At 41.8% G+C, this 72,089-nt stretch overlaps 1 protein-coding gene across 2 annotated transcripts; it reads right to left on the bottom strand.

Annotated features, from left to right (window-relative positions):
• Window positions 1-29,416: 29,416 nt before the first annotated feature.
• LOC130831481 (cyclin-Y-like protein 1) lies at window positions 29,417-67,704 on the bottom strand. 2 transcript variants are annotated; one of them, XM_057699675.1, is made up of 10 exons: window positions 67,479-67,704; window positions 58,464-58,538; window positions 56,574-56,608; window positions 51,453-51,553; window positions 41,733-41,768; window positions 39,475-39,526; window positions 38,503-38,622; window positions 34,114-34,280; window positions 30,657-30,819; window positions 29,417-29,533 (listed from the first exon to the last, which is right to left on the bottom strand). In XM_057699675.1, exons 1-10 carry the CDS (start codon window positions 67,702-67,704, stop codon window positions 29,417-29,419), a joined length of 1,092 nt encoding a protein of 363 aa, XP_057555658.1. The 2 variants fall into 2 exon arrangements, with proteins under 2 accessions (XP_057555658.1, XP_057555659.1); XM_057699676.1 differs by lacking the exons at window positions 39,475-39,526; window positions 51,453-51,553.
• Between the last annotated feature and the right edge of the window lie 4,385 nt (window positions 67,705-72,089).

The raw sequence follows: 72,089 nt of genomic DNA, 5'->3' as shown, positions 1-72,089 counted from the left end.
GCCGCGCGGGTAGCCTCTCCCTCTCTTTTGGGGCCTCTGCAACAGGCAGTGGAGAGACGCCCCTGGGCCACCTAAGGCGCTCAGGGATAACAAGCACCCTCAAGCGCTCGGGCGGGGCTAAATTAAAACCCCTTGCAACGCCAGCAGTAGGGAGGCTGCCGAGAGAAAAAAAACAACAACAACAACAACAGCAACAACAACAAAAAAAACCTAAGAGAGGCCCAACTCTAAGACTTTCTGTTTATGCCTGAGCCACCGGCCTCCCTCTGCAACAGGCACCTCCAAGCCCGACTGAAACAACAGTGCGCCACTGCTCACTCACTCCCAGGAGAAGGAGCCACTATTGTACCCTCTCCCTCCCCACACACCGACGCTTACAGACGAATAATAAAGGAACCTCTGCTGGTCACAGAATAATGCAAAAAAACCCAAGGCAAGGAGAAGGACACTTACAGCTGACATGCTAAGGAAACAGAAATAGTAGTATCAATTCCTATTGAACTGGTCCATTCTGGGATCACTTCTGGATTTTTTTTTTCTTTTTCTTTTTCTCTCTCTCTCTTTTTTTTTTTTTTTTTTATTAAATACGATCTTAGCCCTAAGGGATCTGCAAGTTTTATAACATAATTTTTAAATGATATTTTTTATTCTTTTTTTCTTTTTTCTTTTTTGCCTTTTTATATACTTCTATATCTAGCTAAGTTTTTGGTAGTACGGACAAAATATCTCTCATACTTTCCTTTCATCCCTATCTTTTATACATTTCTATTCCTTTCTTTTTCTTTGCATATTTCCAACCACATTACACTCTTCTGTTCCCCTTTCTTCCAGCCATTTTAAGTTTATTTTTTCTTAACATACGTATAAGCAACACTATCGGTCTGCTCAGACTCCTTGCTCTATTCTCCAGATGACGCACTGCCTTGGTATTTAATATTAGGCTTTTGTCTTTATCTTACTTCTTAGTACAGCTGTCTAATTACATTCTGAGAATCTCCATTCTCTCTGGTGGTACTCTGGCTCTTTTCTATATTTGATCCTAGCTTACAAATCTCCCTGGATTAATGTTTGTATGTGTAAGGTGTTATTTGTTTGTTTGTTTGCTTTTGCTTTTGTCTCTGATTTGTTCTGTTTCAGTTGCCAATTTCTGTTGGGTTTCTATTTGAATATCTGATAGCACACTGGGGTTCTGTCAGGTCTTTCTAGAGCCTTATGTCCTAACGGATTCAGTAATTGTGTGTCTTATACATGTATGTGTTTCCTAGACTTAATATTCGTTTAATCCAATATTTGGACATTAGTCTGAGGCTTGGACAATCTTCTATAAACACCTCTATCGCCAGGACAAGCACCCCCAAAAGTGTGGACAGCCATGAGGAAACAAAGAAACACCATGCAGGCAAAGGAGCAGGAAAAAAACCCACAAGACCAAATAAATGAGGAGGAAATAGGAAAAATGCCTGAAAAAGAATTTAGAGTAATGACAGTAAAAATGATACAAAATCTCGACAACAAAATAGAGAAAGTACAAGAAACAGTTCATAAGAACTCAGAAAAACAAACAGCAATGGATAACAAAATAACTGAAATTAAAAATACTCTAGATGCTATAACCAGCAGAATGACTGAGGCAGAAGAACGAATAAGTAAGTTGGAAGATAGAATGGGGGAAATAAACACCACAGAGCAGGAAAAAGAAAAAAGAATAAAAAGAATAGAAGACAGTCTCAGAGACCTCAGTGATAACATGAAGCGTACCAACATTCGAATTATAGGCACCCCAGAAGAAGAAGAAAACAAGAAAGGGTCTGAGAAAATATTTGAAGAGGTTCTAGTGGAAAACTTCCCCAACATGGGAAAGGAAATAATTCACCAAGTCCAAGAAGCACAGAGAGTCCTATACAGAATAAACCCAAGGAGAAATACACCAAGACACATGTTAATCAAACTAATGACAATTCAACACAAGGAAAAAATATTAAAAGCAGCAAGAGAAAAGCAACAAACAACATATAAGGGAAAACCCATAAGGATAACAGCTGACCTCTCTACAGAAACTCTGCAGGCCAGAAGGGAATGGCAGGATATACTGAAAGTCCTGAAAGAGAGAAACCTACAGCCAAGAATACTCTACCCAGCAAGAATCTCATTCAGATTTGAGGGAGACATCAAAAGCTTTCCAGACAAGCAAAAGTTAAGAGAATTCAGCACCACCAAACCAGCCTTACAACAAGTGCTAAAGGAACTTCTCTAAGTAGGACACACAAGAAAAGGAAAACACCTACAAATACAAACCCAAAACAATTCAGAAAATGGTAATTGGAACACACATGTCAATAATCACTTTAAATGTAAATGGATTAAATGCTCCAACCAAAAGACACAGACTGGCTGAATGGATACAAAAACTAGACCCTTCTATATGCTACCTACAAGAAACCCACTTCAGACCAAGGGATACATATAGACTGAAAGGAAAGGGATGCAAAAAGATATTCCATGCAAATGGAAGTCCAAAGAAAGCTGGAGTAGCAATACTCATATCAGACAAATTAGACTTGAAAGTAAAGACTATTAGAAGAGACAAAGAAGGACACTACATAATGATCAAGGGATCCATCCAAGAAGAACATATCACAATGGTAAATATCTATGCCCCCAACATAGGAGCACCTCAATACATGAGGCAAATGCAAACGGCCATAAAAGGGGACATCGACAGTAACACAGTAATAGTGGGAGACTTGAACACCCCACTTCCATCAATGGACAGATCATCCAAACAGAAAATAAATAAAGACACACAAGCTTTAAAAGACACATTAGACCATCTCGACTTAATGGATATTTATAGGACATTCCATCCAAAAATGACAGAATACACGTTCTTCTCAAGTGCACACGGAACATTTTCCAGGATAGATCACATCTTGGGTCACAAATCAAACCTCGGCAAATTCAAGAAAATTGAAATCATACCAAGCATTTTCTCAGACCACAACGCCAGGATACTAGATACCAATTACAGGAAAAAAATTGCAAAAAATACAAACACATGGAGGCTAAACAATACACTATTAAACAACCAAGAAATCACTACAGAAATCAAAGAGTAAATAAAAAAATATCTAGAAACAAACGACAATGAAAATACAGCAACCCAAAACCTATGGGATTCAGCAAAAGCTGTTCTAAGAGGCAAATTTATAGCAATACAGTCCTCCCTCAAGAAACAAGAAAAATTTCAAATAAACAACCAAACCTTACACCTAAAACAATTAGAAAAAGAAAAACAAAGAAACCCCAAGGTGAGCAGAAGGAAAGAAATCATAAGATCAGAGCAGAAATAAATGAAAAAGAAAGGAAGGAAGCAATAGCAAAAATTGATGAAACTAAAAGCAGGTTATTTGAGAAGATTAACAAAATTGATAAACCATTAGCCAGACTCATCAAGAGAAAAAGGCAGAAGATGCAAATCAACAGAATTAGAAATGAAAAAGGAGAAGTCACAACAAACCCCACAGAAATACAAAAGATCATGAGAGACTACTACAAGCAACTATATGCCAATCAATTGGATAACCTGGAAGAAATGCATACATCCTTAGAAAAATACAATCTTCCAAGACTGAACCAGGAAGAAATAGAAACTATGAACAGACCAATCACAAGTACGGATATTGAGGCACTGATTAAAAATCTCCCAACAAACAAAAGCCCAGGGCCAGATGTATTCACAGGTGAATTTTATGAAACATTTAGAGAAGAGCTAACACCCATCCTTCTCAAACTCTTCCAAAATATAGCAGGAGGAGAAACACTCCCAAACACATTCTACAAGGCCACCATCACCCTGATACCAAAACCAGGCAAAGATGTCACAAAAAAAGAAAATTACAGACAAATATCACTGATGAATATAGATGCAAAAATTCTCAACAAAATACTAGCTAAAAGAATCCAACAGCATATTAAAAAAAATCATACACCATGACCAAGTGGGGTTTATCCCTGGGATGCAAGGATTCTTCGATATATGCAAATCAATCAATGTGATACATCATATCAACAAATTGAAGGATAAAAACCATATGATCACCTCAATAGATGCAGGAAAAGCTTTTGACAAAATTCAACACCCATTTATGATAAAAACTCCCCAGAAAATGGGCATAGAAGGAAATTACCCCAACATAATAAAAGCCATATATGAGAAACCAAAAGCCAACATCGTTCTCAATGGGGAAAAACTGAAAGCATTCCTTCTAAGAACAGGAACAAGACAAGGGTGTCCACTCTCACCATTATTATTCAACATAGTTTTGGAAGTTTTAGCCATGGCAATCAGAGAAGAAAAAGAAATAAAAGGAATCCACATTGGAAAAGAAGAAGTAAAATTGTCCCTCTTTGCAGATGACATGATATTATATATAGAAAACCTTAAGACTCTACCAGAAAACTGCTAACACTAATTGATGAGTTTAGTAAAGTAGCAGGATACAAAATTAATGCACAGAAATCTCTTGCATTCCTATACACTAACAACAGAAGAGCAGAAAGAGAAATTAAGGAAACTCTCCCATTCACCATTGCAACAAAAAGAATAACATACCTAAGAATAAACCTGCCTAAGGAGGCAAAAGGTCTGTATGCAGAAAACTTTAAGACACTGATGAAAGAAATCAAAGATGACACAAACAGATGGAGGGACATACCGTGTTCCTGGATTGGAAGAATCAACATCGTGATAATGACTGTACTACCCAAAGCAATTTAGAGATTCAACACTATCTCGATTAAATTACCAATGGCATTTTTCACAGAAGTAGAACAAGAAATCTTACAATTTGTGTGGAAATGCAAAAGACCCCAAATAGCCAAAGCAGTCTTGAGAAGGAAAGACGGAGATGGTGGAATTAGTCTTCTGACTTCAACTATACTACAAGGCCATAGTGATCAAGACAGTATGGTACTGGCACAAAAGTGGAAAGGAAGATCAATGGAACAGAGTAAAGAACTCACAGGTAAGCCCAAACATATATGGGCAGCTTATCTTTGACAAAGGAGGCAAGAATATACAATGGAAAAAAGACAGCCTCTTTAATATGTAGTGCTGGGTACATTGGACAGCAACATGTGAAAGAATAAAATTAGAACACTTCCTAACACTGTACCCAAAAATAAATTCAAAATGGATTACAGACCTAAATGTAAGGCCAAACACTATAAAACTTCTAGAGGATTACATAGGCAGAACTCTCTATGACATACATCAAAGCAAGATCCTTTTTGACTCACCTCCTTGAAGAATGGAAATAAAATCAAGAATAAACAAATGGGACCTAATAAAACTTAAAATCTTTTGCAAAGTGAAAGAAACCATAAAGAAGACAAGAAGACAATCTTCAGAATGGGAGAAAATCCTTGCCAACGAAGCAACGGACAAAGGATTAATCTCCAAAATATATAAGCAGCTCATGCAGCTTAATACCAAAAAAGCAAATAACCCAATCCACAAATGGATGGAAGACCTAAATAGATTTCTCCAAAGAAGACATGCAGTTGGCAAAAAAACCCATGAAAAGATGCTCAATATCACTCATCATTAGAGAAAGGTAAGTCAAAGCCACAATGAGGTATCACCTTGCACTGGTCAGAATAGCCATCATCAAAACATCTAGAAAAAACAAATGTTGCAGAGGGTGTGGAGAAAAGGGAACTCTCCTTCACTGTTGGTGGGCATGTGAGTTGGTACAGCCACTATGAAAAACAGTTTGGAGGTTCCTTAGAAACCTAAAAATGGAAGTACCACATGATTCAGTAATCCCACTACCGGGCATATACCCAGAGAAAACCATAAACCAAAAAGAAACATGTACCATAATGTTCATTGCAGCACTCTTTACAATAGCCAGGATATGGAAGCAACCTAAATGTCCATCAACAGATGAGTGGATAAAGAAGATGTGACACATATATACAATGGAATATTACTCAGCCATAAAAAGGAATGAAATTGAGCTGTATGTAATGAGGTGGATAGACCTAGAGATTGTCATACAGAGTGAAGTATGCCAGAAAGAGAAAAACAAATACCATATGCTAACTCATATATATGGAATCCAAAAAAATGGTACTGATGAACCCATTGACAGGTTCAGAATTAAGATGCAGATGCAGAGCATAGACTGGAGGACACGGGGTGGGGGATGCAGGCAAAGGGGATGCTGGGACAAAGTGAGAAAGTAGCATAGATATATATATACACTACCAACTGTAAAATAGATATCTAGTGGGAAGTTGCTGTATAACAAAGGGAGATTAACTCTATGACTGGTGATGCCTTAGAGGGCCAGGACAGGGAGGATAGGAGGGAGTCACGGGAGGGAGGGAATATGGGGATATATGTATAAATACAGCTGATTCATGTTGGTGTACCTCAAAAACTGGTAGAAGAGTGTAAAGCAATTATATTCCAGTAAAGAGCTTAGAAAAAAAGAAAATAAATATTTGTTAAAAATCACACACATACACACAAAACAACTAAAAGTAGAACTACCATATGACCCAGCAATCCCATTCCTGGGCACATACCCAGAGAAAACCATAATTCAAAAAGATACATGTACCACAAAGTTCATTGCAGCATTATTGACAATAACCAGGACATGGAAGCAACCTAAATGTCCATCGACAGATGAATGGATAAAGAAGATGTAGCACATATATACAATGGAATATTACTCAGCTGTAAAAAGGAATGAAATTGAGTTATTTGTAGTGAGGTGGACAGACCTAGTGTCTGTCATACAGAGTGAAGTAAATCAGAAAGAGAACAAATACCGCATGCTAACACATATATATGAAATCTAAAAAATGGTATTGATGAACTCAGTTTTAGAAGAATAAAGATGCAGAGGTAGAGAACAGACTTGAGGACATGGGGAGTTGGGGAAGGAGAAGCTGGAACAAAGTGAAAGAGTAATATTGACATTTATATACTACCAAATGTAAAATAGATAGCTAGTGGGAAGCAACTACATAACACAAGGAGATCCACTATATTACTGCTGATGACCTAGAGGGGTGGGATAAGGAAGTTGGGAGGGATGCTCTGGAGGGAGGCTCAAGAGGGAGGGGATATGGGCATATATGTATAAATACAGCAGATTCACTTTGTTGTACAGCAGAAACTGGCACAAGAGAGTAAAGCTATTTTACTCCAATAAAGAGCTTAAAATAATAATTTTATTTTTTAAAAAGGAAGGAATTAAAGGTGTCTGCCCTTTTTATATAAGCCACCACAAAAATTTTGTGATGAGTGCTACAATTAGGCAATAGATACAGTGACCAAATATAGTCTAGCTGTGCTCTGGGAGCTCACAGTCCAGAAGTGGAAGCACACGAAAAATGATCATTCCAAAACCTTTCATAAAGGAGGAAATGGTGTGGGATGTGTCCTTACTACAAACACCTAGAAACTGGACAAAATACATGAAATGACTTATTTTTGGTCATTGGAAACAGGCCTCTCAGCACAATGGGGCTGGTGAGGACCACCCAGGGACAAAACTGGTATTTCTTTAGGGCCATGTTGCTGAGTGTCTTGGGAGTCTAACCAGGATTTGAGGTTTGTCTAACAGACAGGAGAATCCCTGTGATTTTCAAAGAGAGTGAGGGGAGCAGTGGCGAGGTAGGTAGCACAATCAGGGCTCAGTTTTGCAGGGTTTATATCTTAAGACCACCAAAAGATAAGAGGTTCCCAGCAGCCCCAGAAGAGGCCCACAGGAGGAATCTCTGTCCGCTCACAGAGGACCATGGACTTGGCATGCAGGATTTGGGTGAATCGTGGTGTCAGGAGGAACCGCCACACCTGACAGCTAGTGTGTGCTCATCTGCTGAATGAAGACTCAGAGACCCTCCTGCAACTGCAGGAACTGAGAAGTGCATGGGATTTAGATGAGCTGAGAGAGGAGGAAAGGGTTTCACACTTTCAAGAGAGGGGAATAAGGTCTTTCTGGGTGAGAAATGTTGATAGCTCAGCTCCAGCCTCCATCAAGGGAACAGGGGTCCTGGGCACGGAGTTTCTTAGATCGATGGGAGGAGATATTGGGAGAACGTGAAATGCCTCTGAGACACTTGGGCCTAACACCCACCCATGTGATCTCAGCTCTGGGAAGTAGCAGAATATTATTTAGGGCTGTTCCCAAATCAGGGCAGCAGCTGTTTTCCCTGGGTCTGGTTTTACATCATTACAATAAAAAGGAGACATTTCTGGAAGAACAAGTGACCAAGACTTTCAGCAGATTGTCCTTCTGAACCAATCTATGACACCCAGCTGTCCTCACTACACACTCAGTGTATACTCACCCAGAACACATTCCCTGAGCCCCTACTGTGTGCCAGCCCAAAGCCAGATATCAGAGCACAACAGTGGGTGAAACAGGTAGAGCAAGATTCTAATTCTCATGCAGGTGACAGACTCATGGGGGAAACATACTAAAAATTTTTTTAAAAATGTACACAAAGTCAGGAGGTGATATATACCATAGAGAAAAGTCAGGAAGGATGCTTGAGAAAATTTCTGAAGGAGTTTAGGAAGCAAGGATGTAGGGGACATAGTGTTCCAGGCTGAGATAACAGCAAGTGCAAAGGCACTGAGGTCACTGTGGGCTGCATGTTTGAGAGTCTTATCTTTTAGTCTGAATATACATGTCTTGTGTTGAGTCTGTTTTTGCTTTTATTCATAATTCTTGGTTTACTTTTCCTAGTTCTTTACCTTGAGCTTGGTCACATTACTTTAGTAAATTGAGCAAATTCTATTCCAGTGATTCAATGTAGAAACGGGTGAATTTGAGTCAAGTCAGCTCCCTGTGCCCAGCACTTTGTTAGCAAATAGGAGGCTGTGGACTGAACACTCTTGAGGACTACAGTTAATACACTTCCTCAATGTTCGCAGGTCCCTTCTACTCAACTTCCTCCCATCTCACCTGGGTCAAAGCTCTGATCCTGACCCTATGTAACACTTTCATTTCCTGTGTACTGCCCACCCATACAACTCTGCCCCCAAATCCCCCAAACTTCTCAAAGTCAGTGGGTCCCAAGCAGAGTTCATCTCCTGCCTCCTCTTCTTAAAGTCCTTATCAATGAGGGAACCCATTTGTGGCCCCAACCTCAAGTTCTAAGACATGACCTCTGCCCCACCCTTCCACTCCCATGCAACCCACACCATGATCCCACTGCTGCAGGACTCTCTGTCATCCTCTCTTTCCACTTTTATATCTGGAGCTACACAATGACCTTATCTTCTTCAACAAGTCCCCTTGACATGAGTGTGATTACACAAGGGATCGCTGAGGCCACATAGGTAGGTGTTGCTGGGAATGATGAGCAATATCCCAGGGCAGAGGATAGATGAGGGCTCCCTGAGCAGGCAGATTACAGGACACTGTGGTGGCAATGCACCCATAAGGGATTGAGGGAGGTATCATGCTGCAGCCCTTCCCTATTGATCCTCCAGTGTGCCCTGTGTTTCCAAGCTTGGGCACTGAAGGGCTGCCACTATGTGCTTTGGCTTCCCCCATGCACCACTTTCCTGACCTTGCTCTACCTCATGTTGATATTCAAATTTGCATCCAGAATGAAGAGAAAGGACAGAATTGTCTTGAGCAATGCTCCTCTATGGCAGACCCAAGATCTTCTAGGCCTACTGGGGCCTTCTCTTTTTAAGGCCATACATGGCATTCAGACACTCTGGGGAGAAAAATTCATTCATGAAAGTGCCTGGTGTGTGGCATGTGTATCTGCTCATGGCTCAGAAGCTGCAGAAACAGAGGCTGGCTGTCCACTTTGAAAGCAGTGGCTAATATGATAAGAAGTCATTTCCTCATTGGGAAGCAAGATCTCTGTGTCCTCCAAGCTTCATGGAAATCACACTTGCTACCTGTCTTCTCTTCACTGCTGACAAGTGTCCCAGAGAACATGTGAGTCTACTCAAAAGAAACCGAGTGCTTGCCCTTCCTGGCCTGGATGGCATCCTGCAGCACTCTGTAATTTGAGGTGAAGGAAAAATGACTGATAGTCTCTAGGTGAGCTGCAGGTTCTCCAACCAGAAAGGGCTGCATCCCAAATGGGCTCTTATGGCTCCATATGGCAGAGAGATTTCAGGCTGAGAAGGCATAACAAAATTAAGGACCTTGGGAAGCCAAGGGGATACTGATACTTGCCGAGGCCTAGCAGTGAAAAGGGAACGTGTGTTGCAGTTCTCCAGGTAGGTGGTCAAATGCAGCTTCTCTTAGAGCAAGGGAGCTCTCCAGTAGGAACTCCCAGGAAGAGGGCTCAGCACAGTGCTTATGCACCACTGCTCAGGTGTTCTCACTGAGAGCAGGAGGCCTCACTAAAATGGAAATAGGGGCCTAGGTTGGTGTTCTTGAGGCTGCTGGAGAGCTGGAGATATCAACCTCTCTCACAAGGAGAGCAGGGGTAAGCCTTTCCTTCAGCACACAAGCAATTTGATCCAGAGGCCCCCGTGGCTGAAGCTGTGTTTCTCAAAAGCCCCACATGAAGCTTTTGGCAGACAGCTGTCCTCTGTGAAGAAAGGAACAGACTAGAGCTCTCATAGCCTCCTGAAGGCACAGAAGGGAGAAAGTCCACCATTCCATCTGTTATCAGGCAAGTGCTGCCTGTCTTGCTGGTAGGGAAAAGGGCATATCCCCTGGAGGCTAGTGGTCAGGTTGCATGTCCCCTCCAAGGAAAGAGGCTTGAGGGATGAGCGCCTTCCAAGGAATTGCAAGCCCCCTGTTTCATTTGGGAAAACCCTTTTCTCCTCCAGAGTCTTTCCAGCTGGTAAGTCAAATCAGGGAGCAAAGGTGCTCAGAGGTCACTTGTGAGACTGGAAGCCTTGTACCCTCCAAAGGGAATTTGACTGCCTTCCCTGGCAGGCACCAATGTCCGGGTTAACACACAGCATCTGTCCCTGCAGTTTCCGAGCTGTGATAAGAAACAAAGGCCCCACCCACAGTCTGTGCATGAAGACACTTTCCTCAGCACAAAGTCTGCAGGCTGAGAGGTCATAAAAAGTTAAGGCCTTGGGAGGCCTGAGGGATCCTCTGGCTTGCCAAGGCCTAGCAGGGCAAAGGGAGTGTCTGTTGCGCTTCCCCAGGGAGATGATTAGATACAGCTTCATTTAGAGGTAGGGAGCCCTGCCATATGAGCTCGCAGGCTGAGGGCTCAGCACAGTGCTTATGCAGAGCAGCTCAGCTGTTCTCATTTTGAGCAGGAGGCTTGCTGGAAGTGGAAAGTAGGGCCTAGGTGTGTGTTCCTGAGGCTATTGGAAAGCCAGGGACATCAACCTCTCTAACAAGGATAGCAGAGCTGAGGCTTTCCTTCGGCACACAAACAAGCTGTCCAGAGGCCCCCATGGCTAGACAGCTGTGGCCCAGCATTCCCAGAACATGCATTTGGCACACAGTGGTCCTGCATGGAATATGGTGCACACAGGAGCTGACACAACCTCTGAGGGGGCACAGAATCATGAAAGCAATCCACGGAGAATAATGACCAGCCACCTGAGGCATGCCTTGCTGGAGGCAGAAATGGAACCTTACCTGGAGGCTTGTGGTCAGGTTTCATTTCGCATTTATTGAAGGGACCTGAGGGATGAATTCTTACCAAGAATGCCAAGCCCCATGTTTCTTGGGGGAAACTCTCTGTTCCTGCCAGAAACGTGTTAGCAGTGAAGAGAAGGTGGGGAGCAACAGTGTTTGGAGGGCCGCTTGGAGGCGGCAAGCCTCACGCTGTGCAAAAGGGACATTGTTCTTCCTTTCTCACACTGAATGCCAGGGGAAACCAGAGCAGCTGTCCCTGCAGTGTCTCAACTGGGACAGGATACACAGTCCCAAGCCTCAGTCTTTACAGTGAGAAAATATCCTCGGTAGGGAGATGGCAGGCCTTGCAGGGCATAACTTAGCTCAGGCCCTAGGTAGGCCTAGGTTACTCTGGGTCTTGTGGAGGCCTAGCTGTGCAGAGGGAAAGTGTGTCCTGCTTTTCCAGGCAGTTTTTACAAGTTGGCTTCTGCTGGAGGTAGAAGCATCTCTGGCAGAAGCTCCCAGGGTGAAAGTGAAGCACAGGGATTTCTCTGTGCATCTCAGCACTTCCCACATAGGGCAGGCCTGACTGGCCCAGAAAGAAGGACCTAGATCTGTGTTGCTGAATCTGTCTGTAACGCTGACAAATAAGCACTTTAGCCAGCAGAACATGGCAGAGCCCTGAACTCCACACACAGCAGCTGTGGCCAAAGGCCATTGTGGTTGAAGGTTGCCAAGAACCTGCAGAAGAAGCTTTGGTCACACAGTGGTCCTCCATAGATCACTACTTGAGAGATCCATGGTGCTTGCCATTCCTTGTTAGGACCTCCTCCCACAACACGCTTGAAGTTGAGGGTGAATAAATATTGACCCATGGCCTCCAGATGAGCTGCAGTCTCTCCTTTCAGAAAGGCCTGCAGCAGGTTCCATGAAACCTTGGTCCAAGTAGTGCTTCCATCGGAGAGTGCCATCTATAGCAAAAGTGTGCTAGGTTTTGCACCATTTTCCATGACCGACCATTGTGTGCGGCATGTCTTCCCTGTGTGTAGAATGTCTCTCTCTAGTGCCCAGGGCCATGGATCAAGTGTGTATGCTGAGCAGTTTTATAGGCTGGCCTCCTTGATTGGATAGCTCATCTTTCCTGACTTTCAAACTCCCTCAGAAACACCTTTTTAGGGCATCTCTTACTGCCAGGCCTAACAGCCCAAAGGAGGAACATGGAGCTGCACTGAGAAAAACACTGTGCTTATGTTTCACCTTGGGAAGCCCTACCTGAAGACTTCAATCCTAACCCAACACCCTAATCCTCGCCTGACACCCTAGCCCTAAGCCTACACCATAACACCTACCCCAATACCCTACCCTGACACCCTACCATAGCACCCTGACTCTAACCTGACACCCTAACTCTAGCTTCCTAACCCTAACCTGACACCGTAATCTTATCCCTAATCATAACACCCAAACCCTGAACCTAACCCGACCCAGACACCCTAAAATGACACCCTACTACAACACCCTATACTTACTCCCTAACCTTAAGCTGACACCCTAAAACCCTAACCCGACACCATAACCCTAACCCTAACTCTCTAACCCTAACCTGACTCTGTAACCCAACACCTTAACGCTAGAACCCTAACCTGACACACTCTCTGGACACCCTAAGCCGACACCCTAACTTGACATCCTAACACGACACCGTCACTCCAACCAGACACCCTCTCCTGACACCGCAACCCAACACCCTAACCCCTTATCCCTATTCAGGCCCTGAAACAGGCCCTGACACTGGTCCTAACACAAGCCCTCTGTCTGGACTGATCGCAGGCCCTCCCACTGTGCCTAACTCAGGCCCTGATGCTGAACCTAACTTAGGCCCTAATAATCTCCCTAACTCAGGCCCTAACACACTCCCTAACACAGGCCTGGATGCCGAACCTAACTCAGGCCAGACACGGATCCTAACACAGATCCTGAAGTTGTCCTGATCTCAGGCCCTGACCCTGTCCCTAACTCCGGCCCTGATGCTGACCCTATCTCAGCCCTGAAGCTGGATCTAATTCAGGCCCTTACACTGTCCCTGTCTCAGCCCCTGACACTGTTCCTATCTCAGGCCCTGATGGTGATCCTAACTCGGTGCCTAACACGGTCCCTGACACTGTACCTGACTCAGGCCCTGACTCTGTCCCTACCTCAGCCCCAGACACTATCTCTAACTCAGGCCCTGAGGCTGAGCCCAACTCAGCCCTGAAGCTGGTTCTAACTCAGGCCCTTATGCCGTCCAGTCTCAGGCTCTGAAACAGTCCATAAATCAGCCCCTGACACTGTCCCGAACACAGACCCTAATGCTGAACGCAGCTCAGGCCTTGCCGCTGGTCGTAACTCAGGCTCTATCACTCTCCCTAACTCACACCCTGTCACTGGTCCTAACTCAGGCCTTGACATAATTCCTACCTCAGGCCCTGAAGTTGTCCCTATATCAGGCCCTGATGCTCTGCCTAACTCAGGCCCTGACACTGTCCCTAATTCAGGCCATGACACTGCCCCTAACTCAGGCTCTGACCCTCACCCTAAACACTCATCTTAACCATAACCCCTAACCACTAACCCGAACCCCTACCCCGACCATAAAACCTGATCCTGACCTTAGACACTGACCCTGATCCTAACCCTAAACCCTAAACCCTACGCCTAAACCCTAAGCCTTAGCTCTATAACCCTAAGCCCAAAGTCCAAACCCTGCCCCAACCCCAGCCATATGCCCTATGCCCTATCCCTTAAGGAGGAATGACATGGTGCCTTTCTGAGGGACACAGTCAGGGCTAAAATAGGGACACTCTCAGGGCCTTAGTGAAGGATACCATAGTGCCTTAGGTAGGAGCAGCGTCAGGGCCTTAGTGTGGTCCAGTATCATGGCTTAAGCTAAAGAAAGCATCAGAGCCTTAGAGAGGACCAGCATAAGGGCCTAAGTGGAGTGACAGCCTCAGGGCCTGTGTTACAGCCTCAGGGCTGAAGTGAGGGACAGTGTAAGGGCCTAAGGAAGTGACACCACCAGGATTTGAGTGAATGACAACATCACAGCCTAACTAACTGAGTTAAAACGTCAGGGCCTCAGTGAGGATGAGTATCAGGGCCTGAGTGAGGGTCTTAGACTCAATGTCAAGGCCTTCGGGAGGACCAGCCTTAGGCCTTGGTGATAAGAAGCATCAAAGTAGCATCAGGACCTCAGGGTGGAGCAGCATTAGGGCCTTAGGAGCAGCCATAGTTAGGGTCAGTGACAGGCCAGGGTTAGGACCATCATAGGGCCTTATGTAGGAGCAGCATCAGGGCCTTAGTGAGGAGAGGCATCAGGGCCTTATATATGACCCAACTTGTTTAGGCCTAGCATCAGGACTAGAGTCAGGACCAGGGCATGGGTAGAGGCAATGTCAGAGCCCTAGTGAGGGGAGGCTCAGGGTCTTAGTGAGGCACAGCTTCAGAGCCTTACGACCAGGGTCAGTGCCTAAGTGAGGGACAGCATCAGGGCCTGAGGGATGACCAACATCAGGGCCTCAGTGAAGGACAGCTTAAGGACCTCAAGGCCAGCATCAATGTCATAGTTAGGGACAGCGTCAGGGCCTTAGTCAGCCACAGCATCAGGGCCTTTGCTAGACACAGTGACCGGGCTCAGGGAACCACTGTGATGGGGTCTTACTTAGCCACAGACTCAGGGCCATCGTTAACCACAGGGTGAAGCCCGTGTGCCACAATGACTGAGCCTGTGCTCTACAGCCCACGATCCACAATTACTGAGCACAGGCACCTATAGCCTATGCTCCACAACGGGAGAACTCACTGCAATGAAAAGCCCGTGCAACACAACAAAGAATAGCTCCCCCGCTGAACACAACTCGAGAAAAAAGCCCACACATAGCAACCAAGACCCAAAAATGCAGCCTAATTGAATAATTACAAAGAAAAATAAAAAACCACATTGCAATATATAGTCACATTCACTAAAAGATTATAATGGAAAACCAATAGAAATATTAGCAAAAATTAGACAAATTGAACATTTAGGCTTTGCTTGTGGAAAAGGAAAATGGTGCAGACTATGTCCCATAGTTTGTCATTTTCTCAAAAAGTGGAAAATATAATTACTGTTGACTTCAAAAACTCCATTCTTAGATATACACCTCAATGAACAGAAAACAGGTGCTTGAAGAACTGGTACACAAATCCTGATAGCAACAGGATTCGCCATAGCCCAAAAGGTAGAAACATTCAAATGCCCATCAGTGGATGAATGGATATGCAAAGTAGGATAGATTTACAAACTGCAAAGCATTCTGCTATATAAAACATAAAGTGAGGTGGTGCAGCCACTGTGCAAAACACTATAGCAGGTCCTCAAAAACTTTAACATGAAATGAAGATAGGAGATGGCGATTCCACTTCAAGGTGTATACCCAAAAGGTTTGAAAATAGGGACTGAAGCGCATATGTGTACACTGCTAGTCATACCAGCACTATTCATACTGCTCAAATGGAAGGAATCCAAATGTCCATGGATGGATGATTCCATAAACACATGGTGGTATGTACACAATGGAATAGAATTCTGCCTTGAAAAGGAAGGTAGTGCTGACACATGCTACAATGTGCATGATCCTGCACATCACTATGCTAACAGAAACAAACAAGACCCAAAGGGAGAAACCCTCCCAGTATCATTGAGCAACGTGGACTCTGGCAGCTGCTGGGAACTTGAAATGGGGATGCCCCTGGTCAGGATCAACCTACCATGGGCACAGACCTCATGGCTGGCTAGCTATAATTGGTAACAAAATGCCAGACGGTGTGCCTGATGCACAGTGAGGCCAAGCAACACCAAAACATTGGACTTTGGAGCAGAGAAATCTTTGCTGTAGAGACATGCAGGGAAATGAGTGGCTTAAGCTGAGAAACCCCCAACCTCGAAAGCTTTCAGTAAAGCCCTCTTAGAGGTAAGGTGATGGAGGGGTGTGGCTGTTTGGTGCAGATTTCTCCGTGTCTGATCCTTTGTTCTTGAGGACAGGTCGTAGTCAGGTTTTGATGTTCCTATCAATCGCCACCAAACAAGTGTCACTCTCTGTGTTACAAGAAAGGGCAAGGTCCTAAGGCACAAGTCTCACCCTCTGAGGTCCAGACCCACCTGAGAGAAAGGGGTCCCTGTGAGGGGTGGTGCTTCTCCTGCCGTAGAGTGTTTCTCCAGGAAGTGGTCTGGGTCCTCCCACCATTGTCAAGGCCTCACTGAGGAGGCAGATCTCAGCTGGTGGTTCCCTCAGGGCCTGGTGCCCAGACTCTGCCTAGCTGTCATCACTGAGGGAGTCAGGCACCCATGATCCAACAGGCCTTAGTGCTCCTCAGGCCACCTGAAGAGTGGCGGCCAGGTCCCCCAGACTGTGAGCCATCCCCTTAAGGTCACAATGGCAGGGGTGGGGTAGAGCTTCAATAATGCCTCAGGGCCTGCTATGGGAGAGTGGGCAGTCTGGTCCGAGGCCCTTGAGCCATGCAGGACACACCCCCAACCTGTTCTCTGGCCCCCCATAACAACAGCTGACCCAAGGCTGTGTGAGCAGAAGAACCCTGGGGAGAAGGCTGACATCTGCCTCTTACCTCACTCTCCAGGTCTGATGGTCACACTCCACTGACTGCTGACTAGAAAAATGGACCCCACTAACGGTGGCTGACACACAGTGGCTTACTTGGGGGAGGGGCCCTCTGCAATGCCCACCAATGGCTGAGCAGGGTGGTCACAGTGGCATTAGTGGTCTCCTGATAACCATTGCCTGGTCACGGGGCACGGGGTAACAGTGCACAGCAAGGGTTGCCCGTGAACGGCTGTACTCAGCTGGCTCTGGTAAAATTCCCCCCTTTTCTTCGATACTCTTCAGTCCTGAGGAGAACACGTGGGTATGATTTGGGTAGAGTGGTTAATCATAAACTCAGCAGAGAACTCAGTTTTAGGGCACTTGGTTTCAACCTCCATTCCTGGTTCATCTTTTCCCAAGTCTTTCAGGGAATGGGGTGATGACCACTCTAGCTACGTCCTACTGGAGAAAAGCATAGTCCCACAATGCATTCTGAGTTGGAAGCAATGCCGTGTTCCCAGTCCTTGATCCAAGTGTTACATAAACTTGTATAAGGAATTCAGGCGAATAAAGCTGAAAAGCAGTGTGAGTGTGGCACACTGGGGGAGACATCCAGACATGCAGAAGTAGAATTTAACAACTTGTTGTAAGTTGTTAGGAAGTTGAGGGGAAGAGCTTCCCTTATCTGGAGAACACAGATCAAAATCAGGATTATTCCAAACCAAATCCATAAACTTTATTACCATATGCACCCGTTTACTCAGTGTGTCAAAAAATCATTGGTATGAATCTTCTTAAAGCCGAAGCACTTTTGCAAAGCCTCAGCTTAACCATCTGTTAGAGACTTAAACAGGCAAGGTTAAAGATCGGATCACAAGGTGTTGAGAAGGAAGCTTAATCAAGTTGCTCTCAGGTAACCATCATTACGGCCGATAGATTATCCAAAGACATACCTGCATTTCAGAAACTTTGTAACCTCTGTAAAATATCTATCGGTGGAACATGTATCCATCCTGTGTAATTTTAGAAGCTTATCCCCCATTTCACAATGTTTTCTCTGTAATTCAACATACCAGATACACGACTTAAATATTTGAGTTGCCTTAAGGGCCCCCTAACAAATCCCAAAGTTAACAAAAGTTTCAAAGCACCTGGTCCAATAAGATCATCAGTCACTGTAAGAGAATTCTTGTTTCTTATCCAAAGTGAGAAAAGATCTTAAAAGCGAATAGAGATCCCTTAAAGACAAGGCAGTTCACATACCACGTTATTGAAAGCAGCATTCTAAGTAAACGTGTTCTCTTAGCATAGAGGAATCAAATCCAGTCTGGAAAAAAACTTACTTTTAATAACAGTATCCATGTCCCTAAGTTTAGTTTAGTTTCAGCCCAACCATGAATACATTTTTTTTTTTTGCTCAACACATTTATCCCACCTTCCTACTATATACTGAAATGTTTTCCTTTTAATTATTTTTTTATTTTTAATTACATATTTCAATAACAATCCTCAACTCTTTAACACCTTCATTTTCACGGAAACCAAGAAGCAAGCAATTATGAGCTGGATGTCATACCAGCATTTCTGATTGGTAATGTGTGCTTTCGTTACCTTCTCCTAAGTAGGCAAATGTAGGGAAACATAGATTTGCCCAGAATCCAATGTTCCAATACTCTATCCTCTGTGAAAGGACCCAGATAGTCAACAAATTCTTGCCGTTTAACTTGGTTAAGATTCAAGGTACCAAAATCTAGAGAGGCAATTTCGATAGACAAAGTTTCATCATTTCAACTTATTGTCCTTGCTATCAAATTTGCAAGAGATATAACATCTTTTCTGATCTCTAATAAACCTAGGTACAGCAGAAGGCTTATACTTCAGAAACCAACAAGCTTAAGGCAGCTTCAATACGAGATATCAATTCAGTACTAGCTATTTGCCAGACCATGAGGACCTGAAATACAGTTAGGTCAATTTTCTCAAGAGTAGGAAGTATTTAATTGGTAAGTGCTTCCTTTTCAGTTAAATAGAGCTCACTTACATGTCAACTCATCACTTTATATCAATTTCCTTATACCTGACAATGGTCCAAATCTTGAGAATGCACCTGAAAGGAGTGCATGTGGGAAACACATTTGAATTTCCCATAGCCGGAACACTTTCACACAAAACAAATGGCCTCTTTTGAGGCCAATACTGGCCAGCAAAATACTAAGGACCAGGACTGAGTGGGGACTAAACTTAAAAAGCTAAAAAGGCAAAGGCACCTAAAATTTGGGAATGCCTCCCTAGAAAAACAGCGAGTGTTGGGATTTGTGCTTCATTTATACCAAAGTTGGAAAAGTAAGATTTAAGCCTAGGCCAGTTTTTACTTTATGGATATTAGGTAAACAAGTATATAGGTCCCATAGTGGATTTAAGCACTTTGCTGGTGGAAAGAAGCCTGGTGTTATAGTTTTCATGGACTTTCAAAAGCTGTTCACGTTTGTAAAAATACACTGCTCTTACACACTCATCCTCTGAGTCAAAATTAAAATTTCAGTATATTTGACAAAACCTAGTACACAGAGCTACAGAATTTTTGCACATCTAATTCCTCTACTTATTCAGAAGCCTCTTAGAACCTTGAAATAGATCCCCTGGCTGAGGGCCAGTCCTCTCCTGTTTTTCAAATGAGGACCTTTTGTGATCACCTTGACCTCTTCCCTCGTTTAACATGTCTTCCCAGAAAGTACGTAGATTATTCTGCTTTGGTCATTGTGCCGAATTTGGGTTGTTCCTGTTCCTTTTATGTTGTTGTTGTTGAGTGTTAAAATGATGCAGAATATATCAAAGTTGTGGGATGATGTGGTCGAAGTGATTTAATTCTTCCTTTTAAAACAATTATTTTTCGTTTTGTCAACATACCAAACCAAAAGAGAATAACCAATTTACTTAAAAAAGAAAAATAGACGGTTAAGACAAAGGATACTAAGCCAAGGAGAGGCAATACAAGTAATGCATTTAGAGGTCTAGGTCCAGACCAACTCACAGAGCTGCCTCTCTTTTCAGTCTCTGTTCTCACCCCTGCTCTCCCTCTCCCTTCCCTCAAAGATTAAGCCCACCTGCTTCCCTGAAGTCTTACAGCAACCACTCCTCCCCCGACCCAGGGCAGAGAAACCCATCTATTTTATGGTCACCCTCTATTTCCATCCCATATGCTATTTTCTCCTGATTTTTATTTTTATTAGGCAAACAATCCATACTCATGAAAATAATTATAAAATGAAAAGTTGTGGGTGGTTGAGCAACTTCTTCACAGCCAGCTCTGTGATTTTCGGAGGGTTTAAGGCCCAGCTTAGTCTCACATGTACAGCTTTCGGGCTGTCCCTTTCACGGTTCAATTTCAAGCAGTGTCTCCTGTCGTAGATTAGAGGGTAAAGATTTAGAAGGAACTAACATGCGACCTCTCAGTGAATCCGTTGACAAGATTTAGGAAGTCTTTTTAATTTACATTACTAACCTCACATTTTGAAGGTGCCTAATTGGCTGAAAATAAGTTTTCTTGGTGCCTTCTTGGTTTATCCTTGCAAACGTTTGTCGTATTTTCTCGTGGTCATTTCCAACGATGGGCCTGTGTGTGTTTTGTGTGTAATTGTGCGCATGTACAAGCTTAAATGATGTGCCGACAGCACTGTTTCCAAGTTGGTATTCATTAGGCCGTTTCCTCCTGGGCTAGGGCTGCGCTAATCCTGACACTGGCTGCCAGGAGAAAACCTCGTGGATTCCACACGGAACCGTGATAACAGCATCCGTGACCTGCCGTCTCAAGCACAGAATGAAAACCCCAGAGCTAGGAGATGTAGTTGTATATTTTAATGAACTGCTACCCCTGCTAAAGAGGCTTCTTTCACTTTTATGCTCTACAGAAAGACCAAGGGTGGGGGGGTAGGAGGGACAAAGCTTTGACTAACTGCTTTCTAACACCGAAGGTGGCCGACAGGACAGAGGACATTGCAGATATGGGCAGGTGTGAGGTACAGTGGCTGAGAATTGCCCGCTCTCCCTGTGTGCCCTTTCTTGCCTCCAAAGGCCAATCAAGGGATCCTGGGAAAGAAATACGCCTGAGTTGAGGAGGGTGTTTCTGAAAGAAAAAGCTACCAAGACATTAAAGCAGGGTGAAGGGTAGGCAGGATGAAAGTAACTAAGTAACCTGACTCAGAACCCTCAAAGGCTTCTAGCAGCTTGATGACAATTACAGGATTTATTTCAGCCAGGATAATGTCTGTGGTACATCATCTGAAGACAATATTACTTCATGTTGTTACAAATTGTATGTATAGTATGTATGTGTTGTGGGTGTGTATATAAATAATATATATGATATATATGAGAGATTTAGTGACTTTTGATACAGGTTTGGTGCAGGTGAATTTATTACTGAGCCCAATGAGGCACATACCGAGTCAGTAGTTTGAGTCCAGGGCATTCAATACTTTTTCTGAGTTCTGTATTCGTATGGTGCCTGTCCCACATGGTATTGTCGGTGTCATGTCAAATCCAGAACTCACAGAGCAGAGCCAGCAATATTTTATTTGTAGACAATCAACGTAAACCTATAAATTATTACTGGAAGACGATTATAATTCTGAATCCCTAACACTAACAAAAGGAAACCCAGAGCATCTTGATGAGAAGTTTTTTGTTTTTTGTTTGTTCCTGGAAGTCAATCAAACAACAGTTGTATGGTTATATTAGTTTCAAGGTACTTAATTTGGTGACCTTATTATTTCAGAAAAAAATTTGTATGTATTATATTTGTGGGAAGCTAAAATAATGGTTTGAGATTTTTATCAAATATGGAGTAGTTATTTATGAAAAACAAAGAAATGTCTATTTTTGTTTCTTTGTTCCCAATTAATGTAGATAAATGTTAATGTGCATTAAAGCAATGGTAAAGCAAATAAAAAGATGCTGTACAAGTATTTTTCCCCTCATGCTTTTATGGAGAGACGCACTGCTTTCTCAAGAGTATCTAAAGCAGATACGTGGATTCTAACTTCGTGATCAGATTCCTCAGATTTACTTAAAATATAAGCATCAATGCTTTTATTGATAATAAAGTCAAGCAAGTTCCAATCGCCAGAAGCAGAACTAATGAAAACATGTTTTACTTGAATATACTTCATAGGTCCTCCTGCTGATCCTGTGATTGCTTCGCTTGAAGAAATGAAGGGAAAAACACGTAAGAACAGACGTTGCCTGAGATGGTGTTCTATTTTATCAACCCTCCGTCTATATCTATACTGAAGCAACTTGGATAGAATTAGTGCTGTTCTGTGTGTCTGGTTGGCAGTCAGGAACTCCCCAGACTTTATCATTCAGCAGTTAGATCCACAACATGGTAATAAGGTCTAAATACAAATCAGGGAGCCTAGGTAAGAGGATATATAGCTCTCCCTCTATATTTGTGGGGAATTGGTTCCAGGAGTCTCCCTCCCCCCATCCCCCACCCAATACCAAAATCCATGGATGCTCAAGTCCCTTATATAAAATGGTATATAAGTGCACTATGTGCATATAACCTAGGCACAATCCTCCCATCTTCCCCTGCATCCTCCCCTATACTTTAAATCATGTCTAGATCTCTTATAACACCTACTACAAATCCTAAGTAAGTAGTTTTAAATATAATGCAAATGGTTGGTGGTGTGTAGCAAATTCAAGGTTTGCTTTTTGGAACTTTCTAATATTTTTTTCCCTAAATATTTTCAATTCACGGTTGGTTGAATCCGCTGATGCAGAACCTGAGAACACACAGGGCCTAATCAACAGTAAGGTGATTTAGAGTTGGCACTTCCCTGACAATGTGGACGGATGCTTAGTAAACCAGAAATAATTGCGTGAGTGTCAAAGTGAGTACTATGAGGCATTGCTAGATTGGTACACGTTAGGGCATTTGGGAGAATGGGAAATACAGCAGTTGACCTGGATCCTGGTGGAAGATCCACCGGGCCTTATCCGTACAGGTCTCTGTACTTGGCACATCTTCCCAATGCTTTCTCATTGCTCGTTTCCCCCCAGTGGAAAAGGGGGGGCACTGTTGGACTTAGGAGGTCGGAGAAATAGATAATGCTTCTTTTAGTGATTTAGTTACAGAGCTCTTTCATTTGTCATGCCCAACAGAATGAGAGGCGGTAGAAGGGTTCTGTGCATAGAACTGAGAGCTTTACTGACGAGGGATTCAAATCCCAGCCCCATCATTTATGGGCTGTGTGATCCTCGACAAATTACTTCACTTCTTAGTACTTCATTTGTGTACTTCATCTTAATACTTTCTCATCTGTGAAAGGGGGATAATGATAGGACTTATATTTTAGGGTTGAGAGGACCTAAAAGATTAAATCAGGCAAAGGTAAGTAAAACAAGGAGGAAGCAGCCATTCAGGAATAGAATGGAAAGAGAACTGAAAGACTAGTTTTCAAATTTGTATCTGCATAGGAATCATTTGGGGTTCCTATCTGAAAGCTGGATTCCCAGCCTTCGGCTCCAGAAATTAATTCCAAGAAGTGGGCCTTTTTGTTTTGTTTGCTTGTTTCAGTAAATTTTTAGAATTATTTTAGGTCTACAGAAAAGTTGCAAAGATAGATCCATTTTATCCTAATACTAACATGTTATCACAGCACATTTGTTAAACTAAGAAGTCAACATTAATACCTTACTGTTAACTCAGGACTTCATTTGGATTTCACCAGATTTTCCACTAATGTTCTTTATCTGTTCCAGGATTCCACATTGCATTTAGAGAAGCTTCATTTCTTACAGGCACTTTCAGCCCATGAGAGGCAGGTGGACTGGGGGCCACATCTTGCGAAACACTAGGACATGTAAAGGACTGAGGAAGGTCAAATTGCCCCATCCTCATGTTGGGAAGATGAAAGCAGTTTTGAAGCAGAAGGGAATAAAGTGGGGGTGGGGGGGGGTGGATATAGAAGTTTGATTTTAAGAGTTGGGATGGAATCTCCTCCATTAGATGGGAGGGGTTACCTTAAGAAGTGAGGCATTGGACTTCCCTGGTGGTCCACTGGTTTGCATGCTTCCACTGCAGGGGACACGGGTTCAATCCCTGCTCAGGGAACTAAGATCCCACATGCTGCATGGCAGGGCCAAAAGAAAAAAGAAAAACAAAGGTGTCTATTCCTAATGCTTGGAAGGTGGGGTTACTGCCTAGCCTGAGACACATCTAGGGTTGTGGGCAGGACAGGGGAGTGCAGCAAATTGGGAACAACTATTGATACTTTGGGGGAACACAGGAGGGCCCAAGTCATTGATTAAAGGGGATTCTTATTATTATATTTCCTGCAACCTGGTGATAATGTTTTGGAAATGGGTCATAGTAGTAACTGACATCAAGCACTGCCACATTGGACACTAGCAGAAAGGCAAAAGGTGAAGCTGATGTGACCTTGTTGAGAGAGGGCAGTGAGAGGTGGACAAAACATGGAAGCTCTGCCTTTGGACGCGTCAGTTCCCACAGTGAGGAGATACAGGGCCACCATCCGGGAAGCTAGAAGTACAGGTTAGTAGAATTGAGACTGGTAAGATGAAGGAATAGATGTTTTAAGAAAAAGCTAGCGAATAATTTGAGGTCTTGAAGTAGATAATCAACACATTCTTGAGGACCTTAGGTTCTGAGGCTGTCACTGAACTTGTCTAATCACATTCAACTTCCTTAGCTCCCTTCACAGCAGTTACAACAATCACCTAACTTGTTCCTGTTTTTAAAGAACATGAACTGCTTTTCATTTAACTCTGGATTCCTCTCAATTTCTATAGTTTCACTTTTCCTAGTTCTTTCTGCACCCTAGAGATCCTAAACCATAAACTGGTATACTGAAAATCTGCTTCACATTAAGTACATGTCATCTGTCAAACCCATTTAAAATAGACTAGTGGACATTGCCTCAGAAACCAAACAGACTGCACCTGCGTACAAGGGACCAGGCTTCGCTGAAGCACTCCTAGATCTTTTGTATTCTTGCTGGCACAGAGTCAGGCTGGCCAGGTTGGTAAGTGGCAGACAGTTAAGATGTTAGGTGATCTGATCTTTCACTTGAGAGTTGCTGGGTATAATCTACAGATGCTCCATAGAAACCAGCACTTAGCTGGGAGAGCCTCTGCCGGCTGTCGAGTGCTTTACCAAGTAGCTCTCTACTCAGGAATGTGGCTTCTGGGTGAGGGAGGAGTGCAGTCATTTTACATGTGCTTAGAGAGGAGGCTTGGGGGATGAAAGATTTTAGCTAACCTACATGCTGTAGGGAAACATTTCCAAAAACACCGCATAACCTGAATACAGAGTGAATTGTTTTCCAGTAAATACTGGCTTCAGCATGTTTTCCCCCAAATCAAGGAATGTTATATTTTATAGAATGGGAAAATGAAACTGAGAATGAAACTTGAACTGTTCTAAAACTAGGAATTAGAGCTGTTGGATTTCAATAATGTGCATACAGGATACACGAGGAGTAAAGGTGAAAGAACTGTGTCATGATGGAATCTGATACAGGATGGAAAAAATTCCTTAGCCATAAACACTGGGCCCTAATAAGCAGTTGTCTTAGGGTGAACCATGTGAATTTAACGTACAAAAATGGCAATTTCATTTGGTTCAAACATACATTTCAAACCTTTGTCTTTTCCTTGTAAAGAATAAAGTTCAGTTCACAGTATACCAGAGTTAAAGTTGCGCTGATGTCAGTATTCCAACAGAAAAAAACAAAACAAAATTTGAGTTGAGGTAGTCAGATATTCTTTTATTATAGTCTTACTACTTTAGGGAACAAACCCTTCCTGGGTATAAAATCGTGAAAAAACTGCCACAGTTGCCACCCAACTAGTAACTAGTTTCCATGCCCCACCATATTTGTCAGAGAACCTACTTTCAGTGATGTTTAAATTTCTACCTTAAGTTGACTCAATTTCCCATGTATCAAAATGGCTGTATGGCCTCAGAATTAAAGCTGAAAGAGAAGAGCAATTTTTTAGTGATTCTCCTTATTCTAGCAACTTATTCTTGAAGCTACAGTTGTGTCCAATGTTCGTACCCATTTTTTTCTAACCTTCGACCACTCAAGATATGTCAGCATTTCTGCTTAGTAACTGGCATATTACATGATGCGAACTATCAGTGATTGGTGATAGATTTTTTTCCCTCCTGTACTAAATCAGACCATTTCTCCCAATCAACAACTGATCCACAGGGCAAGAATAAGGATGCAGATGCAGAGAATGGACTGGAGGACACGGGGTTGGGGTGGGGTGGGGGGCGAAAGGGAAGCTGGGACGAGGTGAGAGAGTAGCATAGACATATATACACCACCAACTGGAAAAGAGGTAAATAGTGGGAAGTTGCTGTGTTACAAAGGGAGATCAACTCGATGATGGGTGATGCCTTAGAGGGCCAGGACAGGGAGAGCAGGAGGGAGTTGCGGGACGGGGGGGATATATGTATAAATACAGCTTATTCACTTTGGTGTACCTCAAAAGCTGGTACAAGAGTGTAAAGCAATTATATTCCAATAAAGAGCTTAAAGAAAAAAAAAAACTTATTGAGAACAAAGTTAAAGATCTGACCTTAGGTAGTGAATTCAGGTGGATGAAAACACAGCAATACTATCAGGACTAAGGGAATATTGCTCAAGCGCAGTGGCTAGAGCCTTAAAGAACCTTATAGAGAGCTGGTATATTTCTAACGGAAAGGTAAATGGAAATAGCATTTTAAAGCACTATTATGTGGCTTATTTAAAAGTCACCCTCTTTACAGCAACCACAATTCTACTACTTCCTGTTCTTCCATTTTCTTTTCTGTTCCATTGCTTGAAATCCGCAAATAACTCACGTTCTGATTCTACAGTATTCCTGTAATTCCTTTCTCTCCCTATTCTACCTACTTTTACTTCTCCCTGCTTTTCCCTCTTGGCACAAAAACAACTGAAAATGCCATCTAATGCACTCTGCCACTGAGCACTGTAGCCAGCGATTTTCAGTGTTCTACATTATCTTCAGGTTGAAAACAGCATAAGCCAAAGAAATAAATGACTACATCTGAACTAAAGGCAAGGGTCAAAACAACTTATGAATGGTTAGTTTGAAAGTGCTTTAAAGCCAACTATCAGAGCTGACTGAAAATATCCGAGTTAGGCAGAGGTGTAACGTTATGTGAATAGGGAGAAGTGTTACAAACACAGTAGCCAATATATTTTAATTAAAATAGAGTTTATTAGCTTTTCTTTTAATACAAACATGAGGAAGAAAAACCACATAAGTTGTAGCATTCTTTTCAAAAGAAAACTGCAATCAATACTTGAGTTTCCGAGCTCCAAGCTCCATAAACAATATTTTTTGAGGTGGTAGATTGTAATATTTTATACACCATTATTTATCATTAGGTCTCTGTCCTTTAAAAATGATGGAACCTGCAGCACTCAATATAATGTGAAGCCTTGCTATAAAGAGAGAAAGTATTTCTGGTCCAGAAATGCTTTGTTTACAGGCAAAATTCCTAGGACTGTATTTGAGAAGATAGGCGGAAAAAGATTTCACATAGTTGAGAACACTAACCTTTCCTTCCTTCCTTCCTTTTTTTATATTTCAAGTTTAGGTGACATCATTACCAATCTCCTAAAAGACTGATTACTGGACCTCCCTGCCTTTTAAAGCCTGAGGTAAGGCTTCCTAAGGTTTATATGTTTCCTCTTAAAAATAGCAGAACTTGAAGTGAGACCCCTACAGCCAGGTTATTAACACACAGGATAGAAAAGCTTTTTACAGCACTTACTTTCCTATCATTACTATGAGGGTCCAATTCCTTTCAATTTATTACTTGTGTATTAACACTGTTGTTCATAATTCTTTTACCAAATCTAGAAGAAGAAAAAAAAAAAAAACTTAGGTGATCAAGCAGGTTAACAGCCCAGCCTTGCAAAGGATTTTAAAAAGAGGAGGGGCAGGTCTATGAAGATATAAAGTATCCCCTGAAGTCTTAGTGCAATTTTAAGCCTCAATACTTGTAGATGTATAAATGCTACAGACTTACAAAACATCATCTGAAAGTTTAATTGAATTTCTTCTAAACTCATTTAAGCTTTGTAAATTTTAAATACTAAGGTCTTAATTTTAGTTTTTTGTTTCGGCCCATTGTTTGCTATCTTCAAGAGGGGCTGAAACAAAAAATTAGAAGCTTAATGTTTAAAATTTACAAAACTAAATGAGTTCAGAAGACATTCAAGTAAACTTTCAAATGATGTTTTGCCAGTCTGTAGCATTTATGCTTCTGCAACAGTGTCCTGCAGTGTCAAGCACACTTATAGTAAAGCTTAAAATTGCACTAAGACTTTTGGGACACCTTTCTATTTTATTACCTGCTTGCTAGTTACTGGACTGCCATGTTGGCTGGAATTAGGAAAATATCCTTTAATACAAGTATTTAACAAAGAGGAAAACCATCAGAAAATGAGAAGCACCATTAGAGTCAAAAAGAAATGCAGCACAGACCCAACAGGAGTAGATAATAACATACTTTCTCTGCTTATGATGCCAAACACGCTAATAATGCTCATAAGTAGTGCTTGCAAAGAATTTGAATGACAAGTGTTATTCAGCAGCTTTTTGGTTTAAATCGATTGCCAATAATGACGAGCAGCTTCGATGATGTAGTAGGGAGGAAGAATCCTTCAAACGGAACAACGCTGCAACAGTCTGTTCCTAAGTGGCTTTATGAGTTGTTAGGAGTGCCATGTTTTAATGGTAATACTGCATTGATTCTAAAGGAATATGCAGCAATATGGGGGAGTGGGGCAAAAAAGCAGGGAAAATGTCAATGTTATATAGTTAGTGTCTTTAAAGTCTAAAAATTTAAACTGGTAATTAAAAAACGTCACATAGTTCACAGCTATTGGCCCACAGAGTAAGCCAACAACTGTGTGTGGGTTGGGAGCTTTAAGCTTTGGAGTGGTTTTTGTAACTCTGTTTACATCAAAAAGGACAGAAGAGAGTGTTGCATTGACAAGGTCCCGTTCTTTCCTATGAGCATAATCCTCACTGTCCATGAGTCTCTTGAATTCAATGTCTTTCTTTTAGGTGAAAATACTAACTTTGCAGGTTTCTGAACAGGAGAGGTGGTATTTCTCCAGTCCTTGTTGCGAGGGGTTTCTGATGTTACAACCCCTCACTTCTTCCTTAAGAGAGGATGGTGTTGGAGTGCTGAATACCGATTAAATGATCAGCACTGAGGGACCTTCTTACAGCAGCACTGCACACGTCTTTGTATTTGTCGTCACACAATCTGGAAATGGCCTAGGAAAGTCACACAGAACACAGATACGATTAGGAGGAAAAAAAAGTTCCAACCTTTAAAAAAAAAGGCATCATTGATAAGCCACACATCGACATTCTTTTAGACAGTTCATAGTTACTGCTACTTTGGATAGCTGATATCTACACTAACTGCCAATTCCCTAAGGTTATAAGGGCTATGATTAGATTGCTGGGGTAAAGGGGAACTTAAGAGTTATTGAAAAATTGGGTTCCCAAAGATAGGCTCCTAATAGCAGTATCATCTGTTACCTACACGCTTGATCCTTAAACATAATGAACATACACCTGGGCTGAATCAGTGTTTACTCAGCTATTCAACTTCTATTCAATCTTCATCAGTAATTACATACTCTGAGAAAATTTTAATGAGGTAGGTGTGTGCTAAAGGCAGGAGAGGTCTCATGACTGAAGCACTGAAAGGTGCTATTTCACTTGCATGTAAATTATGATAGAAAAACATCTTACTCTAAAGTACCACCAAGGTACCACAGAGAGTGTCAATTTTAAATGTGTTCATTTCAGTTGTGAATTTTGCTGTATGCCCACCAAAAATCATGAGCCATAAATTACTTCGTCCCATGTACATTACCATTTCCATTAAAAACTTATGTACTTTCTACATCCAGTATCTGAACCCACATTATACCTTCCAAGTATAGGTCTCTCAGGTTAGCCACTGATGCTTTGTCTAACAAACTCATGGGACTGAACTGTGATACACACACACAAACTGCAAGCTGAGTAAAAGACAGTTAAGAGTGCTAAGTAGATTATGTATATACCTATGATTAGGGATAAAACTGTAAGAAATTATTCATGTATGGTTATATGTAAGTGTGGAGGTTCAGATGGAAAACCACTAAGAACAGATTAAATCTAATTGAAAATATTCTGAATTATGGTTAAAGAAGAGAGAATATCTATTTTTTTTTTAATAATGTGAGATCCCTGTATAAACCATAGGAAATATGACGCCAGGGTTAATAAGCTCTTCAAACTGTTAATTTAACAGCTTTCCATTTTCCTAATCACTGCTCAATACAATTTGGCCACAGACGCTGGCTCTGGTGGCTGATAGAAAACCCCAGTGAGCACTCCTCACCTCTAGGCTCTGCGCCCGCTCTTTGACGCAAGAAGTGAACAGAAAGCTCAGGTTGTTGTCATCTGCTAAGCAGCAAAGGTCAAAGTAGTACTTGGCATAAACACTGGCAAGAACATTAATATTAAACTGAAGTCGCTCCAGAAGGTGCCTTTCCATCTCATCCCTGGGGGAGGAGAAGACAAAACCAACACAGGACAATTTTAGTCAACTGGGCTATTTTCAAAAGTACCATTCTGAGCTACGAGGATGGCTCTAAATACTGTTTTGAAACAAATAATGGCTACCCAGCTGGATTAATACACTAATGTTCAAACAAGGTACAGCTATTTGTGGTCCTTTCTGCATCCCAGCACTTTGAGTTTGGGACAAGGGGGAAGAGGTTACGGCCCTCTTCTGCTCTCGTGCTGCTGACTTGGGGGCTTATTCTTCGGAGTTCCATGAGTGCAGCTGTAGGATTCATGCTCCACGCTCGCTCACAAGGCCCCGCTATAGTGATCAGATGAAAGGAATGATGTATGCTTGTTTATTCGTTCTGAAGAACTGGCAGACATTTTCACCGGGCGGTAACAGGAAGGGGCTTACTGAAGTAGATACGCGCCAACAAAAGGAGTGGGCACATCACCACGGCAACAAATGGATCCATCGAGAGCCACTGCTATTATCTCTGAGGGGGGAAAACTCTTGAGGCAACAGGATTCATCTCAAATCAATAAACAAATAAGCTACATTCGATGAGAAAGGGAATCCCTTCCCCCTGCTCCAGTGCATGGGGCTGTGTCAAAGGGCCTAATGCAAGTTTCTGTTCACCTTAACCTTACTAGGGTGAGAAGTTGTCACTATGACAGGACAGGATGTACTTTCTAAGCTTTAGAAGGCAGTAAGCTTAAAGATAGCTGTCTTGGCTGGACTAAACCCACTTTATGATATAACCTCTGACAGAGCAGCCCCGGATGCTCAGCCCCGCAGCCCCCTGCCTGGACAGAACGCGCACATGCCCGCAGAGGGCGAATTCAGTGAAGTGGGAAAGCAGAGTGCTGGCAGCAAGCCTTTGCTACATAACCATATACAGCCATTTGCTTGCCAAATGTTTAAGTAAATAAACATAAAATTAGAGTAAATCTTACCATTTTCACAGCAATCACTAAATTTAGAGAGTTAATTGTATAACAATGGTAAACACCCAAACATGAGAGTGGCTTATTTTACAATATATTTGGTCTCTGGGTTTTAAACTGTTAATATCTTATCTATTGGATAAGGCAATAAATGCTTGATGTTCTCCTGTATGGAGAGCAGAGTATGCGCAGAAATGAGGTTTCTCATTTGTTGAACTTTAAACCTAACTGAACCTAATTCCAAAATTAATTTCCTATTCATATGGCCATAAGTCTATAGAAACATAAATCAGTTAATGTTTTGATAATCAGCAATCAGGACTTCATTTACTACAGGAATAAATGCACTTCACTCTCCCTTTTATATTCTCTCCACGAATACATTTTAATTGTCTGGAAATACAGTACTTCATAGGATTAACATGTCTATTAATAGAGCCTTAATCACTGAAGAAAAGCATTATGCCTACAGAATATGCACTTTCTGTGTTTTCTGTTGTTTTTTAAATGGCTAGATGGCTGAAGAGCAGACCATTTACAGGCGCAGCAAATTTTCTGAACAGCAGCTACTAACTTTAACTTAGTCTTTTGAAGGGAAATATACTTTAATAAGACATAAATGTTAGAAAGTTTTAAAGAAAAGCTGTTAGACACCAATTTTTCAATTTAGACTCAAAATGAGACCATTACAAATAGTAGTCAACAGCAGAGCGATGAAACAAATGTGTGTTCAACACTTTGTGGTAATGCTTTCCAATTTCCAAAGATCATCAACAAAAGCAGCCTACTATAAACATAACTCTGGGTGATTCTCCGTTCTACACAGAAAAGCGCTGCTTAAAATGTTTCTTCCTGGAGCTAGACACTGCCACCAAGGCTCCTGGGCTCACATCTATGAACACCCACACATTGCCCTGCATGTTCTCTGATGTTATCATTGGAACCAGAGCGCTGGTCACCTTAGTGGCAGGTTCTCAGAAAATTTCAGCGGCCATCATGGTAGGGTTGGTGTTTATGATTACAAATTTTCCTTCCTTCAAGGGACCAGTTTAAAGACTGATGATACCGATGGTCAAAGTCACTTTAGTTTTTGCAACTTCCAAAAGTACTTCTATTCATTTCAAAGCCATTATCCGCCATCACACTGTTTACTACGATGGCCACCAGCAATATCCCCATGACTACTTAGTTTACATTATCACCAAAGTGGGCATTTTCACCAAAAGCCACTTTGACAGCTACCATCCCAACAATCCCTGGTCCCTTCACTTGGTCACAAGTTTCCTCGCTTCAGTTTTAAATATGCACTTTGGCAATTCTGAATTATCTAGAGTAAGGTGCAAAGGTACAAAAGCAAACTCTGGCCACTGCCTGCCATGATCTTGATCAGCCTCTTCCGTTCAATATAATCCAGACGTGTCCTTTCACATTTTCCCACACGCCACCCACAAAGACATTGTCACTGTCAAGTGAGCACTTCAAGAGTCTGCTAGAAATACCTCTCTGGCTCATCCTGCCTCCCACCCTTGGGGCCCTTCACCACAGCCAGACTGGAAGCCTGGTGTTTCATGCCCATGTCAGCATGACATCTGTGAGGAGCAGCTGCCTAGTTAACTGAAGGTCCCACACAGTGCTGCTGAGGTTGCTGAGTGCCCTGGGTGAGGCCCGGGTGATGCTTTCCGGTCTGAGAGATCAGAGTTTCCTAACTCAGCAGACCTATTTCTAAACATGGACAATACTCCTAAATAGGGGAGGAGACAGGAACACAGGGATCTGAAACCTTTATATGTGGCTATCTGTATATCACGATTTCCATAACAACAAAACCTCAGGTAAAAAGGAGGGGAAAAAAAAAAAAAAAGGAGGAAAAAGACCAGCAAAAGCAAATATACAATGTGTGACTCAGGCTGAAGTTATAACCTCGCAGTAGTCTAGAGCCCTGAGACCTTAACGGTGGCCACTTACTTCACAGGCCAGACGTGTGCCCCTTAAAAAAGTTCTGAACCTGGTAGACAACTTTAAGAAAGCCGTGAAGTTATTTACTATACCATGTTGTTCTGCAGTGAGCTTGTAAAATGTCTGGCAAAAACCACTGGAAAAATAATTTCCATTTATCAAGCAGAATATTACAGCAATAACATATCAAGACCTACCAATTAATGATGGGAAATACGAATTGTTATACTATAGCTAGACAGGGAGAAGTCTGTAGTTTTACACCTATTTCAGCTCTTTGCACAATATAACCTTTCTTCAAATGTAACATTTCTTAAAATGTAAACGGTATGGGAGCAAATGAGGTATTGGAAAATAGAAAGTTCACCATAACCTTACAAACTCACATGTCCTCAACGGTAATGTCCTTGAAGACCTGGCAGTCGTCCACATTCCATATAGCCGGATGATCCCAAACGCTGGAGGCAAGAAAAATGGCTCCCAGAACAATTCTTTTCCAGTTATTAGGGCAAAGGTCGATCTCAGCATAAGTTAAAAGTCTTTCTAAGTACACCTGCAAAAAGTAGAGCACTGATCTTTGATTTTAGTTCCGTTTAAGTGCTGTGATAAGAATTGGTAGGAATGACAGATTTCATCTGTTTCTGACATGCCTTTTATTCTTAGCTTCTACAGACTTTGCTTGGCCAGCCAAGGCCAGAAGCCAAGTCACAGCTGTAGGTCAGGTATTTCTGTTGGTCTGATATTTCTACTCTGCCCATGTGAATTTCCAACCCAATTTTGGTCACAGGAATGAAAGAACAAAGGGCATTCGAAAGACAGGCATTGTGTTATTACCTTCCCACTTGTAAAGGGCAGCACATACAGCCCAGCATGGATTTCAACTGCTCAGTAAATGCCTGAGTGCCTGCATGTGCAATGTACCTACCATACCTGGTGGTGGTTACACGGCAATTTTACATAACGCTTGAGTATGTAAAACTCTGGTAAGACTGAGCACGTCTTTATCTCCTCGTCAGAGTAACTAGTCCTTTTACGGCATGAACGTGAAGATGAAAACTGGTGGTCGAGAGCCTTCCAGTGGCGGCTGTGTGGCACAGCAGGACAGGCAGTACAAAGGGGCTTTATAACTGTCGAGCATTCCCATATTCAATACCTTCTTAAGGAACGCACATGCATACAAAGGATAGTCTTTTTCATATCCTCTATTTTTCACATCTCCATTATCATTTAATAATTCATTTCTGTCTTACATAATCTGCAGCTTATTCAATTCTTTTGGTTTTAAGGTGGAAAGAGCTGCCGGTGTTTGTATCCCTGAGGCCCCTCTAAACCTGCCAGGCAGTTTGTGAGTTAATGTCATGATTTCTTTTCCATGTATCAAATGTCTATTCTACAAAGAAACGGACAAAGTTAACAGTTGGGTAAAGATGAGAGAGGTAAGCTGTGATTTGTGGTGACCTCTGCAGAAGAGTGTATATGCCATTTGACAAAAAGAAAAAATCCAATTTTAAAGAGTATGTTTAACGATCTGAAGGTTATCAGACTGACAGCTCAGATTTGCCAGTGCTCTCCAAACTCAACTGTGTTTTCAAACATGGATGTTGAGATTCTATGTGCATGTTCTGAGTGAAGTTCTGCTTCCATTCCCCAGAGAACTCAGCACTCTCCAGTACCCTAAGAATGAATCTTCCTAACAAGGTCCAATTCTCTACGGGACTAATTAGAGGCACTTAAAAGGACATTGACAATCTCTCCATTTCCTCTCACCTTTACTGGCAAGCCTGGTATGTGCCCACACTCATTTATACCACTTGCCCTCCTGTCTCAGGGGAAGTGAGATTTCTTTCTTCTCACTAAAGCCAACTCTTCTATGAATGAAGTGGATCCCATCTCACTTCTGCAGAATACTGTTCCCACAATTAACCTCTTTTTGAACAATTTCTCCCTCTCTGTCAGAGATTTCCTCCACTGGGAACACTTACCTGTTCCCAGCCTATGCCCCACGACCCCTAGCATCTGTCCTCAGGAAACGCCCTGACACTGGCTCCTCATCGCCTCCTCTCCTTAGCGCACTGGCGTCCGTCCCCTGCCGCCGTGGCTCTGCTGAAACTACTCTTGCCACGGTCACTGGTGTCTGCACAGGGCTCTTCATCCCAACGCTCCCCAGCCCAGGCCTTCCCTCACAACTGAAAGACACCTCCATTTGAGTTCTCTTGCTCCAATCTGTTGGAGATTCTTGTTGTCTCTACCTTCCCTGGTAACCAGACCACTTTTCTCTTCTCCTGGCTTGGCCAAGAAGTTCGTTTGGGTTTTTGCCTAAGATGTTATGGAAAAACCCAAATCAACTTTTTGGCCAACCCAACATTTGTCACTTCTGACTCGTGTGACTGCTGTTGCCTCCGAACTTCTCTGCCTCCACTCTGACTCTCAACAGACTACAGTCTCTTCTCCCCAAAGCAGGCAGGAGAGCCTCTTAAATTAAGTGTCCTTCATGTGCCTGCTTAAGATCTGCCAGAGTTTTCCCATCAAACAAATAACTTCTTGGCGTGGCCTGTAAGTTACAAGGCCCTGTGCGGTATGGCATTGTCCTGCGACCTCATCACCTATGTTCTTTCCCTCATTCCCCACTCTGATCACAACAGCCACCTTGCTGTTCCTTGAACACACAGGCCATGTTCCTGTCTCAGAGCCTTGCACTTGTCCCCTCTGCCTGTAATACCGGCAACTCCTGCTCTTCCTCGGTTCGGCCAGGTCCCAGGTTCAAACGTTACCTCTTTAAAGAGGCTCTTTCTGATCTTTCCAGTAAGCCCCTCTAATCACTTTATTCCTTTACCTTGCTTTCTCTTCCTGAGTTTTACAACTACTTGAAATATTCATTTTTAAAAATACTCATTACCAAAGATACTTATACTTTGCTGTATACCTGAAATGAACACTACATTGTAAATCAACTATACTCCAATAAAAATTAAAACAACAACAACAACAAAACTCAAAAAACCGGAGCAGGACTTCCCCGGTGATGCAGTGGTTAAGAATCCACCTGCCAATGCAGGGGACATGGGTTTGATCCCTGGTCTGGGAGGATCCCACCTGCTGCGGGGCAACTGAGCCCATGAGCCACAACTACTAAGCCTGAGCTCTAGAACCCACAAGCCACAACTACAGAGCCCACATGCTGCAACCACTGAAGCCCATGCACCTAGAGCCTGTGCTCCTGCAACATGAGAAGCCACTGCAATGAGAAGCCTGCGCACCACAACAAAGAGGAGCCCCCCGGCTCGCCGCAACGAGAGAAAGCCTGCACACAGCAACAAAGACCCAACGCAGCCAAAAGAATAAATAAAATTTAAAAATTAAAAACAAACACAAAAACTTATGTCTTCCACACTTGCTCCATAAAGGCAAGAATTTTATTCAACTCTTCTCTCCTCCATCCCCAGCACTCAGAATAGGGACAGAGTAGGTATTAGGGGGGATTTATGACACGAGCAACTCCTTGGCAGCAACTAGCACTTGGACCACACTCTCCTTCCTGAACCTCTGCTGGCATCACTTATGATGCCCTCCTGGGTTTCCTACCACTCTAGCCACTCCTCTGGGGACTTGCCCTTAAGTGCTAACAGTCCCTACACGTCTTCTACCCACTTTTTATTTTACATTCTTTCTCTGCATTTGAACAGCTCTACCTAATGCCCTCCCTCTAGCTCAGACTCATGATCCCGTCCCATACACTCGAATGATCACTAGACATCGCCACTCTGCTGTCTCACAGGTACGTCACACTCAACATGTCTACAAAGAAATGCCCCTCTTCCAGCCCCAGATGCTCTCCTCCCTGCATTTCCTGGCTCTCCACGTGCAAGCGCCACTGCTGCCTCTCTCAAGCACGTGCTAAGCACTCCAAGTGGCTTGTAGCTCCATGGAAAGGCCTGTGTCTGATCCAGTGTCCACGGAGGGGTCTCTTTTCAAAAGGACAAGCCTCCTCTGCTAGATTCTGCCTGGACAGAAGCAGGCAGTGGCCTAACTATTCCTTCCCTCCGGACCACGCAGCTGACTTTCCCGTACAGGTGTGCTATAGGGAGGAGTAAGTAAAACAATCCCAACTACCTCTCACCTGAATATGATTTATTATTCAAATGATCAAATCTTACCGTAGGAATTCAGTATGGATGACACAAAGGTCCTCACGCAACTGCAGTTTAGCAGGCTAACGAGAGTAAAGCCTTTCCAAGTACTGCTGGCACCCTAATCCTGGGCGACTCCACATGCAGGCACAAGAGGACAGCGGGGATGGTTAACACCATCATCCAAGAACAGAGAACTGAGGGCAGCAGTTCTCAGTCAGCTGTACATCAGAACTGTCTAGGTAATACAGCCTGGGACTCAGCTTAGAACTACACGGAGTCCGTTTCTGCGGACTGGGGGACCAGAGGTGTCATCGGCCCCATCCTACCACCACTGCACGCCTCGTCTGTGTGTATGTGTGTGCACTGTGTGTGCATGTGTGCCCTGAGGTGTGCAAGGAGAAACCAGAACTCTCTCCTGCTGCCTTTAACAGCACCTGTTTTGTGATAAGAAGAGCAATGGCAACATTTTAAATCATAATGACTATTAAGCTCAAATGTGTATATTTTACTTTCTTTTGATAGGTTTCTCTTAGTAAAGTTCTGACGATCATTTCAGGAACCTACTTTCATTTTAAAAACAGGACCACCCCTTGTGTACAAGACAGAAATTTCTACAGATGCTTTATGAAAGAAAACGTATCTTACCAAAGTTACTACTGCACACTCAGCAGTTAGTTGTGCAGCACTAAACACAGTGCAAACAAATCTGTAAATGAATTTATGTTCAGGATCATGCTTAAAGTATTCCTCTGGAAGCTTTTCTTGCTAAAAGAAGAAAAAATGCAATATAAACATCAACTGAAGAAAAATACTTAAAAGTACCCTTAAGGTAGCAGTCTTCACATTTGGGCCCACGTGCCCCTTAAACTAATTTTGGTTGGGTGACATGTCTTGGAGTCTTTTAAATATAAACAATGGGATCCTAAAACACTACAGTGATTTCATACTCACCCCCGTTCACTAAAGAAAAACACAGGCGCAACCTCAGAAAATTTACATATTTCCACCTTTCTCCCCACAGAATTCTAACCAAATGTCAACTCTTTTTAGGTTCAAAAGTCTTGCTGATCACCATGGGTCATCATACTTTTCTGCCATCAACTTTGAAAAAAGCACTTCCAGGGTCCTGTAACCATCAGGCTCTAAGAATGCTCTGTCCTATACAGCAGTCACCAGCCACACGTGGCCACAGAGCACCTGAAGACGTGAATTTTAAAACTTTGTCATTTTAATGGGTTTAAAATTTAAGCAGTTTTCTAATTTTCTTCTTAGAGGTCTTACCACATTTGTTAGGTTTATTTACAAATATTTACATTCTTTGATGTTATGGAAAATCATCCTTCAAAAAGATACATGCTCTGTTACTTGGGTATGTTTACTTACCTGCTCACTAATCATACAAAGCACAACTCAGTTCTTATCCGTCACACCCCTTATACAACGTGCCTTTGGTAAAATAACGAGACACAACATGGGGTGGGGAAGAGGACTTCAGAGGAAGATGATGTGGACCTTGAGCTGGAGGGAGTAATTTTCTTCTAGTAACTAATTTCAAAGCAAATCAGCATGAAATAAACAACTATAAGAGAAAAATACTTCAATAAAACTGACACTTACTGTGAGTGGATGTGAGCACTCATCAAAAATATCCAGGGATCTATTTCCATCTCTATAAAATAAGAATATGCATGTAGAAAGTTAACTCAGGAGTTACTATCTTAGTAACACATCTGCTAGGAGTAGAGAGAGGAGTAGAGGAAGCTTAACCTTTGACAAAGTAAACAGTTTTTTACAAATTCTCGTCCTGGATTCTGCCATTAGAAAGGTTTCCTGACCTATTTTTATTCAACACATCAAACTCTGAAATCTTTTCTACAACCACCAGCCAGAGTTGCCTTCACAAGCACTAACCCTCCCGAACAGGCAATGCTAGCAAACCAATATATTTCCATTCCTCTAACCTCACACTGAAATATATCAATACAAGAACATTTTATAAAGCAGTGGTGGTGGGCAATAAAGTCTTCTCACTTCAATGAATGTGAATATGAGATTCAGTTTTTTTCCTCTGTTTCTTTCTCTTTATTTCTTTAAATTATATTCTTACTGTTGTATTTCTTCTTGTCTCTTAAATAGTTTGAGTTAAAAATGTAATGCTTTTTATTTTAAAAGAGACCAGGCTTTTTACTTAAAATTTCACCACACTAATACACTGTGCTCAAAATTTACACAGCAGTTCTCCAAATGTGGTCTGCAGGGCTCTGGGATCCTCCCCATCCCCTCTTCAGGAGGCCCAAGATGTCAAAACTGTTTTTATAAGAATACTAAGACATTACCTGCCTTTACATTGTTGGACATTTGCTGTGACTGCATAAAAGCAAAAGTGGGTAAAACTGCTGGTTTCTGAGCAGTGGTACCAAACTCAATTAGAAGTCATTCAATTATTCACAGCTACTTGCAGTTAAAAAAAAATCTGCTTTACTTAAGAACACCCCTGATAAAATAATAACAATTAATACTGTTCTTAAACCTTGATCCTTCTTTTTAATATTCTGAGTAAGTGGAAAGTATGCATCAAGCACTTTTACAGACTGAAATACAGTTGTGTGAAGGAAAAGCATTGGTGACTTAGTGCTAAGTCACTTTTTTCATAGAACACCATCTTTATTTGAACCATTTACTTCATAGAACACCATCTTTATTTGAATGTACAACTGACAGTCATTCTTCCAAAAATGAACAAAGTGAGCCTGTTACTTCAAGGAAAATAACGCTAACATATTTGTTGCTAATGATAAAATTCAAGCCATCAAGCTAAAAATATCAGGATTTTTGGAAAACTTATCACTCCTATTGTGAGCTTGATCTACTGTGAGCTTGACAACTTCTCAATATTTAAAGACTTTTCTGGTAAGACTGGTGGTGATACTACCAAAAGTGAGTTTTTGACACTGTCTAAAGAAATGTGAACCAATACTTTACAAATGACCGATGTATAATAATATAAAATCATGTTCAGGTAAAAGATCCACTCCGTATGCATGACAGTTCAATGGGCATTCATTTAACATAGTATTTACTGCAAGTTCATGGATATGATTTAGAATTCCATTTTAACTAATTTAAGAAACTAGCACATGTGGACTTTTAGCACAGTATCAAAGAATATACCCAATTATCTGAAGGCTTTAAAAATACACCTTTTTCCAACTATATATCTGCATGAGGCTGGATCTTCATATTGTTTCTTCAAAACAGATGACTGAAGACAGAGTCGATGTAAGAATCAGCTGTCTTCTATTAACAATGAGATCCTTTTCTCTCAACTTTTTTGTTGTGGAAAACAGTTTAAAAAATGACCTATGTTAAACCCTGGGGTTCCCAATCAGGGGTGATTTCAGCCCCCAGGGGACTTCTGGCCATGGCTGGAGAGGTCTGGTTGTCGTCATGTGGAGGAAAGAAGAAGGCGCTCCTGGCATCTAGTGAGCAGAGGCCAGGTGTGCTGCTAAATACCCTACAATGCACAGGACGACCCTCCCCGCCCCCAACAAAGCATTATCTAGCTCAAAATTTCCATAGTGCTAAGGAAAACCCTGTTTTAACATACAATGGATGTAAGGTTTTAATTCTCAATTTCAATTTCTAATATAGTAAATATCAATATAACCCACAGAAACAAATACTCTGAGATACCCAGTAACTTAAGAATTAAGAGTCTTGCGATAAAAATAAAAGACTCGCTTCAATATTATAATAAAAGCATTCTACTAATAAAAGCGTACTCCAATAATGTCTATAGTCATCACCTAACACTAAACATGATACCTTGTAAATTAATTAGCTGGAATAACAAGATAGGATTTAAAAGAGCTCACCTGTTCTTTATGTGATAATAGATGGCTAAGGTCACACTGTGGAGGGAAAAAAATATATTGTAATAATTGATTTTTATCATATGAGGCCTGAAGACATTTTGGAAAGGGGCTGGCGGGGAGGGAAGACCTTCCAGATGTCCAGTGGCCCTGACATCCTCTAATTCAGAACAGTACTCCACGGGTGCTTTCCCTCTGGTTTTAGGTTCTTCGGCTTTTAGCGAAATTAGGAGACCCAAACTGCCAGATATGCTGTGAGAAGACGTGTTTTGGTTATTATAATATATAAATTATTACATATTTCCCCTGTCATGTGTCCTTCTACCCACAGAAACTTTCGTCCTGTACAAGCTATATTTATCTATACACATGCTTAGATTCAAGCCATACAGGAGGTGGTGTGTGCGTGTGTGGCTTTTTTGTTAGGCCCTGCATCTCACTTGATTGAGTTCACTATCCACCTGCCCATCCATTTTCCATTATTTCCCTAAAAGTAAATAATAAAAGTGCTCTATACCAAATAAAATGATTTAAAATCACGTTTACCTAAGTATTAGAAATTTTAATAGCAAAATTTTACAGCCACAAAATGGATGCTAGGTCTAGCGACCCTGCAATAAGCAGTGCTAATAATGCAGCATACTACAACACAGTATGTTACCACTGATAGGTATTTCCAAATTACTTAAAATAAAGTCTTAATGAACAGATAGATACAAGTCCTCAGATACTCTTTAAGTTCCTGTATTTCTAAGTTATTCACAGATGTTGTGTATGAGGCAACAAAGGGGTTCTCTGGTTAAGTTATATGTTTCCCTTTGTTCTCAGTGTCTAAAATGAAACTCAAAATAATTGAGGGAAGGCAAATCTGAATTTTATAAGTAGGTCCATAGAATCTTAGCACTTGTATAAAGGCCTGCAACACTGTGAGCATCAAAGATGGATACTTCTCTAGTGCTTCGAAGTTTCATCTTCCAACTGATTTTAAAATCACAGAATTAGAAGTTATATGATGAAAGGACCACTGAACCTTAGATGACATTTAATTAAACAACTCATTTTACAGATAAGGGAACCAAGGCTTAAAACTGGCTTACCCAAGGTCCCACCAATTATCAGAAGCAGTTCTCTTTCTCCTACCCCAAACCAGACAGTGGCTCCCAAGCTCAGCTGCACACTGGGATCACCTGAGAAGCTTTAAAAGCTGCCTGGCTTCTGCTTCAAAATGTTCTGATTTCACTGGCACTGGGTATGACTTGTGCATCAGGATTGTTTTTAAAGATCCCCAGGTGGCTGCAATGTGCAGCACAGTTTAGGATGAATGAGTTAGGGTTAAGATCAGAATCACTCGGGATGCTTTTGTCCATAGAATCATGCCTCGCAACATTCCCCCGCTTCTCAAAAAGTGCGTGTAAGAGAGAGAGACAGACACACAGACACTGTGTCTTGGGGGCCGGGGGGAGGCGGAATTCATGTGTTTAGAGACACAGATCTTGAAAAAGTTGCATAAGTGATTCTAATAAGGCTCACCTACCCCACTGAGGACAACTACCCCACTGAAAACTAATCTCATGATAAAACATTTTCCAAAATCATTCCTAAAAGCCAATTGGCCCTATTAACTAGCTCAGTAAACCTTTATTTCACCAATAATGATTGTGCTGAATGATCATTTTTAAAACTTAATGAGAGCTAATTAAACTTTACTGTACTTCCAAAAATTAGACGAGATTGGAAAAAAAAAGGCATGAAACCTACTTGTCTGAGCAAGGTTAATCTTTAAAGCTACTTTTGAAGTATATACTAGAACATCAGGCTCTTTTGAATTCGAAAGAAGCTGTGACTCTAGCCAAAGTAGTGATTTTCTTTACCCACAGATTTAGTGTCTTGGCTAAATTAAAACATCAGTGCCAAAACTCAGGACTTTAGAGACAGACAGGGCTCCGATTTTGCTGAAACATGATTTGACCACAACTATTATCCTAAGTAAGACAGGAAAGTTGCATTACTATGATTGTGAACTTGCTGTTTTTAACTAGAAGTTACTGATAATTTACATAGCTAAAAAAAGGCTGGCACATTAAATACAAATTACTTATCTTTTTAAGACAGAAAATAAAATGAAGGAGATTAATATTTTCAAATAGCATTTCCCAAACTGTGCTCTGCAAAGTCAACCTTCACATCCTAAGGAGACATTAATGTTCCGGGGACAACACCAAGGGAGTCAGAAAGCTCTGCACCCTGTTTGGTTTTTCCTTCTCTCTCTTAAATAAACTCGAAAGGTTCATCATTAGGGTGTTTTGAAAGTGCATCTCCATTGTGGACCATGAGGTGCTCCCAGAAATTAAGGAACAGTTTTCATCATCATGACACTGTTCATGTCTTAAGTATACACCTGACCACAGCCATGTTTCCAAAACTTCATCTCTTTTATTGTTCTTCTGCTGTGATTGATACGGTGTGTTGGAGACATATTTATAGATATATAAACAAAAATTAAATGTATCTCAAGTTAAAACCTCAGTCGAACAAACTGCATCTACAAAGAAATTAAGCTTGAGAGTGTGTTCCTTAAGACTGGTTTGATATATTTTCCCCCTCTTTCAGCGTCAGGAAGGAGAAGTGAAATTTCATCTACAAATAGTGCAGGAAAAAAAAATGCACAGTGGGATAAATCTGACAAAATCCAATGAAATTTAAATGCAGATTCACTATGGTGCCAGTAGGGGACAAGTGTTCCTCCTTCTAAGAGTACCTTCCAAAGTAGTATACATTGTTTTAGGACTACAACTCATAAAGAAATAATTTTTTCTAGAACTATCCAATACAAAGTCCCTCTCCTTCTCATTATGTTCAACAAGGTCTTAACAACAGAAATGGGGGGGGGCGGAGTCAAGACGGCAGCATGGGAAGACGCAGAGATCGCGTCTACCCACAAATAAGTTACCGGAGGCCAGAGGGGGACCTGAGGCCCAAGCAGACTGCAGGAACCCCGCAGCAACTGGGTAGGACCTGGGGGAAGTCAGGGGGGTGGGGAAGGGGAAGCCTGACCAGACCAGCACCCCTGGGGGGTGGCTGGGGGAGGGGAGAGGTTCCTTCCTGGAGGGACTGCTGGGGGCTGGGGAGATCGGGGAAACCGCAATTGGGTTTCTCCCACCCAGGAGGCTGGAGGGCCTGCTGAGCTCCCTGGCTTGGGGCCCTGCTGGGCTCCCCAGAGGGGTCCTCCACCCTCCAAGGCCCCCTCTGGGCTGCCTGGGTCCTGGGGGGTGTGGAAGGAGGGAGGAGGGGCGAGGAGGTGGAGAGGCAGACAGGAGGGGGTGGGAGCTTTGAGATTGGGGGACAGGGGAGGCTGGAGGGCGTTTTGCCTACTCTCTTGGCCAGGGAGGCCAACTGGGCTCCCGGGCCTGGTCCTTCATTCTCCAGGGCCCCCTCCAGCTGCTTAGAACCTAGGAGAGTGGGGGGCGGGGGAGAGGAAGAGAGGCAGACAGGGACCCTACCAGACTGGGAGATCTGGGGAAGTGCACAGGTGTTACCCTAGCCCAGTTGGCCCTGGGAAGCCTGTTGGGCATCAGAGTCTGGTCTCCTGCCTTTCAGTGCCCCCTGCAGCTGTAAGGGTTCTAGGGGAATGGGGGGGGGTGGAACATAAGAGAACCCAAGGGGGAGGGGCCCTCCGAGACTGGAGGACTGGGGGAGGTGCTTGCATCTCTCCCACCAACTTGGGCCCAGGGAGCCCGCTGGGTACCTTGACCTGGTCCTTTGCTCCCAGGACCAGAGGCATTTCCGGACCCCTTTACCTCACTGGACCTAAGCCCCATTCCCCACCATGCCCAGGGCCTTCTCTAAGGGGAGGCTCGGCCCACTGCCTAACATCCCCCCCGACCCCCACCCTTGTCTAAGCCCTGTCCCCACAGCCAAGGCCTTTTCTGGCTTTTTTTTTTCTTTTTCTTTGTTCATTTTCTTTTTTTTTCTTCCCACCCCCTCACTTAGGATATTGCAATTGTTTTACGATCCAGTTGTTGCTCCATCATTTTTTTCCTAACACATCTGTTAGTTTCCTACTATTGTATTTTTTAGCTTGCTATTGTTCTCCTGTTCTCCTACCTTCTTTTTTTTTTTCTTCGTTTTCCCTGCTCCACACAGCTTGTGGGATCTTGATACACAAGCCCAGTGTCAGGCCTGTGCTCCTGAGGTGGGAGCTCTGGGTCCAAAACATTGGACTAACAGGGAAACCCACTTCCCAGGAACTATCCTTTACCGTGAGGTCTCCCAGAGGTTCTCAACTTAACACCAAGACCCAGCAGGAACACAATTCCACCCATCCAAAGTGGGGGGAAAGTGAGACGACAAAACAATATGCCACAGATGAAGGAACAAGGTAAAAATACACAAGAACAAATAAATGAAGAGGAAATAGGAAAATTGCCTGAAAAAGAATTCAGATTTATGATAGTAAAGGTGATCCAAAATCTCGATGACAAAATAGAGAAAATACAAGAAACAGTTAAAAAGGAATCAGAAGAACTAAAGAGCAAACAAACAGTACTAGATAAACAAAATAACCGAAATTAAAAATACTCTAGGTGGTATAACCAGCAGAATAACTGAGGTAGAACGAATAAGTGAATTAGAGGATAGAATGGGGGAAATAACTGCCACAGAACACAAAAAAGAAAAAAGAATAAAAAGAATGGAAGACAGTCCAGAGACCTTGGTGACAACATTAGGTGCACCAACATTCGAATCACAGGCATCCCAGAAGAAGAAGAAAAAAAGAAAGGGTCTGAGAAAATATTTGAAGAGGTTATAGTGGAAAACTGCCCCAGCATGGGAAAGGAAATAATTAATCAAGTCCAAGAAGCGCAGAGAGTCCTATACAGAATAAACCCAAGGAGAAATACACCAAGGCATGTATTAATCAAACTAACAAAAACTAAACACAAAGAAAAAACATTAAAAGCAGCAAGAGAAAAGCAACAAATAACATATAAGGGAAAACCCATAAGGATAACAGCTGACCTCTCTACAGAAACTCTGCAGGCCAGAAGGGAGTGGCAGGATATACTGAAAATCCTGAAGGAGAGAAACCTACAGCCAAGAATACTCTACCCAGCAAGAATCTCATTCAGATTTGAGGGAGACATCAAAAGCTTTCCAGACAAGCAAAAGTTAAGAGAATTCAGCACCACCAAACCAGCCTTACAACAAGTGGTAAAGGGACTTCCTAAGTAGGAAACACAAGAGAAGGAACACACCTACAAAAACAAACCCAAAACAATTAAGAAAATGGTAATTGGAACACACATGTCAACAAGCATCTTAAATGTAAGTGGATTAAATGCTCCCACCAAAAGACACAGACTGGCTGAATGGATACAAAAACAAGACCCTTCTATATGCTGCCTACAAGAAACCCACTTCAGACCAAGGGATACATATAGACTGAAAGGAAAGGGATGGAAAAAGATATTCCATGCAAATGGAAGTCCAAAGAAAGCTGGAGTAGCAATACTCACATCAGACAAATTAGACTTGAAAGTAAAGACTATTAAAAGAGACAAGGAAGGACACTACATAATGATCAAGGGATCCATTCAAGAAGAACATATCACAGTGCTAAATATCTATGCCCCCAACATAGGAGCACCTCAATACATAAGACAAATGCTAACAACCATAAAAGGGGACATCGACAGTAACACAATAATAGTGGGAGACTTGAACACCCCACTTACATCAATGGACAGATCATCCAAACAGAAAATAAATAAGGACATACAAGCTTTAAATGACACATTAGACCATCTCGACTTAATTGATATTTATAGGACATTCCATCCAAAAACGACAGAATACACTTTCTTCCCAAATGCGCATGGAAGACTCTCAGGATAGATCACATCTTGGGTCACAAATCAAGCCTTGGTAAATTCAAAAAAATTGAAATCGTATCAAGCATTTTCTCCGACCACAATGCCATGAGACTAGATATCAATTACAGGAAAAAAACTGCAAAAAAACACAACCACATGGAGACTAAACAATATGCTATTAAACAACCAAGAAATCATTAAAGAAATCAAAGAGGAAATCAAAAAAAAAACCTAGACACAAATGACAGTGAAAACACAACAACCCAAAACTTATGGGATGCAGCAAAAGCAGTCCTAAGAGGGAAGTTTATAGCAAGACAGTCCTACCTCAAGAAACAAGAAAAATCAAATAAACAACCTAACCTTACACCTAAAACAAGTAGAGAAAGAAGACCAAAAAAACCCAAAGTGAGCAGAAGGAAAGAAATCAGAAAGATCAGGCAGAAATAAATGAAAAAGAAAGGAAGGAAACAATAGCAAAGATCAATAAAACTAAAAGCTGGTTCTTGGAGAAGATAAACCAAATTGATAAACCATTAGCCAAACTTATCAGGAAAAAAAGGGAGAAGATGCAAATCAACAGAATTAGAAATGAAAAAGGAGAAGTAACAACTGACATCGCAGAATTACAAAAAAGCATGAGAGACTGCTACAAGCAACTATATGCCAATCAATTGGATAACCTGAAAGAAATGGATAAACTCTTAGAAAAGTACAATCTTCCAAGACTGAACCAGGAAGAAACAGAAAGTATGAACAGACCAATCACAAGTATGGCAATTGAAACTGTGATTAAAAATCTCCCAACAAACAAGAGCCCAGGGCGAGATGGATTCACAGGCGAATTCTATCAAACATTTAGAGAAGAGCTAACACCTATCCTTCTCAAACTCTTCCAAAATATAGCAGGAGGAGGAACACTCCCAAACTCATTCTACGAGGCCACCATCACCCTGATACCAAAACCAGGCAAAGATGTCACAAAAAAAGAACATTACAGGCCAATATCACTGATGAATATACATGCAAAAATCCTCAACAAAATACTAGCTAACAGAATCCAACAGCACATTAAAAAGATCATACACCATGACCAAGTGGGGTTTATCCCTGGAATGCAAGGATTCTTCAATATACGCAAATCAATCAATGTGATACACCATATTAACAAATTGAAGGATAAAAACCATATGATCATCTCAGGAGATGCAAAAAAATCTTTGGACAAAATTCAACATCCATTTATGATAAAAACTCCCCAGAAAATAGGCATAGAAGGAAAGTACCCCAACATAATAAAAGCCATATATGACAAATCAACAGCCAACATCGTTCTAAATGGTGATAAACTGAAAGCATTCCCTCTAAGGACAGGAACAAGACAGGGATGTCCACTCTCACCATTATTATTCAACATAGTTTTGGAAGTGTTAGCCACAGGAATCAGGGAAGAAAATGAAATAAAAGAAATCCAAATTGGAAAAGAAGTAAAATTGTCACTCTTTGCAGATAACATGATATTATACACAGAAAACCCTAAAGACTCTACCAGAAAACTGCTAGCACTAATCGATGAATTTAGTAAAGCAGCAGGATACAAAATTAATGCACAGAAATCTCTTGCATTCCTATACACTAACAATGAAAGAGCAGAAAGAGAAATTAAGGAAACTCTTCCATTTACCATTGCAACAAAAAGAATAAAATACCTTGGGATAAATCTGCCTAAGGAGGCAAAAGACCTGTATGCAGAAAACTATAAGACACTGATGAAAGAAATCAAAGACGATACAAACAGATGGAGGGACATACCATGTTCTTGGATTGGAAGCATCAACATTGTGAAAATGACTATCATACCCAAAGCAATTTACAGATTCAACGCAATCCCGATCAAATTACCAACGGCATTTTTCACAGAACTAGAACAAGAAATCTTACGATTTGTATGGAAACGCAAAAGACAGCCTAAGCAATCTTGAGAAGGAAAGACAGAGTTGGTGGAATTAGGCTTCCTGAGTACAAACTATACTATAAGGCCATAGTGATCAAGACAGTATGGTACTGGCACAAAAATAGAAAGGAAGATCAATGGAACAGAATAGAGACCTCAGAGATAAACCCAAGCACATATGGGCAGCTTATCTTTGACAAAGGAGGTAAGAAAATACAATGGAAAAAAGACAGCCTCTTCAGTAAGTGGTGCTGGGAAAATTGGACAGCTACGTGTAGAAGAATGAAATTAGAATACTTCCTAACACCATACACAAAAATAAACTCAAAATGGATTAAAGACCTACATGTAAGGCCAGACAGCATAAAACTCCTAGAGGAAAACATAGGCAGAACACTCTATGACATTCATCAAAGCAAGATCCTTTTGGAACCACCTCCTAGAAGAATGGAAATAAAATCAAGAATAAACAAATGGGACCTCATGAAACTTAAAAGCTTGTGCACAGCGAAAGAAACCATAAACAAGACAAGAAGACAACCCTCAGAATGGGAGAAAATACTTGCCAACCAAGCAATGGACAAAGGATTAATCTCCAAAATATACAAGCAGCTCATGCAGCTGAATACCAAAAAAGCAAATAACCCAATCCACAAATGGGCAGAAGACCTAAATAGACATTTCTCCAAAGAAGATGTACAGAAGGCCAACAAACACATGAAAAGATGCTCAACATCACTAATCATTAGAGAAATGCAAGTCAAAGTCACAATGAGGTTTCACCTCACACCAGTCAGAATGGCCATCATCAAAAAATCTAGAGACAATAAATGTTGGAGAGTGTGTGGAGAAAACGGAACTCTCCTGCACTGTTGGTGGGAATGTAAGCTGGTACAGCCACTATGGCAAACAGTTTGGAGGTTCCTTAAAAAACTAAAAATAGAACTACCATATGACCCAGTAATCCCACTCCTGGGCATATACCCAGAGAAAACCATAATCCAAAAAGAAACATGTAGCATAATGTTCACGGCAGCACTATTTACAACAGCCAGGACATGGAAACAACCTAAATGCCCATCAACAGATGAATGGATAAAGAAGATGTGGCACATATATACAATGGAATATTCCTCAGCCATAAAAAGGAATGAAATTGAACTATATGTCATGAGGTGGATAGACCTAGAGTCTGTCATACAGAGTGAAGTAAGCCAGAGAGAGAAAAACAAAAACTGTATGTGAACACATATATATGGAATCTGAAGAAATGGTACTGATGAACCCAGTGACAGGCAGGAGTGGAGATACAGAAGTAGAGAATGGACTTGAGGACACGGGGCTGGGGTGAGGGGCGAAGGGGAAGCTGGGACCAAGTGACAGAGTAGCATAGACATATTTACACTACCAGCTGTAAAATAGATAGCTAGTGGGAAGTTGCTGTATAACAAAAGGAGATCAACTTGATGATGGGAGATGCCTTGGAAGGCCGGGATGGGCAGGATGGGGGGGGGGTCGCGGGAGGGAGGGGATATGGGGATATATGTGTAGATGCAGCTGATTCACTTTGGTGTACCTCAAAGACTGGTACAAGAGTGTAAAGCAAATATATTCCAATAAAGAGTTTGAAAAAAAAAAAAAAAACAACAACAGAAATGCGTCAAATAAAGATTTATATTTGCTATCTGGCTTGCCCTTCTATCATGCACTCTAAGATTAAAATGGAAACTGAAAACCCATATATAGGTCCCTGAAATCAATACATAGTTGACACCAGTTTCTTAACCTGATCACTAAAAAGGACAATTCAAATGAATGAAATTGTGTATGGCTTGGGTGCTTTTAGCAATGAGGGGGTCTCTGTCACTCAGCCCTTGGCAACCTAGTTGTACTCACCATTTTATTGTGGTTCTAAGATTAGGCTGGCTGACTGTGCTGTCATCTAGATATATTGTTGAGGATGAGCTATACTTTTTAGTAAGCTGCCCTGGAGATACCTGAAGGGGAAGGCAAGTAGAAGAAAATGTCACAGTAAGTTAAACCTATAAAAGTGTTTTTTCCTTGCTTAAAATGTCAAACGATAAAGCATTAAGATTTGTCTTACACTCCATGAACTGTCTGAGTGTGATATCCTGTGAAGCTCTATGGGAAACCTCTACACTCTAACTTCCACAGATGAGATTTGAGAAATGGTTTATAAAATGCTGCCCTTGATATAGTACCTACAATCCAACCTGGCAAGCACCTATTATAAATTACCTTTATAATAATGTAAAAAGTTTAGAATAAGATTTCAGTGTTTTTTCCTTCAGCAAAGAAACGCAGCTGAGATTTGCTATTTCTACTCATTTACTACAATAAAATGTAATGCTTTATTTAATATCAATGCAGGAGCATTTCACTGCAGTAAATGAATGCCAATAATGAGACAGTGTGACGAAAAACATTTTTGAATCAGAGGCTGGGCATGCCAGGGGTTCTCTATCTCTAACTAGCTTGGGGCCGTAAGTCTCTCTGGGCCTCAATTTCCTTATCTGGAGGACAAAAAGGTACTGCTTGAAGAGTCTCTCACATCCAAAAAACAGATAAAACAACTCTGAGAGTTTAACTTCTCACTTCATGTTTGAGGAAGACTGCCACTACATTACTCAATTGAGAACCTCAGAGAATACTTTCCATTCATTTCAAAATTTCATCAATTCTCTTCTACATATTTGACACTCCTCAGGACACTTTCCTGCCTCACGCCTTCTGCTCTCTGCCTGCAATGCCTTTTTTTCCCTCCTTGTCCCAGCAAGCTTGACCCCATCTACCTCCAGCATGTATCTGCCAGCAGCCACATGACAAAAGTTCTCCCATTCTCTACACTCAACACATCTAATTCACCAGCTGTTACATGGTCTCAACTGCTTGCATGGTATCACCCTCATAAGTAAGCAAGCTTCTCCAGGTTAGGGAAGATTCTTCTCCTACCTCCAGCTGCTGAGCACAGAATGTGGAACACATTAGGATTCAACAAGTGCTTGAGAAATTATTTAAGATCAATTACAACTAGAAGGTAAATCTTACTAAAGATACAAATTCGTGAGAATTTATCTGCAGTGGTATTGAATAGGTGACAAAGAACTTTTGGAGGCCCTCTAGAGAATAAACTATCTTTCAAACACTTTAGAAGTATCCATTTATTTGTGAAGAGCCCAAGAATACAGCAACAGTCAAATACTAAAATAGCCTAAACTATGTTAGGACAATTCTCTTTCTTAAAGTAAGGCCAGTAACCAAATCCCAGTCACTGTCAGCAGTTGAAAGTAATAGTAGCATTCTTTAATATCACAGAATACAAACAATTGTAATGCTTGGTTTTGTTTTTGGTTTCTGTTTGTTGACTCATTCAGATAAGCCTTCCTGCCTCCTATTAATATAAAATAGTTTTCACCATGCTGTCTCGCTCTCCCATCAGTGTCCTCCACAAATACACAAAAGGTGAGGAAGGGAGAAAATCTAGTTGATGCTTTTTAAAATACACAGCATTTAAATAAAAATTGCCAGCAGCCAATAATCAGGAATATACAAATGGTATAGAAAACACCATTCTGCTTGTTTCAGATGTTTTATGGCAAAGCCACTTATTCCTTATTAACAAAAAGTTCTAGATGGAACATATTTGAAAAGTATCACTAGTTGGAGGACTAATTTATCCTTCAAACGAGAACTGTTTAAAACTCAAACTCTGATATGGTCCTTAAGCTACCTGGTTAATGTGTAATTTTAGAACCTCAAAAAACAGATACAGCATGAAAAATGAAAATTCATTCATTCAAATACTTTTATTCTAAATGAAGCAGGTTATCTTTTAAGGTCATTGCTACTAGGGTATAATATAACATACACTCACATAGTAAAAGTCAATTCTGACCAAAAATCTGTATATGAGGAGAATACAAATAGTAAGGAAATGCTATTTCCTTACTAGAGACTAGTTGGTAGAGCTTTGGGTGATAGTTACCTTGTTTTCCTCTATTAAAAATTTCTTTTTCTATTGTGGTCTTACGGCCCTATGGGGGCTCCTTTAACGTATCAGCAACTTACAGTCTACTGGCTTGATCCTACCAAAGAAACACTTCCGCAGGCCTACTCCTAAAACTATTCAAACTTTTTAGCATCAAGTATTCACTAAAGGATGGCAGAATTAAAGCCTCTGCGCAAAGCCTGGATATGTTACCTGCCAGCAGGTTACTTTTCTCTCACCTTGCTTGAAAATTTAAGATAACTGTCCTTTATGATTAAAGCCTTACCACTGCTGGCTCAAAACCTCAATATTAACTACACGGACACACATAAGGATATAAAATTCAAATCCAAAAAATAAAAAATCAAACAGCTACTGACAGTTTAATGTTCATAGGTATTATTTCAACTGGTTGCTGAAGAACAGTATTTATCTTCATTCAGGACAGAATAGATGGAGTTTTACAACCTTTACAAGGGGAAAGCGTTGCTTAGTAGACTTCAGGTTTAATGGCAAAGACTAAAAAATAATCCTACCTAGCAGGCTAGTGACAACCCCCAAAACTGCTGAAATCCTGCCCCCACCCAATCACTCTTCTCACTGTGCCTAACGCCTCTGACTTTAACCCATTAAAAAAATAAAGCTGAAGTTCACTTTTGTCCTCCCCCTTTTCACAAGTTTTGGATATGTTTATTAAGAATCAATGACTTTAACTTAAAAATCTGTAATACTTCATGCATAATATTCCATCTATGTTGCACATTAATGAATATGGTATGGTGAGTGGTTTGAATTAAAGTCTTAATAAAGGCCTTAGCAGAAAAGTATACTATTTTAATTAAGGTATAATCAAACATATTATCTGAATTAATATCATTATATGGAATTAAAACTGTAAACGTAGAACCTATATTCAAAGTATAAATCTAAGTTTGAGTGGATTGACCACAAATCTATTTCCTCTTCCCCTTCTTTCAGAGATATCATCTCATTAGAATTAAAGGCATTTTTTAAAAACGCTATAAAGGCTATCCATAAGACAGGATAAAGACAGCAGGTGATTTTTAACATTTGAAAGATGAAAAGGCTAGATAAAGCAGTGGTAACTGACATGGCAGGAGAGAGGAAGCACAACCTTGGTACCTACAGAGAATGACTGGGACAGGAACAAGGAAGTCAATTTGCCTTACAGAACCCAAAGCAGGCTCAGAATTCAGAGGCGTGGTCCCCCAAATCCTTACAGTGAAGCCCATCAGTTAACAAGTTCTCTAAGTGATGCTTCCAATTAGGTCTTAACAGACAGTCAGGGCCCACCACACGTTTGAGGGAAGGCCCCAACAAGTAAGAGATCAAAACAGGGAGAAGGAATTGATGAGCGTGATAAAATTCAGAAGCAAGTGAAAACTTTAAAAAAAAATCTTAAACATCCATAGAAAGATGAGAAACTGCATCAGTGGAAAAAAAAAAGAATGACAGGATGTAAGAACTCTATAAAAATAAGGTAGACAAAACAATATATTCAATAGAAGGATTAGAGTATAGTCAAGGAAATCTCCAGTACGTGGGACAAAAAGACAAAATGCAAAACAGAAGGGGAAAAAAATTAATTAGAGATCTGTACAGGAATGCTGCTCTAGGACTTACAACATCTGAATAATAGGAATCCAGGAAAAAAAACCAAAAACAAAACAGAAAATATGAAAGAAACACACAAAAAAGGTCTATACCAAACCATATTATGAAATTTCAAAATCCCAGGGAGAGAAGGTACTAAAAGGTTCCAGAGAAGGAAGGGATGGGGGAAAAGGACTAAAATCGATAATGTACAATGTATCATATGTCGACAGACTTAAGAGCAACACTGTCAATGAGAAGAAGAGAGGGAAATGTCTTTAGAACTGCAAAAATTAGTTTCAAGCTAGAATTCTATACTTTATCAAACAGGAGTTTCAGAGAGGCTAGATCTCTATAAAATTTCTGCTCATGTGCCCTTTCCCCAGGAAAATGTGTCCAGCAAACAAGGGACTATAACAAGACAGAGGGAAACACAGAATCTAGGACATCAGGCACCCAACACAAGAGAGCAGTTATGTGAGATCCCAGATGACTTCTCACAGATATCCCAGGAAAACAGACACAGAGCCGGCCTAGGGGAAGACTAGTCTATATGGGAGCAGGAAGACAAAAGGTTGGGGAAGAGCGTCTCCAAGGAAAAAAATGCAACAGATGTGGCTTAGTAGATGGAAAATACTTTTGATAGGCATGTGACAAACGTTACAACACTTGGGGGGAAAAAAGAGCTGTTAGAAAACAGGCAAGTGAATATAGTCAGGAAATTAATTCCACAGAAAAAATGAAGAATGTGAAAGCAGGGAGACCGGCCAGGGAGCTGTATGAGATCACATTGGCTAGGAAAAGGGCGAGTGGAGTATCCTGGAGAAGTGCAGAAGGGCTCAAATGTCGTTAATACTTAAGAAAAAGAATGGTGTACAAGGAGGAGGCACAGTCATAGAACTACAGGGTTCAGCAATAAACAACATCTACAGTCTTAATAATGTAAACATTGATTCTGATTTCATAAAAACTGATACACGTTGAAGGAACAGAGGGAGGGAAATAAGGTCATGGTGGGGTGAGGAAGCTAAGCTTTCACCTGCTATGACAAGAAGTTCATGAACAGTGCTAAAAATTAACTTACCTATTACACGTTTATTACTTTGGTTCAAAAAATAAGATCAAAAGATTAAGGCAAAAGAATTTAAGGCAGACCTTTATACCACAACCATATTACTGAAATCTAACTTGAATGTCAGAATCCTTAAAAAATGGGCACTACTAAGTCAAAGACTTTCCTGAATACATTGGATAATTAGGAAAAGAGAGCTAGAAAATCTACAAAAAAGAGGTCCACGCTAACAGTACTGGATCCAGCATATTTTTTAGGATTCATGGCAGACATATTTTTAATTCAAACCATTAATTTCTTAACTTTTCAACTGTTTACTCACATGGTTTAAATGGTTGCTCTTCCTCTTCTCTCGCACTAAGAATAAAAAAAATTTACTGATGAATTCTGATACAAATGCCACAGAAAAATAAAAGTAGTCACTATCTGACGGATTACCAATAACATAATGAGATAAAATTCCATTTTATTTCTTAAAATAATTTCCAACAGAATATATAATTTAAATCACCCAGCAAGATGAGTGCTACAAATAAAATCTAAAAACTTAGTTTTACTTTTTGACCTAATAGATATTCTGTATTAGGGACAAACGAAAGACTCTCCATTTACAAAGGAAAAGAACAAAGCAAATTAGGCCAGGTAAGAAATTTAGCTCATGAAAAAATTTACCCTGCTGCACAGCTGAACTACTATTCAGTAGTATATTCTAATTCTACATTTACACACAGCTTACTTTCATTACCAGCATCTAACAGATGACAACTCTAAGAACCAGTTGGCCAGGCACTCATCTCTAAATGCACTAGTATCCCTGCAAGCATCCTGAATCACTTATTGGTAACCTACTCAAATACCTTACTGAAAAAATACATGGGTCTTTACACAACTGGAAAGTAACCTATCTTAAATTTAAATTTTAAAATGAGTGCGCTAACTTAACTGAACATTATCTACAGCACACAAAACTGTTTTGCGCCAACAAAAGCCAGAAGAATAAAAGGTCAAAGAGGGTCTTAGGCCACACTCTTTCCCACACTACCCCCTTTAACTCAGGACGGGCATTACAGGCACAAATTCTTTAAGACTGAAGAGAGAGATGGGCATGGGGCAACTTTTCTTTTACTGTCTCCACAGTCTCTCTACATGTGAGCAGCTCATGGCTCTGGAAGAAACTGAGAAATATAGCAATCCTAACCAGAAATGATTGTCTCAAGACAAAGTACACGCACTGCAAAAATGCCAAGTTAAAAACCCTAGGAGCTTCCAAGCTGGTGAACATGTGGTGCCCTCGGAGATGGCATGAAAGCTCTGCACCCTGTCCCTGTGCCTGGCCCTCTGCGTCTCTTCCACCTGGCTGTTCCTAAGTTATATCCTTTCATAAAAACCAGCGATCTTAATGGGGAAAAAAAGAAAACTCCATTTTTTATTGTGCTGCATCACTTCAAATATTATGGAAGGTTCCCTTGTATTTCTGCTCTGGTGATCAACTGAAAAAGTTGGTCATGGATGGCTTTTTAGCAAATAAACTAGGATTTAACATAACATTAAGGAAGGCAAGCAAGAGTGCAAAAAATTCTATACTTCTCATTCTCTTAAAACAAGGACACAGGAAGTTTACATGAGTTTCACATGCTTAGGATAATCTTCTGTGAAACCCCATAAGGCATGTTGCTCTGATTACCCTGGCACAGCACTACATTAGGATGAGAAAGTTTTGAATAGCTTCAAAGTTCTGAGTAGCATAATTCCGGATGTGAGATATGCTCATCTGGTTGAGCACTGTGTAAAACAGGGCCAAAATCACAAGACTCAATTCCCATGTATAACAACTGATGTTTTTGACTTGCTCAAATGAAAACCTAACTCTGACCTAAACCCTATCATTCATCTTTAACACATGTGCTCTTTGGAGCAAGGGGGAAAGAACAAACTATCATGGAGAAACAGACCCCATCTAAATCATGTGGCCAGGTGACTATGTTGGTAAAGAAGTGGCAAAATGTATCAACAGATGGTTTAAGTGTTCTCCTCACTAAAACAGTGACAACTAAAGGACACTGAATCATCATATATGAAAATAAGATGAGTGAATACATGAAAAAAAATGAAACATTTAAACCATTGTAAGAGTTTTTCTAAATCCTTCCCATAATACAAAACAAAAGCAGTTTTCAATCTTTTTCTCAGGGGAAAAAAAGCATTGTCTCACCATCCATTTGAGATTTGCTCCAGAAAAGTGTGCTTGCCCTTGGGTGGTCAGAAGGGTTTGATTCCAAAGCGACATCTGTGTAGGAAGAGAAAAAGGTGTGATAATTTAGTTGAGTAGAAAAATACATGATTTTAAAAATAGCTACACACTGATTTCAACCACTTTTAAGAGTCTTGAGAAGAGCTTCTAGTCATGACAAAAAGGCAATTTTAGTTAAAGGCAACAATATAAAAATTCTATTGGGAAACAGCAAAATTGTAGAAACTCACCATACAGGTGGAATAAAACCATGGCTATGACTTAAACTTTTCTTAACTTGCACCTAAATAATCGATGCTACTTTTAGATGAATCATATATGTGACTCCCCTCCTACTTATCAATTAAAAATTCAGTCACCCTCCTTTAACCTGATATTACTAGCACATTCCAGAAACAGTCTCAAGAAGCAAGTTATGCTGTGGCCAGCTATTGTCAGATACCAGCTCAATATATCAAATATGCCAAAAACTAGCGAGTTGCTTTTGGCAAATGTTCTTCAGACAATCAAATGGCTAATTCTAACACCATTCAACAAATGAACTCATTTAGTTGGCTGTGGTTTATGTGGGGGCTATTCATCATGGCAGACTGAAGAGGACTACATAAAAGTTCAATGTTCTAATCTACAGGAACACTTCCATGATAGGGACTTTTAACTTTGTCCTCTGTTTCCAAAGCTAAACTCTCACTTCTTCATTCCATGCTGCATGATTAATTTGGGGCTTCAATAAGAGTACTTTCTGGAGCAGATCATAAGGCTACTTGGAAAAAATTTTAGCCATACCTACGTAAAAAGGTGGGTCTGCCTGCAGTCCACCTTGCACCAAGGTGGGATAGTCTTCTATTTAGGCAGAAATACAAAACAAGCGCCAGCCACCGCATTGGATAGTAAGGTTATGGTTTCAAACAAACAAATAAACAAATATAAAAGCCCTATGACACTTCCTCAGCAAAGTCCATCTCAAACCACTTCACCCATCTTTTAAGACACTGGATCAAGATTCAGAGAAAGAGTAATGGTTAAAGCAATATTTCCCAAACCACATAATAATTGTTTTCTTTTTTAAAGAGGGATTTGGTGGTCAAAGTGAAATACAATATATCCCTGACTCTCAGAGAATCAAAAGAATACACATTGATATATTAAAAACTAATCAGTCTAGTAGTGAATTCTGTCTAACCCCAGTATTTCACAAATTTGTTTACCTAGAATCCCATTTTCCCCCAAAAAAGAATTTGGCACGAACAGTAACTTGGGACTTCCCAGTTTAGCAGGAATCTGAGCCACCCATTTTAATGTTACTGCCAGCATTAGAAATTTACATAGCCAAACCAACTGCTTTGTTCTTCATGAAAATTCCTTCACTGAATTTGAAGTTTATTAAGCTGCTTTGGGAGAAAATAATTCATTCAACATTTTTATGTAAAAGACCCATACAATTCTTTTAAAGTTTTTTCCCCTACATATTTGAAAAATGAGACAATGGGAAAATAAATTTCAGTTGTACACAAAGTGACAGGCAGAGACTTTCACAGCTGCCTCTAACCTAAGGCTTCTGAAAGGATTCATGACTACTTACCTGTACCAAAAAGGAAGTAAACAGACTACACTTGAATCTAAAAAATGAGCAGAAATGTTTGCAAAGTGGCCAAATTATTTTATCAGTGTCTATGGCATGGTAAAACTTAACAATTTTCAATGGTAGTCCAGGAAAAGTAAGTGCCAGAATCAAACGGAAGCAAGTTTTAACAACACCCCCACCCCCCGCCCCCCCAAGATGTGCTGCTATGGATCTAAATACAAAAATCAAGAAGGCTGGGATAAAAGAAATGACAACATGCAGAAAAAAGCAAACTTAGCCCAAGTGACCAGAAAAAAGCTGGCACTCCCCCAGTCTATCCTAGGGGGTTCAAACACGGGCACATGACCAAGGACTGGCAGATCACAGCTGTCCTGGGACTTCCCAAGAAAACAGAGAAAGGCAGAGCTGTGCTCCAGGATCCTCAGCGAGTCTGGAGCTGCCAGACACCCCTCTTGCTATCACGAGGGGAAAGCCTTTTCAGGAGACATCAAGAGAGGAAAGCAGAACTGCCACAGGCTCTAAGGACATCATCTTAACTCCTGGTCAAGCAGCGCTTAACTTACTCTGTGAACTCTGGTTCTACAGGTCAATACTTTTTAAAAAATGTAAGCTGTTGTGAGATCAATTTTCTTTAACTTGCAATTGAAGGAGACCTGGCTCATCAGCAGTACACATGATCACAATAAAGGTGGGGAAAGGTAAAAGTCACTTGCTCATTCCTTTAACAAATATCATGAACAGATATCTGAGCCAAAACGATGCTCTGTTTAAAACTTAACCCATAAATTCACAATCATTACTTTTAGTTGCTTTTCTTACACATTAAAAAAAAAAGCTCTAATTAGTCTACAATTTAGGTCTTCCTGTTCTAACAAGTGCTCTCCACCCCACGGTTGCATATTTACTGTATAACATAAGCCATTAGACAGTAAACTCATACTTATGACACTTCTGCACTCTCGTTAACCGTTTTCCCAAGAACCTAAGGAGACTATGATAAAACCTACTACTCTTCACTATCACAGGGGAAGACTGCCAACCGTAGTAAGCAAAGCATTACCACCCACCATCCCGCTCATCCCCGCCCCCCAACCACCACCACACACACCCACACCCACACACAAATTGAGAGAGAGTTCAGGAAATTACTGTGCATTTTATATGTGAATTCTTCCTAAAATTATTTCTTTAGATACCTCTAAGAATATTTTAATCCAGAAGAAATATTCCTGAGCTAACGATTAGGGGTTATGATGTAAATTGCATTTTAAGACCCATCACTCTTGTATTATCAATTTAAATTGCAACTTATTTGACAGCATGATAGGTCGATGTAGAAAAAGTATGATTAAAAAAAATTAAACTCCGGTCTTAATGTAAATATTCCTCAGAGGAAACCTGTAAAACACCATTGACATTGAATACTGCTTTTCCTCCAACCTAAGATTCTATCCGTTTTCAGATCCATCTCAACTGCAGATATTAAAAATGTGACAATATAGGCAACTTAAAACAAATGAAATGCATTACTGAAGGCTAAAAGTGTTAAAATTATGCTATCAAACTGTCAATAAATAATTTTTCCTTTGTCAAAATATTAGAGGGAGAGGGACGTGACCAAGAAATCATCTGACAGAAGCACCATATTTCAGAAAAAGACTAATTTCAACATATTGATTTCAATATATTCCAATTAAACAGTTTCTGGGCCAACTGCTGGGCACCAGTTTACTTAAAGACTTACTGTGTTTACTGAACTGCCCTAGCATCCCTATACTGCAAAGTGTATTAGTTTTATGGCTCATAATACAAACATTACAATTCTTACAATGACCATGTAAACTGATGATTTCATCCCTTTGAGTCCACACTGGCCACCCCAGTCAGGGAGTTCCTGCCCGCCAGCCCTGAGCTGGGCTGCCTCACCAGAGGGCACACAACAGGCTCCTGCACCCGCCAGTCTACTGCTCGCCCAAGCCTTGTTCCTGCTTTTCCAGCTTCTGACAACCCTGGCTTCCAAACTTCCCAACTCTGGTTTCCAACTGCTTCTGCACCTGCCTCTATCTTGGTTCTCACTCTTGCCTTATTTTAATCCTCAATCAGTGTGTTAGTGATCATGACTGAGAGGTGACATATAGGTAAGTATACCTGGCTTTGTATATTTCCAAAGAGCATTTTACTCAGTTGCTTGGACTTTTAAGAACCTTTCTGGGTTGTAAGTTACCTTCATTTCATTTCACATTATGTAATGTAACTGTTTTCACGCTAAAGTTTTATTACTTTAACACACTAAAACAAACAAAGAAAGGGGGGTGAGCAAAAAGGCAGTATTCCAAAGGAGCTCACATAATGTCATCAAATAAATTCTGTTCCTCTATGCTGTACATTTGGAATTTACAGTGCTGATCTATCAAGACTCATTTTTATAACCTTGGACAACTCAATGTATACCTCAGAGAAGAATTCCTACACAACCTGACTCAGAACATGGTAAGAACATTTCAAATGAAATGCAAGAGCAATTCATATACTACATAAAGCACAATAAATGACAAAACAAAGCTTTCACAAATTAACTCAAAAGCAGAAAGCGAACACTTAGCATTCCACAGGAAAGGGTACATCCACTCATCATGCCCACCCAAATACCGTCTTAAGCAAATAGTGCTTCGGCTACCCACTAAAGGAAAAGGGGATAACAGTCACACAACCAGCAGGAATGACTCCTCGGGTTTTTTTGTTCTTAAATAAGCACATACATATTACTTCTCCTGCTGCTGTCATGGAGATTACTGTATATGCTTTCCTTGCTTTTCTCACATAACATCTCCTGGAGATCAAGTCACAGCAGGAGAGCCCCCTAATTCTTCACTGTGTGGATGTGCCAGTTTATTTTACCAGTCCCATACTGGACACTGAATTATCTCCAATATTGTGCTATTGAAGAAATGCAACCAAAGTTTGTGAATATGTGGTTTCATATTTGCGGGATATAGCTTCATTATAAATTCCTTTAGTGGGATCTCTGGATTCAGTGAGATTCTGTCAACTTCCCCTTCATGAGGTCGAACCATTTCACACTTCCACTAGCAATACATGAATGTAACTTTCTTCAGTCTCACCAAAGAAGGCAGTGCCAAGTTTTTACATTTTCTCCCAACAGGAGAGAAACTATAATAATTTTATTTTGCATTTCTCTTATGTGTGAGGATATGTTTAAAGGCCATATATATTTCTTTTTCTGTGACGTGTCCCATTCACACCGTTGTTAACCGACTTTTAGATTCACTCAATTGCTTCAACTCAGCCTATTTTAGGCCTTTATTAGTATCAAGTTTTTGTTCAAGCCACTGTTGGCTCTCTCACCTGAACAGGCAGTAGCACCAGCCTAACTGGTCTCCTTGCTTCCTTCCACTCTTGCCTGCATTATCATCTGTCTTCACACAGACGCTGGTCTGATCTCCCTCCACCCTCCCCAACCTCCCTCCCTTTTTTAAGGAATTAACATCATTCCCCTGCATATAATCCTTCAATGGTTTCCCATTACAATTAGACGAAAATCCATCTTTTTTCCTCAAGGCCCACTAGGCATACAAGGTCTTAATCCCCCATATTCTTCCACTTAGTTGCAGTCACTCGTGTTTTTCGGTCCTTTGCGTGCACCAAGCGTATTCCCTTCTGAGGAGCTGCACAGAAGCCCCTTCTCCCGCATCCTCACATGGCTCCCTCTCTCTTAGGACTGCTCACAGGTCATGTAAGGAGAGCAGCTGTCTTTAACCACCCCATGTAAAACGGCCCTCCTCCCCAGTCCATGACCCTCATTTGCTTTCCTCTCAGGGTCTCACCACCTGACATGATGCTTGTGTTGTCAGCCCCTAGGCACCACTAGAAAGGAAGGACCTGAGTTAGAATACAGGTTTTGTCTTGTATAACCACTGTTTGCCCTGCATCTGGAATGGTGCCGATACTCATCTGTTTCAGTGTACCCAAAACCACTGACGTTTCCCAATTTTCCCACAACATCTAAGATTTCTTCCAATGCAAAATGTCTTTTGATGTGTCTGTCACCTAAGACCAGCATTAATTTTACATCTCTTAGAGTAGTAGTTGAGTTACTCAGAATCAAAGACACGAGAGAGGTTACCAAGAACCACAAAAACCTAAAAGAGGAAATCTAATGTTTAGTGAAAAATCAATGGTAACTTTAATTTGGGAGAAGAACACTTAATGTTAAAATACCTTAACTACAAAATGACCCTATGAATTTAATTGAGTCATAAGACAATGTGTACCATCAGAATTCCATAGGGAAGTATCAATACAACGCATCCATTTTTCTCTGTGTCTCCAGAATAAAGCATTATAATGGTATGATAAAAGATGCTCAACCATAAAGGGTGGATAAATGAATGATGCCCCAACCATTCGATGGCACAGGAAACAGCTGCTAAAAGGCAGGCAGTAGAGCTACTTGCAATTGCATGCAAATGCATCCTGGAGCTCTCTCTAGATGCCAGCACACCTCTAGGAGCGTCACATCATTTTCCTTTATAACAAAAACTTACAAAGTGGCACATAAAGAACAATCTCATTTTTGTAAAATAAACACGTTATGTGTATATGCATACAAAAGGTTCAGGAAGAATCAACACCAAAATATTAATAAAAATTCTGGATATTCTAGTATGAGTGAATGACTTTTCCTTATTTTCTAAATCTTTTACGTCAAATGTTTATTAATATTGTCAACAAAAAAAGTAAAAAAAATAAAGTGTTTAAAACAGCTACTGGAAAGAGGAAAGATCTGTTGCTCAGAGGTTTTTCCACATCATATTGCCAATTCCTTCCCTGCCCACTCCTCTGGAGGATGGGAGGAAGGGGTCACTTGAGACAGCACCTTGCACCAGAAAACTAGCAAAGCTCCTAAGGTCAGGACATAAAGGCTCTATGAAAAGTTGATGAATAATAATTAATCAGATAATAAGACCGTAGCATCTTATTTTCTATTACTGACACTACCATCAGTTATATTAGATACACTGTTAAAGACAAGGTAGTAAAAAAATTCTTTTGAGTCTATCTGAAATCTATACTAGGTCCTGAGGAGTTATTGCTATCTGAAATCTATACTAGGTTCTTAGGAGTTACTGCTTTGAAATGGCTTGAACAAATCATGTTCTTCTCAAATGTTTCTGAAAAACAAGACAAGAGCATCATTTATGTATGATTCTGTCTTAAGTAACCAAGTAATTCTTCATTGCAGGAAAGCCAAAATGTTTTATAGCGAAGTAGGTATTTCTCAGTTTCCAGGGAAATGGATATAAAATTGTCTGAAAAAAAGACATTAAGAGCAAACTTTCAATGTGCCTGTATTTTATATTTGGTGTTCTGACCTTGTTTCTAGGGAAACAATAGGCAAATGCTGAAACTGAGGTTTCTCTTATCACTTTATTATGCCGAAAAAAGACAAACTGAAATGAAATGTTAACAATCATGTGAAACATAAAAAGGTAAATTCTGTGCTCATGAACTCTGTTTTTCCAGTTCCTGGTCTAGCACTCTTCATACCTTAGTCGCATGCTAAATGCTTAGTACCTTCCTTACCTGCCTGCTTACCAGCTTCTTCTAATGTCCCTCTGTCCAGGGCATTCTCGGCTTCCACTGGAGGTCACCAGAACAAACTCTTTAAAATACATCAATGTGTTTACCTGACTGGTAAATGTAGGCTATTTCATGACTTCTACTTTTCGTCATAGCCATTGTAATGAATGTACAGACATAGAATGGAGAGGGAAATGCTGCTTCTGAGTTGTGTACAATAAACTTGAATGGAAATAATCAAAACTGGAGTAAGTTGAGATAGGTCTACTTTATGGATAAATTATAAAATATAAGGTGCACTCTAAACAGTTTTTTAAGCACCCCAAGAACTGAATTTGGTGTATCTATCACTTCCCAAGTCTGTCTCTTCTGCTGAGAAGCTGTGTTACACAGTCATTTCAGATCTCTAGGTCTTGGCTTCTTCATCGGCAACACAGGGAAAATATACACGGGCCTCATTTGTAGATGGAAGGGCCAAGTGAAATACACATGAAAATATGTTGTAAATCTTAAAAGAACTAAATTTTGGCCTCTCATCCCATGCTAGTTTTTTAAAATCACTTAGAGGCTTACCTTACAGTAACAAGCAGAGCAGTTTTCACAAGGACTTACATGATTTGTGTTTAAAGCTACCATTAATTCACATAATTTGTTCATTATTTCACAATATCTGACTATTCTGAAAAGGGAGTACCTTCCACTTACAAAGCCACATCCATCATATGGATGAATCCACAGGCTTCATTATTCTAACTTTTAAAGAAATTACGTAAAGACAACTAAAATTTAAATACAAGAGCTATAAGACATTTCCTTTATGAAATCATCTCTGGCATTTCAATGAAACAAATGGTCCAGTGGGGCTTTAACATCTTTAGGATACAATGTTTTATACTTCAAAGAACACAGTCTATTATAGAGCCACTGTGTTACCCAGAATTGTTTTTTTTTAACCTACAGCCACCCCTTTCCAAAATTCTGGAGGCAAAAATCAAACATTTCCTCTCTTCTCTCTCTCCTCTCCTCCCTGACAACCCGTCCACCCCCCAGCCATTTAGTCTTCAGAACTTTTACCTGAAATGTTCAAGTTGAATAGGATTCGGGGGGGGGGGGGGCGGGGGGGCGGTTGCCACGGAAACACTTTCCTGCAGGAAAAGGTATCAACTCGCAAACCTTTATATTACGAATTACAATCAAATTTGTTTTCTCTCCTTTGAAACTTTTGACCAACAGTCTCAGGAACCACTCCACCCCTCCCTTAGAACAGGCAACGTGTCAATGAAGTCGGTTAATTAAGGCTATGGGGCTGAAGACATATTTGTGTCAAAGTGGGAATTTTAAAGTAATCAGAACTCCCGTGGGGGTCTCCTTTGGGTAAAAAAAAAAAACCTATTCTCTGCAGTCCTCGAAGTAACATTTCACACCGTTCCCAGTTATTTTAAGACCCCCCCCCCCCACTTTCTTTCCTATGGAGTTCAAGAAGGGCCGCAGACGGGAGGGTCTCAGGCCCGGCTGGGAAATGGGAATGGGGGAAAGAACTGGGCGATCAGGTAGCAAAGAGGGAAGGAGACTGGCTGGACGTGAGAGGGAAAGAATAAGTGGTGGGGACGCCAGACAGAGCCAGCCCTCGTCCCCGGTGCCCAGCCCTGGGAGAGCCAACTCGGGGCACGAAGAAGCCCTAGGCGGCGGCTCCCTCCCGGGGGACCCTGCGAGCGGTGGGTGCCACAGGGAAGCCCAAGAGGTGACAGCGCCGGCCCCGTGAGGGGCAAGGCGCGCCCTCCTCTTCTTACCTTCGCGCATCTCCCAGTCGCTGCTGTGCTGCAGGTGGTGGCCTTCGCCTGCTCCCAAGTCCAACTCGGCAGGTTCCATGGCAGCTGGCACTAGCACTATAGCCTCCGCGGCCCCGGCCGCCGCCTCGTAGACCTCAGACTCATCGTCCAGCTCCACCGACTTCTTGCACCAGCCCAACTTGGGGCTGGCAATGGGGCACACGCAACAGCTCAGCGTGTTCCCCATGGGGCGCCTCCGCTCTTCGCAGCCGCCGCCGCGGCTCCTCCCCCGACTCTGCTGCGCTCAACAGCCACCCCCTCCCCCAACAATGGCGCTGCGGGCACCGGCAGCCCCGGGCTATGCCTGGGCTGGGCTGTGCAGGTAGACGCGGCCTCGCCCGCCGCTTGCCCGCCTGCCCTGGCGCCGGGCCCCGGGGCTCAGGCCCCGGACGCAGCCGCGCCGCCGCCTCCCCTGAGCCAACTAGTCTGTGAGGGCGGTGACCAGACCAGTTTATTTAAAAGGGGTGGGGACCGGACAAGCACTGAGACACACAGCCACTGCCCAGAGAGAGCGCACCCACAGCTCCTCCTCCTTCTACCGCCCCTTCCAGACTGAAAGCCGCTTGCCTGGCCGGCCCTTGGCAACCGGAATGCATCCCTAGGTCGCTCACCTGGTTACGACGGACCAATCACAACTAGAGTCCGCTCCAAGCACCTGCACAGCGCAGGCACGTGACTCATAACGCCCCGTCCCCGCCCCGCGGCTGCTCTGCCCCCCGGGGTGCGCGCCCCGGACTCCGGTGTCCATTCATCCCCCTCAGCTCAGAGCTTTCTGGTCCTGTGGGAAGTGCCGCTGGGGTCTGTTCATGGAAGCTGTCCTGAGTCAGTGGGCTCTACAAAAAGCCCCGTTTGTAAACACGCCGGTTCCGTTAGCAACTCGGTTTCACCGAGTCTGACAGCTGCCTCATTTGATGTATTGCTCCACAAACTTAATTGCTTACACCCTAATTGTTGACCATTGTTTGTAACTAAATGCTCCTCCCCTCTTGCCTTCCAAAGAGTGTTAGTTTCCGCCTGCAGTTTTACCACAGCAACCCCTGGGGCCCTGGTCCTACTCTCAATAAAGAGCTGTGGCTGTGTCTTGAATGAGACTCCAAGACACATCACCCCTCCACTTCCTCACTGGTAAATTAGGGGCAGAACTCCTCCCTCCCACCTCTGAAAAGCTGGGATTAGCAGCTCGCTTTTTCTAGCCTGTTTCCCTCTTCCACGGCAGGAGTTTCCAGGTTTCCCTACTTTTGCCAACAGCAACGCATAAATCACGAATTTCTCATATTGACTTGAGAGTCACAAAGTGGACTTGATTTGTTGAAGATGAAAACGATAGTTAACATTTGGCAAACACTGTGCACCCGACCCCGTTCCAAGTGGGGTGCTCCTTCAACCCTTGGGAACAAAATTCTCAGAAACCCTCATTTTACAGATTTTACAGAAAGGAAGTAAGGTTCCCAAGGTCACAAGATTGCTCAGGGGTGTGGCCAGGATTTGATTCCCGATTGTGTGGATCCCTAAAGGCACCTTATTGTGATTATCAGAAAATAAGTCAAATGTGGTTGGAAGTGGCATAGTGTATCAGGATTTTCTTTTCTTAAGGAGGAACAATTTTTGGATGTGGATTTTAAAATACTTCCCCTTCATTCAACATGGATTAGTCCCTCCTATGTGCCAGGCACTGTGTGCCTGAAATAATCCTGCCTTCAAAGAGCTCAGGCAGGTGAGAACAAAGGTTTAGAAAGTCCAATTGTCTGGGGTCCCAGTGCTGCAAATTACTTGAACCTGAAATTCAAACCTAGATCTGTCTAACTCCAAGTAGATGCTGGAGTAAAGAGCCTGAATTTCTTCCCAGAAACATGAGAGGCATTGAATGTTGTGAAGTTATGGAGCCACTATCAGGTGGTTTGTGGTGAGGTCACTCTGGACAATAAGGAGAATTGATGGACGCAACAAGACCCATTAAGAGACTTCATATTCATCTGAGACTGGAGCGAGGCTTCAAACTGAAGGCAGTGGCAGAGGCTGGAGTGGAGGAAAAGGATTTGGGGTCATTTGGGAGGTAGAATAGAAGTGCTTGGTGAATAGACATGGAACGAGAAGAGGAAAAGGGAGGCAAAAATGGCTGCTGGGGTTCTGGCTTAGGGAAGTGCCGAGACCAGCTCGGTGACTCGAGGTGAGTGACGGGTGCCGCAAGCTTGAAGAAAACACAGACACAGACTGAAGAGAAAGATGGGACTGGGGGAATCAAGACCCCTAGAATCAAGAGCCTTGCTGACTCATCCCATGTTGCTTTTATTGGTTTCTCGGCTAACACTCCCAGGTTAATCCCATAAACAATCAAAGGCCTCACATGACCGGGGCAATGATCTTTGTTTGCCTCCTGGGTCCGATTTGAGCAGGTGTGGATCTGAGCAGGGTGCGGATCTGAGCTGGGTGTGGAGAGCAAAACAGCCCTGGGGGTAGTAGACCTCTCTCAGATGGATTAGGGGTCTGTGCCCCACCCCTGTTGGCCCCTCTGTGACTGTGCCTGTCTTAGGTTGTTCCTCCCCTGAGGAATCTTACCTGTCTTTGGCTAACCAGTCATCCTCCAGGGCCAAACAGGGTGCTATGAGGAAGGGTCTGTGCCCTACCCCTGTTGGCCCCTCTGCAGCTGTGCCTGCCTTAGGTTGTTCCTCCCCTGAGGAATCTCACCCGTCTTTGGCTAACCAGCCATCCTTCAGGGCCAAACAGGGTGATGTGAGGTGTGCAGTGAGAAAAGGGCTGCGCCCCTAGAGATGGCCAACCCTCTGCCTATGCCCCCACAGTCTCCATGCCTCGCACCCTCAGCTCCTCCACTGCTCAAGCAGGACATTCTGAATCCCATCGCTCGGCCCACATACTTTAACATTTTCAAGGTTTCAGAAAGGCTCCTGAATGTCTTCCCACAGGGAAGCAGGTAGAGGACAGTGATTTTTTTCCTAGATAGACAGTGCATGAAGAGGAAGAGGTTTGGGGAGGAAGATCTTCTTGGGTTCTGTTAACTGGAACATGGAAATGGAGTTCTCTGGTTGAAAGTTGGATGTAAACCTCTTTAGGCTAAGTCCATTTTGTCATATTCCAACCTACGTTTTCAGAAATAACATGTATTGAGGAGTAGAATCAAGATGGCGGAGTAGGAGGTCATGCGCTCACTTCCTCTTGCAAGAGCACCGAATTACAACTAACTGCTGAACAATCATCGACAGAAAGACACTGGAACTCACCAAAAAAAACCACCCCACATCCAGAGACAAAGGAGAAGACGCAATGAGACGGCAGGAGGCGCACAATTGTGTTAAAACCAAATCCCATAAATGCTAGGTGGGTGACACACAAGCTGGAGAACAGTTATACTGCAGAAGTCCTGAGGGTTCTGAGCCCCACGTCAGGCTTCCTAACCTGGCGGTCCAGCAATGGGAGGAGGAATCCCCAGAGAATCAGACTTTGAAACCCAGTGGGATTTGATTGCACGACCTCCACAGGACTGGGGGAAATGGAGACTCCACTCTTGGAGGGCACACAAAAAAGTGTGCTCACCAGGACCCAGGGGGAAGGAGCAGAGACCCTCATAGGAGACTGAACCAGACCTACCTGCTGGTGTTGGAGGGTTGCCTGCAGAGGTGGGGGGGCAGCTGTGGCTCGCGGAGGAGACAGGGGCACTGGCAGCAGAGGTTCTGGGGCGTGCTCATTGGCATGAGCCCTCTCAGGGTCCGCCATTAGCCCCATGGAAGAGCCTGTAGGCTCCAGTGCTGGGTAGCCTCAGGCCAAACATCAAACAAGGTGGAAACACAGCCCCACCCATTAGCAGACAAACAGATTAAAGTGTCACTGAGCTCCACCCACCAAATCCAATTAAAGTTTTACTGAGCTCCACCCACCCAGCCCAATCCACCATCAGTCCCTCCCATCAGGAAGCACCCACAGGCCTCCTAGACAGCTTCCTCCACAAGAGGGCAGACAGCAGAATCAAGCAGTATCAGCAGTATTTCATCTTGTGGAACTGAAAATCATGGCCACAGAAAGATACAGAAAATGAAAAGGCAAAAGACTCTGTACCAGATGAAGGGACAAGATAAAACACCAGAAAAACAACTAAATGAAGAGGAGATAGGCACTCTTCTGGAAAAAGAATTCACAATAATGATGGTGAAGATGATCCAGGACTTTGAAAAAAGACTGGATGCAAAGATCGAAAAGCTGCAAGAAACGTTTACCAAAGACCTAGAAGAATTAAAGAGCAAACAAACAGAGATATGCAACACAATAACTGAAATGAAAACTACACTAGAAGGAACCAATAGCAGATTAACTGAGGCAGAAGGACGAATAAGTGACCTGGAAGACAGAATGGTGATAATTACTGATGCAGAAAAGAATAAAAAAAAAAGAATGAAAAGAGCCAAAGAGACCTCTGGGACAATGTTAAACGCACTAACGTTCGCAATATAGGGGTCCCAGAAGGAGAAGAGAGAGAGAAAGGACCTGAGAAAATACTGGAAGAGATTATAGTTGAAAACTTCCCTAACATGGGGAAGGAAATAGCTACCCAAGTCCAGGAAG

Source organism: Hippopotamus amphibius, chromosome 11 (assembly GCF_030028045.1).
Source record: "Hippopotamus amphibius kiboko isolate mHipAmp2 chromosome 11, mHipAmp2.hap2, whole genome shotgun sequence".
In the NCBI taxonomy this organism is placed as follows: domain Eukaryota; kingdom Metazoa; phylum Chordata; class Mammalia; order Artiodactyla; family Hippopotamidae; genus Hippopotamus; species Hippopotamus amphibius.
The sequence above is the reverse complement of the archived record's forward strand: the minus strand, read 5'-3'. Positions and strand labels throughout refer to the sequence as shown.

Bases quoted from the DNA above. Each gene is read 5' to 3' on its own strand.
- LOC130831481 (XM_057699675.1), bottom strand. From the start codon at position 67,704: ATGGGGAACACGCTGAGCTGTTGCGTGTGCCCCATTGCCAGCCCCAAG. The intron at 34,281-38,502 runs GTAAGATACGTT...TACTTTTTGCAG, and splicing joins AGTGTGCAGTAGTAACTTTG to GTGTACTTAGAAAGACTTTT. The intron at 30,820-34,113 runs GTGAGTTTGTAA...CTCCTCCCCCAG, and splicing joins GACATTACCGTTGAGGACAT to GGATGAGATGGAAAGGCACC.